We start from the raw sequence: 53,644 nt of genomic DNA, 5'->3' as shown, positions 1-53,644 counted from the left end.
GTGTGCAAGAACAAAAGACTCCCAGTCCGGCCGGCGTGGGTGGTCAGATATCTAATACTACCAAGCCAATATCTATGACTCTACGAGCCGTACCAACACCCTTCCTCGCTGATCTGCTCCTTCGAAAAGGGCGGATCTGATGACACACATGAGGTTCGCAGACGTACGACGATCTCCTGGCTCGCAATGTATGAATCATGGCTACGAGGCATCGCCTCTTAGAAGATAGAGATGGGGCCCGCTATGACAACACGGCGCACGTTATTGTGTATTTTTACCCTAATCCGCGCGCAGCTGTGGACCGACGTACCTGTATACATATCGGGGCCGAGGTACATGGCACCTAGGAACTGAATCTACGATGTGTGCATACGTGAGAGAGATGTATCGCGTAGCTGACTGCGCAGAAACCGGGAGTTAAGGAAAAGTCCTGCTAAGATGGCTGCGTGCGATTGCTGTCCAATGCTGCCTCCTAGCCTAAGATGCCAGTAGAGCAAAAGTTAGCAGTCCCCTCTACGTGGGTCAGGTTCTCGTTATGCGGGTATGGCTCTGCTAGTATCCGGGTGTCGTTCCCTCACGCCGCACAAGATAGAATGTGTGTCATCAGCTACGGGCCCAGCAGGGGAGCAGGAAGGGGCTATACGGGAGAGGGAGTAGGTGGATAACTAGAATCCAAGGGGGATGCTACGAGGGCCAGAACGGGGACGATGCATATTAGTGACGGGATTTGTAGAGAGTAAAATGTGCCCAGCCTTGGAGTCGACAGCGTAATGCCGTCGGTAAAGTCAGTATAGTCAAGTCAAAGAACACGCATAATGTACGGAAATTTTTGCGGGAGCAGACGTTAAAAGGGCTCTATGTTGTGTTCACGCTCCTAATTGGCGACTAGAAGAGATATATATGCTGGAACCCCTATTTAGCTTCTCCGCATTCACAGCTCGACTTCGTAAAAGACACCTGGTATGCTCATAGAACCTGCCTATCGGAAACGACGAAGCGGCATGCCCGAAAGCCGCGATTTTCCCTACCCATAACTCCTCAACTAACTCGCGGAAATTTCGTGCCGACATCCACGGGCAAACACACCTCGGGAAACCCCAAATAAATCAGTAGCATAGCCGTACTATTGCTCCATGGCGACGTCTGTCTGTGTATCGTCGCCGTCGCCCCACAAGCCTTCAAGCTTAAATTCCTTGGCCCATTCCGTGACGATTTCCTTCTGGTCTGGCATGACGGCGGGGACGCCGGGGATGCCCTGGCTCACTTCGCCGATCTTAGCGATGATTTCGGTTGCGACAGGGAATACCGGTGTGTCGATCCATCCTTGTATCCGGCCATCCCTCCAATCTGTGACGACTGCCATGGCTGCCGAGGTGAGATTTGGCACGCCTCCACGCCCTAGCCTTCCGCGCTTGCGGGCTACCTGGACCAGAAAATCTGTCGTAGAGTCGCCTTTGAAGGAGGGTATAAGCGGCGGAAGGTCATAGACATCCATCAGCTTCTGAAGCAGGTCGGGTGAGGCTGACAGCCTCTTCAGGAGTAGGGTGACTGCAGGTATCGGGTCCTCGATCTGCTTTGGCGGAATAGCGTTCAGGAGGATGAGGTGGGCGTGAGCCTCGGCGGGGTTCTTCTTCGTCGATAGCTCGGCGTTGGGAGCCGAAGGAAAGACGATGCCGGGTGAGTCCAGCAGGGTCAGCTTACTATCGATCTTGACGGTGCGTATGCTTGTTGTAACTCCTGCTTCGGCACCCGCGGGGCAAGCCACGCCTCGGCCACCGAGCCGGGAGAGGAGCGCATTGATGACGGAGGACTTGCCGACGTTGGGATACCCGATGACGCCGACGGATATTGCACGTTTGAGTTGCTTCGTAGCCGCGAAGGATTTCAGAGACTTGAAGAGGGTGGCGGATGTGCTCTGAACCGTGAGATCGCGGTGATTAAAAGTCTGCGCGTTGGGGGCGGGCCCAGACGCACGTAAGGGGAGAGTAGGAAAGTATCTTCGGAGGTAGGCAAGCCAGCCCTTGAGCACGTGGGGGGGGATCAAGTCGATCTTGTTAAGCACGAGGATCAAGCGCTTACCGCCGCTCGCCGCGGCCATCACCATCCTCTCAACCTCCCTCGACCTCGTGCCCTCAGGGTTCCTCGCATCCAGAACGTAGAGGACGACGTCGGCCTGGTCAACCACTTGCTTGAAGACCTTGTCGTGGGCCTTCCGCGACGAAGCCTGAGCGCGCAGTTCAGCACCGCCTTCCTCGCCATCGCCATCGCCACCGACAGATGACCCGTCTTCATCCATGTCGTCGCCGCTCTGTAATTCGCGGTCGTATTTCTCAGCTGCCGCTCTCGCGCTAGCTAGAAGCGCGGCCATGGGGTTCGAATCATCATCGACGTCATCCTCGTCCATCGCATCGTCGTGGTCGTCGTTAAACTCGGCAAAGTCTTCCCCTTCAGCGCCGCTCACAGCACCCTCGACATCCTCCGGTTCCGTGGCGGTCCCCGTCTTCGCCGCCTTGGCCAACTCCCTGCGCCGTTGCTGCTCCTCTTGCTTCCTCCGCTTCCCTTCCTCAATCTCGTGGAGGATCCTTTCTTTGTAGGGGAATAGATTCGGGATTCCCGGGTCCTTCTTGAGCTTGGACTTCCATTGCGGGTTCTTCTTCGCTTGTTTCCTAGCCTTGCGCTGCTTCGCAGCCGATGCCTTCTCGATCTTGTGCCGTAGGCGGACGGGAGTCCGCTTCGACTTTGCTTCTGGACAGGGCAAGTTAGTTAACAATTGACCGGAATCCGAGTTAGGGTTGTAATAGAGGAGATCTTTGTAGCACGTACTCTTCGGCTTATTGATGCTGTTGGCCATTTCGACTCAGCGGTTCACTACGGCAGGTTTTTCGTGGGTATTTGTGGACGGAGTGAAGCCGCGGATGTCAAATTCGATACAAAAAGTGACGAATTTGGCAGAAAATGACATTCTGCCGCGTCTCACCGCCGCGGATAAGAACCCCCCACACAACTCCCCACCTACCTATCGATAAGAGCCGGTATCCGAAGCCGCCAGCCACTCACTTAGGAGACTCCGAAAACCCCCCTCGAAGTAGGGAGAAGGACGAGATCCTCTCTCTCACCAGAGTCTAAGGGGCAGACATCCGATAAAGATGGCTCCAATCGTCACGACTAAAAACTTCTATTAAAAACATTATAATGGAAAAAATAGAATACGGTAGTAGCAACAGTAGTAATAACCGGGCTAACATGGCGGACTTTCCTAGCCTGGTATGGCGACAATCCGCCCTTTTGCATCTTCCTGGATTAGGTAACACCGCATTTTCCCAGTGTTGTGTGCGTGTTTCTGCTTGCACGACGTAGACACAACAGACAATCTTTCTTCCCAACAGAACAATCTCAACTCGCCCGGCGGTGTCTCACTCATTTCTGTGATATTTCACCCTCTCTGCTGCGGGCGTCCTGAGAAGAGACAGACGGAGAGAGATTATTTACGCACACCGAGAGTAAGCGCGGAGAAAAGACCACAGTCGCTGCCTGATGGAATACAACGCACCGCCGGTCGAGGTCTCCTTCGAGGGACTCCTGTTCGACATGGATGGGACTATCATCGACTCGACGGCCGCAGTCGTCAAGCATTGGAACACGTGGGTTCTCCTCACCCTCCCTCTTCTTCTGCACCCCTTAGTTCGAGAGAGAGAAGATCCGGACCTAATCACAGCCTCCCCCGCCATCCCTGGGGGAGGGAACAGCGTCGGAAATGAGATCGGCGTCGACCCCGAGGTCATCCTGCAGACCTCTCACGGCCGGCGGAGCATAGACATTCTGAAAGTGCTCAGCCCGGAGAAGGCCAATTGGGAATGTAAGTCCAAGCCGGCCGATCGTGCCGTCTGCCATGTTTTACGCAGGCACCCCGTCTCTAGAACGGGAGGGGGCGGTTAAGGGTCGCGGGGGGAAACTCGTCTTCCCTCCCTTGCGCGCCCTCCCTTCCCCCCTGAGTGACGTAGGATAGACACATAGCTTCCGCGGCTCGGCGCTCACCCCTTACCTAATTTCTCCTTTGACCCCTTCTTCAGGGCGCTGTCCCCTTTTCTCCCACCTCCTAACCCCTCTCGCCGCAAATCCATGTTCGCCCTTCCTGCTGTCCTTCCGATCCGCCGCTCGCCGCTGACTGTGCCGCTGACTGTGCCGCTAGACGTGAGACACATGGAGTCGCTGCTGCCGAAGCTGCACGGGCAGGACGCGGTCGAGATCCCGGGGGCGCGGTCGCTCCTCGAGGCCCTGATCGGCGCGGGCGCGCGCTGGACCATCGTGACGTCGGGGACGACGCCGCTGGTCACGGGCTGGCTCGACGTGCTGCAGCTGCCGCACCCGGAGCACCTGGTCACGGCGGAGTCGGTGGCCAACGGCAAGCCGGACCCGGAGTGCTACGCGCTCGGGCGCGAGAAGCTGGGGCTCAGGCGCGGCGCGGCGGCCGACGGCGCGGTGCTCGTGCTCGAGGACAGCCCCGCCGGCATACGCGCCGGCAAGGCCGCCGGGTGCAAGGTGCTGGGCCTCGTCACGAGCCACACCGCCGAGCAGGTGCTGGCCGCCGGCCCGGACTGGGTCGTCCGGGACCTGCAGTCCGTCCGGCTGGTCCGCCACGACGGCGGCGGCGGCGGCGGCGGCGACGCGCCAGGGGCCGCCAGCGCTTCCCGCGTGACGCTGCAGATATCGAATTCCCTCACCGCGGCAGCGGGTGGGGTAGAGCACCAGCAGTAGCAGCGGCAGCAGCAGCAAGAGCAGCAAGAGCATGCAGTAGCGGCAGATGGCGACGACGGGGAAGGGGGGGAGGGAGATGATCGCCGAGCTTGGGAAATGAAGACTAGTGGTCTGGACCTTTCTCTCTCCTCTCCGATTTCATTTTCTCGCGCAGGAACCCTGCCCAAATTGTGACTCTCCTGAAGTGATATAACGTAGGTGGCTCAGCGTCACACCGAGAGGTCACCGGGGCCGCGCGAACGCACGTACGTGCGACTAGAGGGAGAAAGAGAGCGAGCGAGAGAGGCGCGCGATGTACCATCATCACCGTCGTTATCACCGCCGCTATTAGGGGGAGGGGGAAGGGGGAAGGGGCGGTTAGGCTTTATTTGTTGAGTACGAGCTCGTGGCCAGACCTTGTGCCATCCCGTCGTCTGGGTCCTAAAACACGCACTTATAGGTCCCTTAATCGGCATATAGACTGGGATCGGGGCCTCCACGGACACGCCGGGGGCTACATCCGGGAAGGGGAGGGAAATAGAGCGGCTAGCTGGCACGGGGGGGGGGGGCGAAGCGCGGGTAGGACTCGATAGACTGGACGACGAGACGAGGCGGCCAGACTTTCAACCAGGGGAGGAGGAGAGGTCTATTACGCCTCTTTTTCCCACGCTCGGTACCTCGTGTATACCTCTGCATAGCCGTACGTGCCTAGACCTCACTTAGGCATGCATGCATCCATAGCATACATACACACACAGACATCAAATCCACGTACTTTTACATAGGCTCACATGGTATCTCCGAGATCAGATCGGGGGTGGCCTTTTGGCCGGGTTCGGTGGAGAGATTAGATGTTGCAGGATTGACTGGGTTGTCTATATCGACGGCCGGCCGCCAAGATGGTAACTGGCCGAGCGCCAAGCTTTCTCCCCCCATCCCCCCCCCCCCAGGGGGGTGCGTCGCGAATGCGTTCGCGACTTACATAGGAAATAGGAAATGGGAAATAGGTGATAATAATAATAGTTTACGAGAGAGGTCACGCCACAATGCGCGGGAAGAAGAAGGGATACGTCCAGGGCAACGAGACAGGGAGAGAAAGAGGAGAGTGAGAGAGAGAGGGACACAGAGAGAGGTGTGTGTAGAGAGATGGAAAGAAAAAAAAACAGAGAGAGAGGGAGAGAGAAAAGAAAAGAATCAAAATCAAAACACAAGAAACGACAAGAAGACGGGAGGCTTGCCAAGACCGGCTCGTATACTGCTGTACGTACACACGTCCATATACTCACAGACATTACACACATACACACATACACACATTACATGTAAGTACATCCAACAATCCATCCATCCATCCATAAGTGCCGCGCGCACTTTGGGGGGGAGATGTGGTTGGACCTGGGGTGGGGCGGCTTAATCCTCCTCCCCGTCTTGGCGCGGTGGATGCGTTAATGACGATCACCAGCACTATCGGAACTTCGCAGCTCTACCTACCTACCTCTCTCTGTTTGTCGTCGTCTTCTTCTTCGCTCTCCCCCAACGCCCCACCCCCGACTAGCCCGCGGCCGTGATTGCGATCATTCTGCTTCTGCTTCTTCTTCTGCTGCTGCCGCCGCTGATTATTATTCGGCCTCGGCATTTGCTGCTGCTGCCCTTGGCAGGGCAGAGGAAAGCTCCGAGAAGGGGGGGGGGGGGGGTGGTAGTGGTGCTAGTGGTGGGATGAAGACGAGACGGCATGAGATGAGATGAGAGAGAAGGGGGGGCTCGACTCGTTGCCGTTGCGCCCGCGGACCCAGACGATGCGACGGCGGGTATTCATGACATGCCATACGAGAGTCGTCCACGGACTGGCATGGGCAGAGCGTGGCAGGCAGGCATCGCGTAGCGGAGAGATAGATCTCCTTGGAGAGGCGGTGGTTTCGCGGTTTCGACGATCCTGGTTCTCGTTGTCTCTTCGTCGCTCTCTCTCTCTCTCTCGGCGGTAGTACTCACTTACTCGGACACGCGCTCGCACTCTCCCCCCCCCCCTTTCTCTCTCTCTTTTCCCCTCTCCCTCTTCGCTTCTTCGGCACCTGGAGCTTCCCGAGACCCCACGGACGGTCAATGACGAGCATACCCGTCGCCAGGAAACCAGGTTGATGTGAGACATGATAGGCCTCCGGTTCCTCCTTTACCCCGTAGTGTGTGATGTGGATGCGCACATACATAGAGATAGACCGTGATCTACAGTATCGGTCGCCGGCTCCTCTTCCACCCCCTCCCCTTTCCGGCGTATTTTGTATGTATGCAAATGCATGTACGCACGTAGGTATGCACATGTAGTCGCGGTAACCCTCTTTCACATCGCTGGCTAGGCCGCGCCGCCGCCTGTCAAAAACCACCGATCTCCACACCCGGGGAGGGATTCGCGATCGCGGCATTCGAAAGGACGCGATGTGTGGAGCCAGCCGTGATGACGGGATCGTCAAAAAGGAGAATTCCATATCCAGTTTCTCCCCTTATTATTCTCTTTCCGCCGCCGCCACTCCGCTTCCCCTTCGCTCACCTAGGTCTATGCATGCATGCACTGCATGCACACATTTACCCGCCTACATACGCATACGGAGCAACTATCGAAAAGAGAGCATGCGCGCGTGAAGAGGAAGAAGAAGGAGAGGCGCTGGGGGGGAAGCGCCGTGGTACGATCCTGGCCTGAGGACCGGCCCTGGGGAGATTTCTGCTCGCGCTCACGTGTGCCGCCCTGGGGGGCCTGTCTAAGCTCTGCCGATCGTTTGTGATATCTGGCCAGGGATCAGATCGCTCACCGCGAGATTGTGCCGAACGGCAATCGTCCGGCCGTACGTAAGGCGGATCGCCTTGGCGGTCCCGGGCGTATGTAGGAGACCAGGAGAGACAGAGAGAGTGAGAGAGGGAGACGGCATCGTCAAACGATAGTAGGTATACCTACCTGCCTGTCCGCCTGCCCACCCCGGCAGAACTGCCAGGTAACAAACCGCGATGACTTCCCTAACCCTCGCTCCCCCCCCCCCCCCCAAGGAAAAAAACTTGGGACGGACCAAGAGGGCGGAAGACCCCCCTGGCGCCCATCCGTTGCTAGATAGGTAGGTACTTACCTACATACATACCTCTCACACACATATATGTGCGTTCTCTCTCCACGAACCCTGCTCATAATGGCCATTAGCTATATACCTATGCCTAGGTATGGTGTAGGTATGTAGGTATGCATGTAGGCATATGGGCACGCACATATTTGACGTCTTGCACTCTCGGCCTAATTAGAGGAGAGGGGACAAGGAAGAGACAATAGTTATCATCAGTTTGCGCCTGGGATAGCTGAATACGGCAAAATCAGGTCGATATTGTCGATGGGGTACGCTTGCCGTAGGTCTCGGCTGCTACTCGGAAGCGCAATTACACTGGGGGGAGGGGAGGGGGTTTTCCAGTATAGGGAAACACGGACTACCTCCGCCTCCTCCTCCTCTTCCTGTACATCACAGGGTCGTGAGCTCTTCTCTCTCCGATGTTCTTTTTCCTTTTCTCTTCTGTGTATGTGTAAGGGCCACCCCTCCCAGGTCCGTGGCTATGGGCAAGAGCTTGCGTAGCGTTAGACAAAGAAAAAAGGACGGCAGCAGCAGCGGCGGCGGCGAGAAGGATATCTTAGATGGTCCCGGCGCTGTGGAGGTAAGAGGCTCTGTACGGATGTATGTAGGTATGTATAGAGGCGTTGCCGCCACGTAGGGATGTGTGTGTGTGCATGGGTTACATTGCCCACCGTAGGTAGGTAGGTACCGTAGTTCGCGATCGCTTTTGATGTACTGAAGGTAGTGAAGTAGGTGCGAGGACTGTAAGGACCTGAGTGGGCGATGACATGCCGTATGTCGCGCACACGAGATTTGAGTAGAGGCAAGTTTTCTCTCTCTCTCTCTCTCTTCTCTCCTCCCTGGCCCTCCGTCTCGCACGGCGCTTGGTCGGATAAACGATCTCCAAGACATGCAGCGATTTCCCTGGTGAATGGTGAGCACAGCATCACCCCCCAGCTGCAGAAGGGCAAAGGGGAGGGAGGGAGGCGGCGGACGCCAAGTGAGGTTGCCAAGAAGTGATATTCGTAGGTTGTCAATTTGCCTGGTCGCCGACCTGAGTAACCATGACTGCTTGGCGAAGCCCGACGTAGTAGCTGGAGACTGCGTGACCGGTACGTGACCCATCGGCCTCTATGTAGGCAAAGATCGGCCTGCGAGACAAGGCGGGGGAGATAGACGGTCTAGGGAGTTCTGTGAAGGAGAGGAGACGTCGTGGACGCGGGGAGGGGGGGGGGAGGAAGTGACGGGTATGATCGACGATTGGCTGCCTTCCATCATTGCCTACACGGGGCTTATCTCCCAGCAGCATAACCGCTCCTAAGCATTCTGCGGGGGTATTTTTTTTCTCTTTCTTGTTCTTCTTCTCTTCTCGCCTTTCTCTTTCAGATCAGGGATCGCCAAAGACAGACGGGACAAGACAGTCGAGGCAAATTCCGGTTGGGTCCGTCCGCAGCCAGAGGAAGCCAAGCCCTTCTGCGGGAGAGGAGTGATTGGAGCACGGAGTTCCCAGGGAGCCCCGACTACGTAGGTAGGGTGGTGGGAATGGTATGCACGTATTAGTATGTGCATGTACAATAGGCATTGTGCTGTACCAAGGGGAATAAGAAGATGCCTGCAAAGTCACAGCCGTGTTAGTTGTCCTGGCTGGATCACCGCCGCCTACAGGGGGGTTTGTGGGTTTGGGAATAGGGAAAAGCAACGACGGGATCACTAACAGCTCAGCAGGGCAGGTATCAGTCTCTACCGTCCGCCCTTTTCTTCTTCCTCTTCCTCTCCCTCCCCCCCCCCCCCCCCTTTCTTTTTCCTTCGGTTTCTTTTTCATTTTATTTTTGATTTGTCGCCATGGTTTGTTACGGGATAAGGCGCGAAGTGGCTATGGCCATGTTGCACGAATCTACGGCCCTACTGCAGGAACGAGATGCTAATAAAAGAATAGGAGGAGGGCGGTGTTAGCAGACGAGTGAGATGGAGAGTAATCAAAGGGTAGTAGGCGAGGATGCGGCATTGCGCGGGAGCGGGACGGAGTGTGCAGAAGCCTGCCCTGCCCTGCTCGACTGCAACTAGCAGGCAGGCATCCTTTCGAGTGGGCCTGACCAAAGGGGACAGGCGGACTACGTGTGGACGACAACCCGCGCGTGTTATTTGCCGTCTTCGTAATAATATGGTTGTCGCTGCTGTTGTCGTGGGAGGCCGTTGTAGGTACTTGGGGGACGCGGGCGTCAGCGCGAGGCTTGGCCGTATCTCATCCCATCTCGACAACCTCATCTCCTCCCTTTTCTTAACGGAAATAAATAGGTAAATAAAAACGCTAGGCGTAGGTACCTATATGCAACGTAGTAGATAGACTCTTGAGACATGCGCATTAGCCTCGGGGATCAGATGTCACGTTAATGCTGGATGATTTACTTGGGCGTCTGAGTCGATTCCAGCAGCTCGCATTAGTTCCCGCTGTCGAAGTGACGACGGCCGATTCCGTCATTTTCGAGCGCTCACTTACATCTGGGTCCAGGAGCATTAATCTCTCCGTGCGCATACATTGCATACCGGCCGGCCGGCCGGCCTGCCTGCCTATACACATTGCCCATTCGTATGTGAAGACATGCAGAAAATATACCCCGACAATACGGAGGATACGCAGAGGGTATACACCGCCAGAGCAACACCGAAGAGGGACGGAGTATGCGACGCGCCCGTCCCACGACGACTACGAGAGATGGGCGCTGGCGTGCTACAATTCCACGATGTCTCTCGCACGCATACCTTGCCTACACCCGCCTGCGCTCGCTCCGAGTCGGCCGTTGTAGTTGACACGCCCTCTTTAGTCCGGGCCCGCCAGAGAGCAGCAACCCTAAGCCTCTTTGTGCTGTAGGCAGAGGCGGCTAAGGCGGAGCTGGGAACAGACACGGTAACGGATTCTGTGGTGCGCGTTCCCGCTTCGTAATTTCTGGAGACGCACGTACATAACCTACGCACATTATACATTCGAGTACGTACATATACCATACCACCTCGGCCTACACAGTGGACTCCCCCTGCTATTAGGTGCTGTGTAGGTAGGTATATATAAACGTACCTACGTAGGTGGCATTTAGGTACCTGGTAGAGGGGGCCCAGCCCATAATGACCAATCGCATTTGGCATCTGCCTGCGTACCGTATTATAGATCTCGGGCTTGGGTATCTTCCCGCTGGAATTGCTTACGTAGCAATAGGGGGGCTCGATTGCCTACCTGAGGGAGAGTGGCCGCGTGCGACGGCGGAGTTTCGGGCGGTCAATCGACGTCTACAAGTGCCTACCTTAAATTAGGTACGTGGCCAGGTGCCTGCTCCGGACCCCTATAACCCGCTCCAGTTAACCTTAAACGCCGTAGCGGACCGACGGACGGGCGGACGGGCTACGGACACTTCAGGTACATAACTACCTAGGTATACCGTAGGGTTATTCAGTGCTGCCTACGCGCAATGTGCTAGAGACGGCTCGTAAGAGATCACTCTACCTCTAGGTAGATACCTACCTACCTCCTAACCTAGGCAGGTACCGGATCTACCTGTAGGTACCTGTCTTGTATGCATGCACGCATTTATGTGCTTCCTCGCCGAGGGGAGGAAGATGCTTGCCCTAGTTAACGACAGGACGAGAGCGAGATGGATCCGTGCAGAGCCACCCCCCACGCTGTCGATCTGGCGCGATAAGGGGCGTGCAGAGCGCCCAATTTGCCCATGTCTCAAGACGAATGCCGCAATACTTGCGCGGGTTAGTGCTCGTCAAGGGCTCCGTCGACGAGTTGGGAAGCGTTTTAGGCATCGCATCACGTTGCCCTTTCGTGAAGGGCAAGGTACCGGGATTATAGGCTCTCGCGGAATACCTACCTCCTCTCGCCTCTCCCGCCTACCTAACCTATGTGTAAGAGGTACTCTCCTGCACACATACGCTCGTACATATCCCGATGCGTCCTTGGCTGACGGCCCTCAGGCGGCGGGAGAAAGGGGTAATGTACATACTCATACGCGTCTAATGGCCAGAGGATTTCCCGGTATCATTCCACATCACTCTCGCCCCCCCCTCTTCTCTCCGGCCCCCCCCCCGGTCAGGTACCTCGAGGTACCTCGCATTGACGCAAGCCATTCCGCTCGAGTTCCAGGGGGATCTCTTGTCATTAAAGTCAGATCCACGTGGCCGCCGGGGCCAGGGAATACCGCAATGACCCCAACAGACCCCTGCAAGCTAATCAATCAACCGTACAGTGCGCTTATTCCGCTGGGCGCTACGCTGAAAAGGATCCGTCCGAAGTGGCTAGGAGGTAGGTAAGCCCATCCATCGCCTTCGGGCCGCTGATGGCAATTGGACACTCACCTGTGCTAATTCGCGGGCGAGCCATTGCGCCGGAACCCATCGCTAGCCATGGACCGGCAGATATGAGCTGGGAGCGTGACGGTCTGGAACTTGTGACGACGAGACGACGAGCGAGCGAACAAGCCACGGCCCATTGGCGTGCTAACGCCCCCTCCCTCCCCCCTTCAAGGCTTAGGCCTCCATTCGAAGTCGCCGGCAGCAGTACCACCTATCTGAGTTACGCAGCCACCACCAGATGCACGGGAGCGGTCCACGATGTGGCCTAGCACCGCATGCGGGACATTCTCTTCCGAGCCCACGAGAGCCCGTGGCGAGTGGAGGCGTAGTAGAGTGAGAGGTGGTGAGCGCCGGAATTGAAGACGGAGCAGGTTGCACTGCAAGCCTGAGAAACATGAACACGATAGAAAATGGGATAAACGAATTGACGGGCTACCAACGCGTCACCCTTTTGTTTTGTTTTTTTTTTTCGGTTTTTTTTGGGGGGGGGGCGGGGGAAGTTTTTTTTTTTCGCTTTTGCTCGATGTGCCTCAGGACAAAGTCCATCCCCACGTGCGACGTTCGTGTTCAACTAAAAATGGCGCCTGCAGCAAGACTAGAGAGAAACGGAGCAGAGTGTGAAAAGGGGTAGCCGGAGCATTCGAGTCTCCGTTCCTGGTGTTTCTCGGCCAAACCCCATCTCGAGAAAAGCGAAGCGGTGGTCTTTTTCGTTTCTTTCTTCCTGCTGTGTTTGGTCTTGGAGATCGAGTCCGCCGATACGTTCGAGAGACTACATATGCTACGTATGGGCTGGAAAGCCCATGCAAGTTGTTAGTAAAACGCTGGACTGGAGTACCTTTGCGGTGGACACCGTTGCCAACCACGGCGCCGTCAGATTTCCAGAGCTGACCGGGCTGGTCGTTAATGATGAATCCACTAATCGGTGCGCCGGGGGTGAAGTCCCTGGCGTCAACGTGTTCAGCACGCGAAGACGTCGTATATCAATCTACGATGCCCTGTACCTGATCACTTAAAATTTTTTTGGCTGGCTCTGGGCGCCGGTGACCATCTAAGCATTGCCTGTCCGCCAACGTCGTCAGCGAGAGTGTGTGCACAAGTCAGCTGGGGGCCGGGGGGGCTTGAGGAGTATAAGGGGGCCAAGGGTAAGTCCGCACATATGTACACATACCTGACGCGAGGTGGAGATGCAGGGGGGGGACGAGAACTAGAAATCGCCCGCTAAAAGCACAACTTCCTCTCCCCCTATCGCCGAAGCCGCTGGGGTTCCACCGTAACGAACGTACTCTCTCCAATCGTCTTTCACCATTTCGCCAAGATCCAGTCGTCTCGACGAATCATGACCCAGGTACGGATAGGATGAAAAGCCTTCCTAGGGCGAGCCAGAAATCTGGTAGCCGTAATTACACGGGAACCTCCGTCGCGACTGGGTGAACGAACGTTTCTCTGCGACTATACACAAGGTACTGTACATATACATACCACCTAGGTACGTCTGGATAACGTGGTATAACAGGGGAGAGATAGTTTGTGCATGTGCTTGTATATGTATGGGCCCGTACGAGGTGTGTATTAATGTGCGGAGAATACAATGATAATGACGATGGATCAAATGAAGGCGGGTTTGAAATTCCTTTTTTTTTGGTGCTGGTGAGAGTGGGAGTGAGACGGGGAGAAGAGGAGGCTGTGACTGCGTAGAGATGCGTGCCGGTCAGGCTACAGCCGTTGCATCCTGGATCGTCAATCTCCACCGCGCTTAAAGGGCGCACCCATACTCCCTCTCCCTCTGCAGATGAGGCCTCGGCGCCGATTGGAGGGCATAGGTATATGTATGGTATGGTTATCACTCGAGGCTACGCTCAAATGCCCAATCGAACCCGAATGGATGATGGGGAATTTGCCCAGGATCATTGGACCGATCGTTGGGCACTCTTCCTGAAATCCGCCTGCATTGCGCTTAGAGTAGCCAAACAAGAGAAATCTAACTGCTGAACGGGCAAGTCGGCGATGTCGAGTTCGGGTCGACGCTTACGCCGAAGCGCAGCAGCACCGACCAGGGGGGTACGTAATTCGGCACCCTACATACCCCATTGCGCACGTAAATAAGGCTGCCGCTCGCGGCCGCGGCAGAAATCAGCCAGCAAAATCGCTCGGATGCGATCTGATGTAGATGGGGAGATATCGCCATAATTTTTTTCTTCGATCCTCAGGAGAACGTCCGATATGCCGATACATACGTACATGCTGCCGTCTCCCTAGGTCGATCGACAAGTGATGGGCTGGGACTTGTCCTACTCCGTGAAGAAGGTTATCCGGACTTCTGGGCTAGCCGATAATCATTCCCCATACGGGGACGCGTACCTCGAGTCGTACCACCTAAGTGGTTGAGCGCTGTAACGAGCGGTCCGCAGAGGCGTCGAATCGAATGCCCTGGCTCGCATCCTCGGCCAGTATGGCTTTCGGCCAGCTGTTCTTCGGAAGACGAGAGCGAAGATTGTCGACGTGGTATGGCCGGTAGGACAGGTAGTCTGGGAGGTGATGATTATGAGCCTCTGCTTATGGTTGATACGGCTATACTGGCTGAGTTGGCTGAGGGGGACTTTTGACAACGACATCTTTTGGCGAGTTCACCCTTGTCTGAGCGTCCCAGCTTTCTGGCTCAGCTTGGCGATTTTCGCTTACAAGGGAACTAATGCGACCCTGGTAAAAGTTAAACCCCAAATTTCCAGCATGGCCCTCCCCCCCGGCAGTACCAAGCTGCCGGCCTACCTATATTGCACATCTTAAGAAAATCAACACGATGGAACGCTAGGAGAGCATATATCGCTGCGACGTCGTCGTTGACCTACGGTTGCATTTGAGACAAAGTTCATCTAATGTCGAGCGTTCGTCAACTAACACTTTACCACATGCGTAGGGTGAGAGAGAGTCTCTCGATGCCAGGTACATGAGACTTTGGTTCGTCCCACGTTTGGTGATTGGCCGTATCGTAGTAGGAGAAACTTTGAGTTAGAGCGGAGCGGGTGAAAGGGGGCGGAGGAGGAGGAGGGAAGAAGGCTAAGCTGCAGATAGCTTTTTATCCCGTTTATCGCGCCATGAACTGCCATCTCCCATCGGCACCGAGCTGTTGGGACCTTCGGATCGTCGAGGGGACGGGTTGTTCTCGTACTGTGCAAATCTTGTCGCGTTCAACACTCTTGAGAAAAATCCTCCGAGGGCCATCACCACTCGAAGATCCTCTCGCAGGCCGGGGGCCAATTGTCACACACACACACACACACATACATATAATCCATCATCGACTACCGCTCACGCCGCGTAGGACCCAGACATGGCAGTGTCCGGCCCAAGGTAGTGTGACGCTGGTCGACGAGGTGCTGCTGACCATACTCGTTCATCGGATTTAGGGCACTAGTGCTGTCAAACAGAGTCAGCCATAACATATGTGTAGAAGAGAGAAAGGTGGGCGAGCGAGCGGAAGGAGAGAAGAGGGGGTTCTGATTTGGGGGAGGTTCGCTGGTTCGGCTTACCCTGCATGGCGGAAGAGAAGATGGAGTGTCCTACCACACTGGGTTGTGCTCGGTTGCTCACGATATTCGTCTGGGAACTTGTAGAACGCTGTCGTCATTTCCTTCGCTCTCTCTTCCTCCGCCGGCCGGAACGTGGCTGTCGATATGATGACATTGGTACCGATGGTAATCGTATAAGATAAGGATGCAGCGAGGGGAAACCGGCCTAGCGGCATCTCGACACTGCGAGGCCGGATGTGGCCAAGGGGGCTTGCTTGACGCTTGACAAGACCGAAGTGGAGTCTCTTCCCCTCCCTCCCATGTCGAGATGGTGGTCGAATGGCCGGCGTCGAGATGAAACTGTCGTCCGGCATATGCAATCGCGCAAGAAGCAAGGCGTCTCTCACGCATATACCACGGCGACATCGAGCCTAGGAGTGCGTCGGGGCGCGGGCGGGTGGGCAGGCGGCCTCGCTTACCTCGGACAGCCCCTCTCGGCTATACGTATCTATCACCAACATGCGTGTCTGCGTGTCTCGCGGCTCGCAAGCAGAACGAGGCGAAGCGCCTTGCCCGAAGCGGCCGCGAGTCAGACCGGAGAGGATGTTCCCTCTGACTTTACCTCATCAATGTCCGCACATCATCGATTAGTTGAAAAGGGAAAGAAAACGGCTGTACTCATCAATGATCAAGGGTAAGCAGCAACACGTCCCGAGGTCTGTCGGGGCGGGTGGCAACCTGGCGGATGTCTGTCTGGTGCGTGAAAAGGGCAAAGCGCGAACTAAGCAAAGGGGCCTGAATGTAGGTAAGCGACGACGTGAAAGGGGGGGGGGGGAGGGGAGGCTTCCCCCTTCCTAGCCCCTGTCTAGCTCCTGCCTGCCTTACTAGCTTCTTCCTATCAGGAACCCTCAAGTCCTGGCTGCCCGCGGTGCGTGGGAAAAGGAGGCACAGCAACCGTGACGGGCCGGATGGGCGTGGAGAGAGAGAGCGGTACAATACGGCTACGACGGCTCGCCTGGCGGCCTGCGCAACTGGCCGAGTACCTTGGTTGTACCTCCTCTCTTGCGCAGCGCCGCCCTGTGGAGACATGGCCGCCCCGATTCTCTCATCGCCCCTGCCAACCTCGACGAGGTTCCCGTCCAAAAGGGAAATCTATGGAGCCCAGCCAGAAACCGCGCCTTTCCCGAAAGGGCAGCGAAGGACCCACCCGCTCAGAGCGGCCGATCGCAAGGTTCCTGTGGGCCAGGATGGTCCTGGATTGGGGCGTGACCAAGGTATGGGATGGGCAGCAAGGTATCCCCGGATCTACTGGGCAGGCACCTCCTCAGCAGCCGTGCCTATGAGTACAGCCGGTACCTACGTGGTACGTTAGTTACGTGCAAACGTGCGATACGACATACCTCTTGCTAATCGCGCGCGTGTGCAGGCGTAGTCGTAGTGCTCAGTCAGTTTTGACGTGGGATTGGGTGGACGGCGGTGACGCCATGGTTCCGCCGGGATCGCCAGCGAGCGGCTTTATCAACGTGGCAGTGGGTGGTTGCCGTGTCTCCAGGCTCTGGTTCCTGGTTCGTACGCGCGGGCTCTTCACCGAACCTGCTAGTCTGTCTGTCTTTGCCGTTCAGAGTGAGGAGGGTAGGTTTGCTGGCTGGTTGGCGAGTCGGTGGCTCGAGACGAGTTCTGCGTCTGTCACGGCCACCATCCCGCGCGCAATATTCGGCCGCTCTCTGCTAGGCGAGTCTCCTGAAACACAATACGGCAACCTGGCTGCCGAGAACGTGACGAGTCAACTCTGGATATCTGGAATACGTCGACGCCTACACCCACCCACTATCGGCCGGTAAGCCGACGAGGGAGCAGTTCCTTGGCGGCTTTCCTAGGTAGGTAGGGAACGGCAGGCTCTTCCACCTCTGTCGGCGTCTCATCTGCCAGAAGAGTGCGCTAGAGGCCCTCTTTCGTGTTCCCGGTCTGCTCCCGCCCTCTTACACGGCTGCTAGACTAAGACTGTCGTTGCAATATAGAGCGTTGCAACCAGTCGGTATTTGACTATAATAGCCTCCTGCTATACATAGCACATACCGAAACAGATCACGACGACGACTTTGTCATTCCATTTGCGGCAGAGCATCATCTGTTTCGTACCAACCCAGATCTCCGTACGGTAACGGGTCCGCCCAAACGTGGTATTATATATGATAGGGTGTTAGTAATATAAGCACCGCTTAGTCCCCGATCACCGTCGGTATGGCAGACGATCCCGACCTCAGGAAACCATGTGAATGAAATTCCCAGGTGTGCTATGTCATAAGATCCCCTCACTGCCGAGCTTAACAGGCGCACGAATAATGAGAGGGCCCCATCATGACACCGGAATACGTCTACCTACGTAGAGAATATAGGCACACGTATGATTCCACTTACACCAGTTCTGACAGCTGTCAGCAGCCCGGTGGAGACATGATAGCAGCCCACACAGTGCGAATCCGCAAGATGGGAGGGATTCGTCGTCCAAGAGAGAGAGAGACAGGGGTAGGAGGGAGAGAGGAAGAAGAAAAAGAAGAGAAGAAAAAAAAAACGATTCAGGTAGGCCAACAACCTTGCAAGGGCCGCTTTCAGCACTACGTATGCGACCAAATTTTCTATCATCCCTTTCTTAGCCCAGCAACTCACTTACTTCGCTCCCTCGCTCGCTCCCTGCCCTGTGGACTGGTGCGGCGGTTTTCTCGTTTCCTCCGTCGCTCCTAATCTGAAGGGAGCGTAGGGTTTCTCTTCTAGACGTGTACCTTGCTTTAGTTTCTCACCGTGCGCTCACCGTTCCCCCCGCATCGATCAGGGGGGGGGGGGGGGGACAGGCCGGTACAGGCCACGAGGCGAGAAGAAGCCTGAACCATCATCATCCCATATCTAGGTCTTCCCGTCGACGGCGACAGATCCCTACTCATACTCTCCAACAACTACCGCAATCCCGTCACCATTTATCACCTGCTGCTACCTGCTTGGTATGGCACATACACACACATGCATGCATGCGGATAGACAACCTTCTCACGTTAGGTAGCCAGACCTCGTGCAGCAGGTAACATGTACCGCGCATCTAGTGTTGTATTCACGACGTAGTACCTACATTAGGTACCTAACGCACATCCATAGCACACACACCACACACACACCACACACACGCGCTCACACACATGCATACATACTGTACATACAGTCGCCCGGGGAGGGGGGGAAAGGCCAGGGGGAGGCCCGAGGACAGGGGGTCCCAGCCGCTGGCGCTTGTCCTTGGGGAGGTTATGTAGTGTGGCGGAATCTCCAATACGTGCTGGGGACTGTACGTACATTAGGTTAGGTGTAGGTACCTACGTATTCGGATGTACGGTATTTGTAAGTACAGTACCTCCCTATACCAGACGCAGCCAGCAGTTCCCTACCAGGGAGGTGTAGGCCAGTTGGGCGCGCGATGTATGTGTTGTACACATCTGGTGGGAATCACCGCTGGGCTGTCCCTCGTCAACCGGTCTGCATCCGTCACTTCGTGCTAGGCGGGAAGCTCGCAGCTAGGGGAACGGGATCGGTGAGCGAGCGAGACAGAGAGACAGAGAGAGAGAAAAGAGAGGAAGGAGAGAAAAAGGCTCTCTCTCCCCCATGCCCACGCCCGCGCGCCCACGCCCACGACCGACTGAGATCGCGTTCAGGTAGGTTAGGCCCCTAAGGCAGATGTATGTATGTATCTTGATGCATACACATGGCTGCTGTGTATTGTACTATAGAGTCAGGTACCTTTGTGTGCATGCATACGTGTAGGGAATTTGTGCTCGTCACCTCCAGCGAGAGTGCCCCTGGTGACGCGCAGCTAGCAACCAAGCCAGCTCGCTAGGTACGGGTGTTGTGTGTGTATGTGTATGTGTGCGCGTGGGTGTGTGTGGTCTGTTCTGTCTCACGCCCTCTCTCTCGCTCTCGCTCTCTCTCTATCGCTCTCCAAATCCACCACCCCCCCATGCTTCTTCCTCCCTCCCCTCCCACTCACTCCCTGCTCCCCTCCAGCCTCTGGTCGCCCTAGCGCCGCCTCCTCCCTCGGGGTTTAATTGTGTGGCCGCAAAAGAAGAAAGAAAAAAAAAAGAAAACGAGACAGCCTCGACGACGTTCGAGCGACGTGCTGCTGGCGCATGCGCGTGTGTGGGTATGCGTGTGGGTGTGGGCGAGTGAGACGGGTATCTCTCGCTGTGAATGGCTCTGCGAATGGCCCCAACGGGCACCGCTGGGGACCGCCACCAGCGCAACCAAGCTAGGGCCCGACCAGCCAAGTCAGCGCTTGAGCAGCGCTACCCTGCTCATAATAATAATAAAAAAAGCTCCGCGTCTGCGCTACGGGTAGGCAGCTCGCTGGACGGGGGGCATCAGATCTGATGGATAATAAACACGACAATATGGAGAGAGCGACGTCCTTCCCCCAGACCCAGCCCAGGGCTATGTAACTCAGGTAACTCACTCAGGTCACCCAGGTGGCTACCTCCTACGAGTACCTATTTTAACCCTACTCTCCCTGGTACTTTCAGGTACCCTGTCGGCGACCAGTGCCAGCCGTCAAACCCGTCTCGCCTCCCCTCGTCGCTCGTCGTCGCCCGTCGTCCCTTTCGCTCGTCGAACCCTCGCCTCTCTCACCTCCACCCAATTTCGTGGCCGTACCGCGGAAGTACCTGCACACCTCCCGGTTCGCTGGTCGTGCAAGCTCCATACGAGACCCACCGTCTACTACAACTACTTGACTACACGCCCGCCCCCCTCTCTCCCTTCCCGCTCTCCAGCAACTCCTGTATTGTTTTTGTTCCATCCTGATCCTGCTTGTCTCTGGTCTCGAGTCCTCGGCGGGTTCGAACTGAGCTCTGTCTCACTCTGGCTTGGTTGCAATTAATCCAGCTTCTCTGTCTCCTCTGCTTCTCTCTCTTATACCCGCTCCGTCCCTTCGACCCCGTCGGACTCCTCTCGGCGTCAACCTCGCTTGGATTTCGCTTTACCACCACATTCGTTCCTCGGCAATCTTCTTCGGCCTGCGTTCCCAGGCATCTGACCCCCAGTCGTTCCTTTTACAGCAGCACCAACCGCTACGCCAGGTCCCTCTCCCCGCTCCCCCCGTGTATATACCGCCGGCCGTCGTCTTTCGCGGGACGTCCTGGTTACGAAGCACGCCGACATCAGAGCGTGCCAGGCGGCAGCAGCATTAGTAGTAGTAGCAGCCGCAGCCGCAGCAACAGTAACAGTGACAGTAGCCGCAGATAACAGCAGCAGCAGCAAGGCTCCGGCAGCAGTAGGCGCGGTCTCGCAGTCGACACGTCGAAAATCCGAGGGCATCTGTCGACAACCCCGAACTTATATGAATTCTATATATACATACACATATCGTTTTAATCATCCGGGCGTCGGGCTTGAGAGCAGAGCAAGATGAACACCCACTTCCACGCTCACACGAGCTTTGCTCCGGTTTTCAACTACTCGCAAGGGAACCCCATGCAGCAGTATACCGAGAGCCAGTACCCTGTTCACCATGGGTTTCCCGGGCTGCAGTACATGTATGGCTACCAGCAGCCTCGCAATCACCACCTTCTGGCTGAGCGGAACACATTGGGCGACGGCAAGACGGAATCTAAGCCGCGGTTATCCAAGGAGGAGGTTGAGAAGTTGGAGAAAGTGTTCCAGGAGAATCCCAAACCTTCGAGCTCGGTGAAGGCGCAGTTAGCAGATGGACTCGGGCTAGAACGGCCGAGGATTAATGTAATTTCACACAGATCCCATCTCTTCTTCCTGATCTATGGTACTAACCTCGGGTGGTCAGAATTGGTTCCAGAATCGGCGCGCCAAAGCGAAGCAGGAGCGGAAACAGGAGGAGTATGAGGCGCGTAGAGCCGCGGAGAAGGCCAGCTCCGAGCCTATCCCGCTAGACGAAGATCTATCGAGCGGCGCGTCAGAGCACTCGGGCGAGAACGTCCACCAGCACATGCAACCTTCGTCGGCTCCCTTCCCTGACCTCAACGGTTCTTCCGAGACGACGGACGGTTCTGGCGACAACGAGAATCCCGAAGAGGATTCCGCCGACTCGGACGGTTCCGGTTCTCCTTCACTGCACAACCACTCCGGCTCCCACCAAAGCGATGTCCCTACCGATTTCCAGTCCCCATTATCGTTCGATTTCTCACCCGCGGAAGTGACGAATTTTGCCCACCTCCCCATCCATTCGAACTATTCTCACTCAGGACCCGTGGGAAACTACTCCTCGTTCCTCCCCTCTCAACAACAGAATGTTGGTATCGCTAGCAGCGATGATCAGTCGGCCAGGTTACTCAGTAATCTATCATCGCCCAGCGAGCAGTGCCTGAGTATGAATGCTGAGAACGCTGGGCGTCCGTTCTCAGGTATGATGGACGCAGACTTCTCGAATTCGACGGCTGCGCCATACCTCCCGACCCACACAGCTATGAGTACGCCGGTGCTGAGCGGGAGCCCTATGGACACGATGACGGGCCACGCCGACAGCGTCGCTACGCCCATGAGCGAGGGACAGGTGTCGGGTCTCATGGCTCAGGGGATGACAACGCCGGGTGACTCGTTCAAGTCGCCCCCTCCTCCTGCTAATATCGCTTCGCGGCGAAATATCCCGCGGCCGGCTGCGCTTCAGACCGCTTCGTTAAGGAGTCGTTCTCACAATTTTGGCTGTGGGCCCAAAACTGCATTGGACGGGTCTAAGAGGGTAGATCCTTCAAGCCCTGCTGCGACAATGAGACGAATTGTTTCGACTGCAGGTACTATCCACGGACGCATCCAGAAGTCCAGCGCCGGCCCGCGGTCACCCATGTTCTTCAACCGCAATCCCGAAGTCTTACTACATCACTATCACTCTCGATCACCTATAGGGCCCGCGACGGCGACATTCCCCGGGGCGGCTCCCCCGACTCCCATGACACCTGTGGTTGTCGAACAGCAAGCCATGCGGGAACCGACGGTATCTTCCACGTGTTCCGACGACAGCTCGTTCCTGCTAGGGGGCAGACTATCGGCATCCAACCTAATACAAGAATTCAAAGCCGAGTCCAACCTAAAGACACCACCAAGCACTCCGGGCCTGTTGACACAGTTCGGTAATCCTAATTATCCGTTTGGGGCCGGAGTCGAGTTTCATACCGACCAGCCTCTGCTAACTCCCTACTTCCAACCCGAGTTCACCGACCTCAGCGTACGCAATGTGCCTAGTTACGCTGAGCTCAATGACGGAAGCCTCCCTACCACGCCATTATATCCTACCATGATAGGCTCCCTCCAAGAGCATGTCACGTACGGCCACAACTCGATAGCGAACACCCAGTTCGACTGGGACGCCAACGAGTCCGTCAGCTCGTCAAAGTCGTCTCCCAACCAGCCGAGGTCTAAACAGATCCAATTCACTCAGAATATGACGCCTCAGGACTACACGAGTCACCTACACCACCACCACCACCAGGAAAAATAACTTAACTCTCTGGCCGGCTCGCCCACGGCTGCGGCGAGCCGGCCAACCATGCCCATTTTGAGGTCGCGCGACGGGATCGAACTTGTCTATTGAGGCAGTTCGTCCCCAAAATTCCTTTCCTCTCTTCTTCTGCCCCGCTCTAGGATTTTGTGTATCATTACTTGTGCATTTTTCTGTCGAGCTACACAACCAACCTGCCTGCATTTGCATTTTTTTTTCCCGTATACTCTCTCCGAGCGATGGGTTCTCGCGACAGGGAAACGCTGTGGGCCGATGCGATATATTCTGAATCAAAAAGTTTTCCAATAATGTAATGACCGCAGCTAATGCGTTGGGACCATGGATTTGGCAAAATAACTGATACCCCGGGATGGAAAGGGGGCAGACCGGAGGGGACGCGCAGAGGATGGTCCAGATGCCTGTTGTCGACTTTTCTGGGATTAATCAACCTATCAGAGACGAGCTCCCAACCGGCGCGTCTGTCTCCAAAACCCTCCCAAAGAGCTTGTAATCGTCCGGGCGTCTCTGGAAACTACGTTTCATTTTGGGGGGTGGATGGTAACGATATCATCACATTTTGTGGATAAGGCGTATGGGCTAGTTCCGGGATCTAGATATATCGGTGTTGTATCAAGGGGCGGCGAGCGGGGGAAAGGGAAGGGGGAGGGACGGAGGAACGAGAGGAAACCAACCACCATTCGCCATTTTACTACCTACTATTTTCTCGTAGTAGTCGACAAAATAAAAGTCTTGGAGATACATTCGCATATACTTCAACATGTTGAGAAGTTGAGAATGTGTGTGAGAGAGTGCGTGTGTGCTTAGAAGCTTTTACGTTAAGTGTATTTAACCCTAAAAGTAGACGCTCACGCGCGTGTCTGTTTAGGAAACCAGTGATTACGAGCAACCTACCTAAGTAAATAACGACGTGAATCGTCATCAACCCCCTTCCCTCCCCTCTCTTCCCCCGGTTCCTAGCAAGGGAGGCGGTTCTCTGACGACTCACACGCGCCTAGTATAGCGAAGGGTAACGTGCAGTTCCTGGATGTGGCTGACCACATAGTTAAGTGCTGACTAGAGACGCCCTGACCTAGACCTACATTGCATGGGAGGGGGGGGGGGAGCGGCTTTCGCGGTCGAATTGGTGATATCATCTTATTGGTCCCGCCACAACGGTAACTTTTGCTAGGCCTCCCGTTGGCTATCCCAGGCGAGCGAGCCAACCGGCACCAACCGCAGATGGCTGCAGCGCGAAATGCCGAGCCGACATCGAGCCTTCAAGGCCTAAAGGACGTGAGGTCGTCGATCATGTCCCCTTTCAGCCGTCTTGCCGTACCATCCTCGCAGCCAATTGCCGATGGTCTTTTTTATTGTTGGTGTTTTTTTTTCCCTCCCTGTCCTCTCGAGGGTTGTGGGAGCAGCGATTATCCGAGGGCCCAGCGCCGTGTAACTCTAACTCTGACCTTTCTTGGCTTTTTTTTTTGTTCGGACAGCGAGGCGGTCGAATTGTTCAACAGACAACGAACGATGCTGGTCCGGGGTGTTGTTAGGGTGAACAGCGTCTGTTTAACCCTCCCCCTCTCTTCTACCCCAACGAAAACACGCAGGTTCCGTCAACCCCTCCCCTTTCAAAGGCCTGAACGACACCTCGGCTGGCGCGCCTAGCGTGCTGGCAAAATTCTACACTGTACCGATGCATACGCAGGTAGGTAGGTTAGGGAGGAGGCAGGCAGGCAGGCAGGCAGGTAAGGAGAGGCTATCTACTTACTCAGGCCGACCTACGCCGTGTTGGGCTGCATGCAGCCTGCTCCTTGGATCACACCGCCATAGAGCCCGCTCGCTTCCCGTAGAACCTTGACGGAGCTGAAAAGACTCCAACTCGGGTGTCCTGTTAGATCTCGCAGCGTGGTTGATCGGCAGGCAGTCAGACGGGAGGACGGGCGGGGAGGAGAGAGATCTTGCCCGCAGCTAGCGAGGCATTGGAGAGAAGAGGTATCTGTCGGCGCTTCAACAAAAACCTTCTTCGTGCCAAGGGTGCCCCGAATGAGAGGGGGGGTCGACGTGCGTATCCCTGGCGCATCCGACACTCGTCCGCCCGCGCGCCCACGCGCAACTCTGCACACGCTTAGCTCGACGTATGGGTCGCGCCGCCGGCGTCGATGTCGGAGGTGGGATTTATTCGCGCACTCGGAAAGTGACTGATGGTCAAGTGACGGAACCAAAAATTTCAATAGTCGGATGAGAATCAACGCGACTAGTTGAAGTTGTCAGTAAGTTTAGGCAAGGTTGTGTGAGCTTCTTAGATCAGACACGAGAGGAGGTGGTGGTCAAGGAGAGCCCGATGGTAAGGCAAGGTAGGCCCAGGTAGGCACTCCGGTGAAAAGGCGGGAGCGACGGAGAGGCCATGTGCCGCCTCTTGGAACTAACGAAAAATCCTGCCGACCGCATCAGGCAGGGAGGTGATCTGACCCGATCGTCTCGTAACCCCAAAGAGGGTAAGGTAGATGGGCAGGTCGACAGGAAAGGAGTATTACGGGACGAAACGGGGGTCAGGCCTTGCCGTGACGGTGGATGATAATATGCTGGCGGGCTTTAAGCCTCCAGCTGTCCGGTGAGGGAGCAGCTGAAGACAGCCGACATCGGATGACCCCACCGTGGATTGGCAGACTGCAGTGTGACCTCTCTGATACTACTGCACCTATCGCAGTCGTGTGAGGGGCCGTATCGCCCGGTCAAGGTCGGGGAGGTCGGTCCCCGATAGGTCGGCGAGAAGAGGGAGGGGTGGGGGGCAGGCATCCGGAGACCGAATTCTGGAAACGGTCAATTGGTGACTTGATTGGTGACACACCACGGGCAGGGTGCCTGCGCCGGTGCTGCTCTAATGGCGGCCAGGGCCGCTGACAAGGTCAGAGTTGTTGCGACTGTCTCCTCCGTAGATCGTCAGGTTCGTAATCATACCTCGTCGTCGGAGACCTTAGGTACGGCTAGGGTAGGTTAGCGGTAGGTAGGTAGGTACATGTCTATGCAATCTTAGCGCCAAATAACGGTTGACCGGCCTTAGCTAAGATATCCGCGTTCCTACATCGAAAGTTGTATTTACGTTGTAGTAAAGGTGTGTAAGGAGCTATAACGGTCCCTGATCGACAACGATCGGTAACTATCCATCCGGTCTGTAGGCAGCTGTTTTTTTTTTTCGACGTCACTTTCCAACAGGAGATACCTAGGAGGTAGGTACCCAAGTAGGTACGTACTGACTACGAAGCCACCTATACCTACAGGTACCTAGGTATCTCTTTATGCTCGGGCGCACGAACCACCCAGGAATCGCCATTACGCGAAGACAAACACACACACGTGGTGGCCTGATGGCAGAATAGAGTAAGCGGATTGCTTAATTCCACGGTCGGTTACCCACCTAATTATGTTGCTTCTTTTGGTTTAGCGTCGCCGGCACTCTTCGGTATATATATTCACCTTGTATTTCTCACGACCCTGCGTCAGGCTCGGTCAACGGCATTGCCGCGACGAACCGATGCAGAAGCTAAATAAGCAGCTATTCATAGAACTTTGTATCTTTGTTTCCGCGACGGTAACGGTGTTATATTCAATTCGTATACGTAGCTTCGTCCATTCAATGGTCGTGGAAGTAAACTAGCATTGGAGGTCGGCGTTTATAGAGTAAAGGACGATACCTGGACCGAAATAGGCAAAGCGCATCTGTGTAGAAGACCGTGGAATTAAGCTTCAGCACCGTGCAAGTTAGCAGTCCGCCGATAAGCCTCTGCAGCCTGATTGCAGCGCGGTTGCAACTTCGATTGGCAGGGTCGTTTTCCCCCCTCTCTTCTCTCCTCTGGTTTTCTCTCTTCCCTCCTCTCTCCTCCTCCTCTCCAGAGTTAGGTTCAATTTGCTTCGATATACGGACACCTAACACCGTCAGTACACACCACCACCACTGCTACCCAACCCTGTGATACGTGATCTTTCACTTCACACTGCCTCCGCCCGCGTGTAAGTTCCGCTGGGGGTTAAGCGCCTGCCAAGAGGCGTCAGCAATACGTACAGGAACGTATCGGGATGGGCGAACCAAAGGGGAAAGCTGGCTGTACGGCTGGATGTTGCGCCCCTCCTCGGCCAGTGGTGGAGGAGGCGAAGAAGGAGGATGACTGCAGCTCTGCCTGTTGCGCTGGAGGCGCTGCTGCTGCCGCTGCCGTTGTTCCTGCCGCTGCTGCTGCCGTCGAAGCCGCTGAAGAGAGTGGGTGCCGTAGCGACCCGGTCTCAGGTGACGAGGACAGCTGCTGCGGCGACTGCGGCACGGCTGACGCCGCGTCCGAGCCGGACGACGAATGCTGCGGGCTCATCGCCCCAAAATCAGCCCCGAGTTGCCAAGATGCCTGCTGCTCGTCCAAGAAAAATGAACGAGATGTGAGGGATGACTGCTGCAAGCCGTCGGGGCCGGCCGTTGTTAAGTCCTGCCAAGATAGTTGCTGTGATGCTCAAGAGGAGGATGCATTTGATGCCGGATGCTGTGGTCCGTTCGGTGATCTCCCACAGGATAGATGCAAAGACAAGTGCTGCGATACTCAGGAGGAGGGGGCATCTCATGAAGACTGCTGTGGTCCATCCAATAATCTCCCACAGGACACGTGCAAAGACGAGTGCTGCGATGATTCTGAGCCCGACACGGCCGAGCCTCCTTGCTGCCAGCAGAAACAAAAGCCGTGCTGCGACGGTAAGGCCTGGAGACGTGCCGACCCCGGTTGGCAGGGCTGATCGAGATTGCTAATTTTGTTTACCTAAGACTCTTGCATCGACCGGCTCATGCTCCGAGAAACTGCGAATAAAACCAAGAAAGGTCCGTATCCCGAACCCGAGCGCCGGCCTTAGCCAAGCTATATATTCTGACCTCTTCCTAGATGACGACGCGGCGAGTTCCTCACAGCGCTCTGTCTCCTCCAAGGAGAATTGGACCCGCGAGAAATATAAAACTAGGCTCGCAGCCTTAGGCTGTCTGTGCAGAGCACTGATCGCGCTGGGCCAGGAGTCGTGCTGTGCGTCGCGAGAAGTCTCGTCGGTGGAGAGGAAGCGCGGCTTGAAGAAAGCCTGCTCCTCGGGATCCCGCAAGAAACAGGCCTCGGCCTGCAAGTCCGTGACGACGGGGACTTGCTGTTCAGCCTCCCCAAAACGCAGTTCGTCGACCTTGAGAGACGAGCCCGTAAAATCTTGCGCTAAAGGCTGCTGCAATAAAACACCGAAGAACCCGTCTGTCACGCCTGCTCAAGCAGCTAGTTCCTGCTGCGATACATCATTTAAGAACCGGAGCCGCAAGGATGGTAATAGAGCGGTTCAGCGTCTGCCAGGCAAAGATAGAGGTACAGACGCCAATATCACTAACGTCGAGATGGGCATGTCTGGTGCCGAGCATGTCGTTCTCAGTATCACCGGTATGACGTGTACAGGTTGCGAGACGAAGCTGCAGCAGACTTTGGGCAGGGTCAGCGCGGTCAATCACCTCAAAACGAGCCTGGTCATGGCCAGGGTTGAATTTCAGCTCGACCTCAGTCTGGCCACGCCGGAGGACATCATGAAGCACATTGAAAGGACGACAGAGTTCAAGTGCGACAGGATCGCGACCCACGGCTCAACGCTCGACGTCATCCCGGTCGAGGGAGCGAAGCAGTTCATTCAGCAGGATATGCCCCTCGGTGTTGAAAGCGTAGATCTTGTCGACAAGCAAACTGTCCGCATCTTGTTCGAACCAGATGTTATCGGAGCTCGGGATCTCCTCTATAAAGGTTTCCAGACTCCTCCGAATCTCGCGCCTCTCCAGGCTGATCCGTCAGTTGCTGCGGGGAGTAAACACGTCCGATACATGGGCTGGATGACCCTCGCTTCTGCCCTCCTTACAATTCCCGTTTTGGTATTGGCTTGGGCTCCGTTGGAGCCACGTCCGCTCGTATACGGGAGCGTATCTCTGGCCTTGGCAACTATCGTCCAAGTCTTCATCGCGGGTCCGTTCTACCCGAAGGCCCTGAAAAGTCTGGTGTTCTCGAGAGTGGTTGAAATGGACCTACTCATCGTCTTGAGTACGACTGCGGCCTATATCTTTTCCGTCGTGTCGTTCGCTTATTCGGCCAGCGGCCGACCCCTACCGACTGGCGACTTCTTTGAAACGAGCACACTGCTGGTAACTCTCATTATGGTCGGCCGATGGGTCAGTGCCCTAGCTCGCCAGAAAGCTGTGGAGTCTATCTCGTTACGGAGCCTTCAGACTCCAACGGCGACTCTAGTCTCTCACGACGGTACCGAGACCGACATAGATGCTAGGCTGCTCCAGTACGGTGACATTTTCAAAGTCGCCCCTCATACCCAAGCTCCCACAGACGGCGTGGTCCTATCCGGCACCACGGAGGTAGACGAATCAATGCTCACAGGCGAGTCGCTGCCAATCGAGAAGAAACCGGGCTCCGTCATTATTGCCGGGTCTCTCAATGGCTCCGGTACTATCACGGCCCGTCTCACCAAGCTTCCTGGAGAGAACACGATTAGCATTATTGCGGGGATGGTCGACGACGCCAAGTTGTCGAAGCCCAAGATCCAAGAGCTCGCAGACCGGGTGGCATCCTACTTCGTCCCGACCGTCATTTTATTGACCATAATCGTCTTCGTTGCCTGGGTCGGCGTAGGAATTCGCGTCCAAGGAAAATCAGGAAGCGAGGCCGTGACCCAGGCGGTAACCTACGGCATCACCGTGCTCATAGTCTCATGCCCGTGCGCGATAGGTTTAGCCGTACCCATGGTCATCATGATCGCCAGTGGCGTTGCTGCCGAGAAAGGATTAATCTTTAAGGAGAGTGAGGCCATTGAGGTGGCGTACAAGACCTCGCACGTCGTATTCGACAAGACTGGCACACTAACCGAAGGGAGGCTCTCCGTGACAATGGAGGAATATCCGACAGGGAGCCGGCAGGAAGTCGCCCCCCAGATTTTGGGCTTGCTGGCTGGAATCAAACACCCAGTATCGTCAACTATCGCCTCTCACCTAGAAAGCGGGGGAATTTCGGGTAATAAGGTCGGCGAAATCAAGTCTCTCCCGGGCAAAGGCGTACAGGGAATCATCGATGGTGTTACTGTTCGGGGCGGCAATTCTCGCTGGCTCGGGACCGAGTCCAACCCCATCGTACAAGATGTACTCTCAAAGGGCTACACCGCCTTCTGCGTAGTCATCGGATCAGAGCTTCGGGCCGTCTTCGGACTGGCCGATACAATCCGGCAGGACGCGGCATCCGTGGTGGCCGAGCTGCAGAGGCGAAACATCGCTGTGTCGATGCTGAGCGGCGACGACGACGGCGCTGTCCAGGCTGCGGCGACCAGCCTCGGGATTCCCAGAGGTTGTGCCATATCTCGGTGCTCGCCTGCCGACAAGCAGGCCTATATCCAGACGCTCCTTGCACCACAGACGGGCGAGGGCCGTGGGAAGTCTCCCGTCGTTGTTTTCGTCGGTGACGGGACCAACGACGCCGTCGCGCTAGCCCAGGCCACCATTGGCGTGCATGTCAACTCGGGCACAGACGTGGCAAAATCGGCGGCGGATGTGGTGCTTGTCCGACCGTCCCTCGGGGGCGTGCTCGCAATGGTGGACGTTTCGCGGGCGGCGGTGCGCCGCGTCGCGTTCAACTTTGGCTGGAGCTTCGTGTACAACGTCTTTGCGGTGCTGCTTGCGGCTGGCGCGTTCGTCAAGGCCGCCGGCGGGGACGGAGACGAGGTGCGCATTCCGCCCGAGTTCGCCGGGCTCGGCGAGCTGGTCAGCGTGCTGCCGGTTATCGTCGTCGCTGTGAGCCTGCGCTGGGCTCGGCTCTAGGGGGCGAGGTGAGCTATAACGAGGTGATGTCGGTAAATATATGATGGCTACCGCTGGTGTGAACGAGAGCGAGCCGGGTTTCAAGCAGGTTGCCTAGATGAACCCATCGAGTCAGGCCTGCGCTTCCCTTCTACAGAAAAGCACGTATGCGGAGAACGAGCACGGTGTACGTGACCATTACCGGGTTTACGAGATGATTTCAGGTCCCGGCATGATACGTCGGGATGCCCCCCTTATTTACTGCCCCCGCAGCCCAATGGCTCTCGCAAGCCCGGGTTCGTTGACATTCTTAGACAGTCCTTTCTGATAACTTATTACACAACATCTTTTTGGCGACCGGCTTGATCGGGAGTTTCGGGGACCCGCTTCTCTTCGAGCCGTCGTAACAATACACGATTGAAATTGGTAGCACCATTCTAGACCTTGGGCGAGGCATCTTGACCTCAGTGAGATTCCACTTCGTCGATTTTGAATTACCTGACATCAATTACTATACATAACGCTGCTATTGGAGAAGGAGTGGTTCAGACGATTTTTCGAACTCGTATATCGTAACCAATACGCCCATTCAACCCCGTCACAGATCCGAACCCCCAGAGAGCCGGGGAGAAAAAAGCAGAGGGGAGGGGGGAAGGGGGGGCCTTTTTTATTCACAACCTCCACCTGTGGGCCTCTGTCCCCCCCCCCCCCCTTCATCGGTTCCCTGTTCGCCCTCCAAGGTAACTAAAAACAATTACACGCCGACACAGTAATTGTACCCGAGCAGGAGGTTAGTGCAGTCGGCATTGATGCTCGGGTTCCAACTGTAGAAGTTGCCGAGGGTGACGCCGGTCTTCGCGACGACGACCCAGCAGGTGTCGCCCTCCACGACCTGGTAGCAGCTCGTGCACTCGGCAGCGAGGCCTGGCATGGTGGGCGCGGCGCACCCGGTCGGCGTCGTCCCAACGCCAACGCAGACTTGCTGGCCGATATACAGGTTGGTGCACGCGCTGTTGACCTGCGGGTTCCAGGAGTAGCTAAAGGGGGGGAGGGGGGAAGGGCCGTGTTAGTTCTTCTACCCCGCTGAGCCCCCCTCGAGGCGGAGAACAGCAGAGGCAAAAAATTGTCTTTTGAGGGAGGAATTCAGTTAGGTGCACTTACAACTCCTGTAGAGTGAAGGCCGAGCCGTACTTGGCGATGATGTCGATGCAGCGGTCGCCCGCTAGGACAGTGTAGATCTCGGTGCCTTTACGATCGAACACGCGAGGTCAGCGAGGGGGAGTCTCACCAATGGGGAGCGGGGGTGTATGACGAGGAGGCGGGAAATGGTGGAAATATCACCAACGTACACTGCGCGACGTAGCCCTGCCGAGCTACCAGGACGTCGGCAACCGGCGCGGCAAAGACGCTGTGGGCGGCAGCGAGCACCAGGGCGACGGCGGTGGTGATGGGGAGCATGTCTGATTGTTGGACGACTATAGGTTATAGGAGGGTGTGAGAGGATACGTATTTGGTTACGAGCAAGTGTGGCGGACGGCTCGTGGGAGGACTGAAGGAGGATAGCTACGTCTCTCACGTTGTCAGGTGTGAAGTGAGGTCGGCTCCAGCTTCTTATATACCCCCGAGAGGAGGAGAGAGACAGCATCAGGAGATATCTCGACCAAGTTCACCAGCCGTGTCCACCTCAGCCAGGAACTATAGCATTCCCCGCGGTCGACTACGACATCGTATGCGGCGAACAGCCCATCTCCCCCTACCTAGCACCATCTGAACGAGGTCCCAGCATGGGACAGCCCGTCTACGCTTCTGGGGGAGCTCTACAGCACGCCGCGCTAACTTCTCCGCTTGCTGATGCAGCCTTGTTGCGCCTTACGGCGCCGCCTCTCTATATCTCGGCATCGCTTGCCAATCGTACGTTTCCATACCGCTCTGCGACCTTGTTGTGCGTCGTTCATGCGCGCTCGACTTTTGTACGTCGCCTCACCGTCCGTCCGTCCGTCGATCGTTCATGCCACGCCGGCCCTCGCGCTACGTAGCAGCGATAGCCGGCGAGATAGAGACAGCGGCAGACATTAACCTGTTGTTCGGCTGACAAGAGCATCACGAGGCCATACCTACCTGCCTAGGTACCTACCTACCTACCTACCTACCTACCTACCTACCTACCTACCTTACCTTGCGCCCACCGCCACTCTCCATACTCTGCCGACGTCTTGGGCGCGAGCCGTTCCCTTCTGCCGCTCGCTCTCCTAGGAGCCCAGACGATAGGTACCTACAACCTGCGGTAGCACGCCGTCATCAGCCGACGAAGCGAGACTTTGGTAGGCGCCTCGAGCCAAGACACCTGGGAAGATCTGGCTCGGCGGATCGCGGGCCCCCCGCTTCCCCCCTCCCAGCGGCTATCGGCGCACGATCTGCGGCTCAGCTCAGTAGATGCGGTCGTTCGCCCCGCCGCTATTATATCACAGCATATCAGCACACACACACACGCACATAATTATATAACCTGCTTGGCTCCCTGCCGACCTGCCGACCTGCCGGGAGGAAACGTGGAGAAAGGGGGGGAGGGGGGAACTCGAGCGGGGACAGGTAATAACGTGACAAAAATAAACGAGAGAAGTCGGGGATCGCACATCTTAGGGCTGAGGGAATAGGAAGGGGTGGAACGACGGCGAGTTACCTTGGGTCTACTATAGGGCGGCAGCCCAGCTCCCTGCCAGCGTTGCAAGCCGAACGCCGTCGATGGGCGCACGTGGGTGCAGGCAGTGGTCCGTCGGACAGCGCTCTCCCGTCGGTAGCAGTGGCCCAAGTGCTAGGCTCGTTCGTGTAGGTGGGTATGTAGATGCGCAGGTAGGTAAGGTAGGTATTATACAGGTACCTAAGGTAAGTACGCAGCCGGAACGCCCGCGTACTTAGGTACATAGACGAACGGAGACGCAGAAGGGAAATGCGTGGCCGCCTGGGGAGAGGCAGGGCAGGATATCTACCTAATGTATAGGTATACGTAAGTAGGCCGGTAGGCTAGGTGAGGTTAGGTGAGGTTAGGTAGGTAAGTAGACAGGTAGGCATGTAGGCAGTTAGGTTGGTGTGCAAGGCATGGACCTACATATCTACCCACCTACCTACCTACCGACCACGATCTACCTATCCGGGGGAGACAGAAAATCCCCATCTGGATGCGACCCTGTCTGCCTGCCTCTACACGGGACAGGGTGCGCTGATCGAGATCTGCCATGTTAATCGCCCGCCCATGGCTCCGGGGGGGGAGGCGGGAACGCAGGCCTAGACTTACGCGCTGCACCGGCTCGCCCCCGCCTCGCCCAATCGGCAGCGGCGGCGGCGGGCCGCGATGCCTGGCGGGCGCGCCGCCTTAGCTGTTGTACGAGGGGACGGGACCTTGCTCTGTCTGTCTGGCTCCCTCGGCTGTTTTGCGTGATCTATTCTTCTTCTTCTTCTCTTTCTTACCCTCTGCTCGGCCTGTTCTCGCTGTCGTCGCCGCGTAAGTGTGTACCTACTTACGTATTGTACCTAGGTGAGTAGGTAAGGCAGGTAAGGTAGGTATGTCGCAGGCGGGCCGCGCGGTGTGACGGCGCCCTCTCACCTACCGACCTACGACGGGCCCTGTCGTCTATAAGAAATCCACGGGCCCGCCTACTAGACCTGTTGTTTAGAGAGAGAGAGAGAGAGAGACGCGAATACGGGCTGGTTCATCTCTCGAGGTTGCCACTCGGTTGGCACGCACCGAGCCGGTTGTGAGCTGGCAGGTCAACTAACTTACCTACCTAGGTGGGCAGTTTTTCCCCCCGTGGGACGACAATTAAGAAAACCTGCCCTCTGACATACCTATACGATATGCAAGCCGCCTCGTATTTGTTACCTACCACCTCCGCATTTGTCCGCCCCCCCCCTCCCCCTGGCCAAGAAGTTAATACCCGCAATGTTACGAGACGGGCTGGTGGCCGTGTACGGTACGGTAGGTATGCGTGCTGGGTCCATCCACGGCGGCTGGTTGGTTGCCCCGCACAAGTGGTATTAGAATGGGTATGGATTCGTAGGTGTATACGGAGAAGCAATTACAAGGGCGCGGTTGTAAATAAAATGAGATAAATATTAATTTATAGTACTTTAACTGTTCTCTTTTTATTGTAAAGTCTTTAATCTTTATTATATACTTTATTTTAATGAATTGTATAATTAATTAGCTTTTAAAAATACTTATGAGTCTTTTTAGTTAAATTAATCTTTTTACAATTAAGTAAAGTCATAAAGTTATTTTTTATATCTCACAATGCAGTATTGATTAAAGCTTAACAATTCTTGCAGACGCTAGCCCGTAGTGGCTTCATCTCGAACCCATACAGACTATGAGTATATAGTCTTGTCATAATAACCGTCGGTAGTAAGCCTTACAGCCGCGATGGCAACATACTTGCTTGAAGCAATCCTGTCCGTCTTTGGCCTGTGTACCCTCCCCTCCTCCCCATTAATTCCTCCTTCACATCTGTTCCTTGCCGTCGTAGGAATTTATATAGAGCTACCGTTCCCGAAGCCTCACGAGAGCAGTTCTAGAATATCACCAAGGCGATTGGTCTCTTTTTGTACTCGTGCTTCGTCTTGGAATGCCCGGCTGACCAGCTCACGTTTTCTGGCTTGGACGCCGAGAACGCGATCTTCGACGCTGCCGTCCATGATGAGTTTCCAAACCGTTGTTTCGCGAGTTTGGCCGAGCCTATGCACGCGATCGATCGCTTGGTCTTCTATAGCGGGCGCCCACCCTTTGCATAATTTAGTACGACCAGACAGTAATCAAAGATATGCCGTGAAAGACTTACACGAGTCCACAAGTATTACCGTGTCGGCGGCGACCAGGTTCAAGCCGACGCCGCTGGCGGCCAGGCTGGCAAGCATGATTCTGGTGTCCGGATCTGTATTCAGAGCCTCTATCGATTGATCACGCTTGGATACTGGCATCCACCCTTCGACACGGCAGTACTTATATCCTGCCTCATCCAGCAACTTTCCGATGATGGCCAGAAAGGATGTCCACTGGGAAAATATGACCACTTTCGACTTCGGGTCCTTAAGTCTTGCTCTCAAGATCTTTTCTAGAGCTTCTGTCTTCGAGCTTCTGGTATCCCCGTCAAATCGGTCGTCGATATCCGCTGGCTGCAGGTCCACGATAGAGTCTAAAGTCAGAGGCTGGCGGCACATCGGGCACTTTCCATTGATTCCAATTGCCCTAGAGACGCATGGTTTTCCAAAGCGATGCTTGCACGCGGTGATGACAGGGTTGTGTGTGCTGATGGCCTCCATGCAGATCGGACATTCCTCTCCGTCGGTGGTGACAGCAAGAAGCGCTTGCTGGAGAATTTTGAGATTGTCCGATGTGAACGTCACCATAGTCTCGCTTTCTAAGGGGGCGAGAATGTCTTTCGCCTGCCCCCCACACAAGGTCCAATGGCAACATCTGAGAGCTAGCGATCAGTTGCGATGATTCGAGCTAGTTTTTTTTTGATGGCAGCTTGACTAGGGTGATGCGGCCGGCACTTACAGCTGTCTAAGACGGAGAAGTTTTTCTAGGACACTCGTGAATCGTATCTGGTTCTGTCTTGCCCCGTTCCCAGGTCCAGGTCGATACGCCCCTAGGATCTTGGTGGTTTCCGACCTGCCGAGTCATCAACAATCGCCCCATCAGGTCAAGCACGGGCGACCCTTGGCACTCACAATAAGACATCGTACTTGACCTTCTCATCCTTCCTAAACTTGATGCGGTGGACGTATTCGGTCTTGGCGGGTAATTTGAGGTCGACAAACTTCATGTATTTGGATCGTCGCAGGCAAAGATCTCGTATTAGCGACTGAAATAGTCCGCTGGCCACCTTGTATTCGTCGCTCTTTCCGCTCGCTTCGCTATTCGATAATGGCTTGTCGATCAATTGCATGAAGAGGGTGGTTTCTTCAATGCCGCCTGTAATCTTAAGGAATTTCAAAGCTGATAGGAAATCCTTAGGGGAGTTGACGCTAATGGCCGTCAAATTAGCGTCGCGAGGAGTATAAAGCGAACGGCAGGTCATATAAACGAGCCCTCGAATACATTATTCGACTTACATTGGCGTTCCCGTCAACATCCACCGGGATTTAGCTTGAAGCCCATACGCAGCTTGAGCCCTGCCGGTCGTGAAGTTCCGAACGACGTGTGCTTCATCTAAGACAATACGGCGCCACTGTACCGAAAATGCTGCTCCTTGCTTGGTGAAGTCATTACGAAGCCTGTCGTACGTGGTAACAACGACGTCATATTTCAGAAAGTCGTCCTTCGAATATGTCCCCGGCTTGTGGTATCTGAGGACCCGGGGTGTTGCGTCTTGCTTCACGTGCCGTTGGATCTGCTGTTCCCAATTGCTCATCACGCCCACTGGCGCAACGATGAGAGTCGGACCCTCGTTGAAGCCGCTTGCCAGGATCAAACTAATGACCTGAAGCGTTTTACCCAGGCCCATGTCATCAGCAAGCAGGCCACCCGAGACCATGCTAGGAGGGACTTTGGTAACGTGATTTGAGAGTAGGTTGACAAAGTTCCCCCGCTCATCACGTTTCCATAACTCCACGACCTCCTTCGACCCGAGGGCCGGGGGCTGTGTATTTTCCCGGGCAATCATCCAAGCCAAGCCCTATATGTGCTGTTAGCAGTTCTAGTGCTGAATATAAGATTTGTCTCTCGTACCTGGAGCTGATATGGCAGTAGCTCTGACTGAATATCCTTAGGTTGGGTTGCCTTGGGTAGCTTGGATAGGGCGTCCTCATTCATCGCAAACGGGTCAATAGAGCTAATATCTGGTCGGAACTGTGCAACCTCGCTGTCTGCTAACAATTCCTCGAGCTCTCGTCCCTCGGTGGTTCCTAAACCAGCGGTGGATGCGTTGCATCTAAGACGTATAGAGGCGCCCCTCTGGGCCTCGGCCTCCTTCCGAGTAGCCTTGAGTTCTGTAGCTTTCAGGATCTTGTCGCGTTTCAGTTTCTCTTCCAGCTCTAGGCGACGCGTAGGATCGCTAGTCCCGTAGAGATATAGGCTAACGGGGCAATCAAAGTGGCCCATATGACCGGCGAGGACTCCTTCAAGGACGATCTCGTTCCTATCGATATATGGTGCAAGCTTGCAGACGACGGTCGCTGGGAGATGGCCTATTTGTATTCGCATGACGTTGTCGACACGAACAGCATACTTATCATACGGATTACCAGGCTCACGCCGACAGAGAACCCTCTCACCGAGACTCACCATTCCGCTATAGTACCTAACACCCACAATCTTGCTGTTCATGATCCCGTATAATTCCATCGAGGAAGCAGGGCCATCGTCAGCCTGAGTGAGGTCGATAGCATGGTCGACGTACTCTTCGACCCACGAGGATCTTGGAGGTTGTTGGCTAGAGGAGCCGGGCGGAGATTGAGAATTCGGCTGAGAATGAAGAGAAGAGGGGGGGTTATGGCGCCCGGATTTCTGGTTTGAGGAACTCGCGGGTGCTTTATCGTGATGCCGGGGAAGCTTGGGTGGACGTCCCCCCGCCAGGGCTGCAGCAGAAGCACGTTTTTTCGGCGCCATCGTGGGGAAGCCGAGGGTGTCTCTCGGCGTAGGGCAACTTCTAACCGTTCATTTGCTTCGGCAGAACTAGGGAAGACGACAAGTACCGGAACTACTTCTACGGGGAGAGATGCCAGGAGAAACAGGATGCCTTTCCCGGGAAAGCGGAGGTGAAGAAAGAAAGAAATACGCAGGGGTAAAAAGGAGAAGAACCGGGTCCTCGTTTGCAGATCGTCGATGGCTGAATCATCAAGGCTCTCTGACGCGCTTTGACCGCGACTTCCTGGATGTTATCCGTCTCGTCATCACGTGATGAATTCAAATTACCCCCGGCACGATAAGAGGTTATCAGAGGTAACCTGGAGGTAACCTGTGTGCTGTAGCACAACTCCAGGTCCTGGGCTGTGGAGGTCACACTTCTCAGCCGGAGATTCTCCAGGAGGTACCTACTCATACAATGCAGAAGACAGAATGCTGCCCACGAAAGCAGTCCAACGCACGCTACACATCTACCTACCATCTAAGCAATGTGTATAGGTAGATACACCTACCGATATCGACTAACTCATAGATACCTACCGTAGGTCTATAGTCAACCTAGCAAAGCTCCATATTATGTACGACGTAACTCGGACGTCCTGTCGAGACATGCAGAAGATACGGTGTGAGTCCTGGTGCATGCACTGTAAGCATAACCGGCCTTGTAGAAGTCGGTGTGGAGACCTTGGTAGTGGCGTTATAGCCAATCAGACAATATGACGATGGCGCAATCCGAGCTAGGCCAGTTCGACTTGAGGGCAAGAGTGCCAAATACTGTCAGACGAGCCGCAAGAGCACAATTTCTCTTCTCTCTTTCACTACACCTCTCCCTCTCACACAAATTTCCAGGATGTTCAATACCTAAGGAGCGTATCGGACCCCTATTATGCCTCAGGTTGCGAGCAACCTCGTCGTCGGCTGCGCATGCCTAGGCAGTTTAAATTCCCCCTACCGTTGGCTTCCCGTTGCCACGGCTCTCTCCGTGAAGGGGAAGCATCTCTGCCTCGAACGCACTGCAAAGAGAGCCATTATCCATTTCGTGAGCCTTACAAGAGAGGAAGTCGACATGATACAGCCAATCTATTAGCGATCTTAGGGATTTCTCCCGTTAACGTCCCTCCGAAACTCCCGACACCCCGATCGTGGTCACGTCACAGCTGGGAAAGAACTCTAACCCTCTACTCGTTTGCCATAGGCCGAATAGTTGCCGCACTTGGCGATATGCGTCTTCTTCCCTGTGCTATCGTCGAAGATGTTGCATCCGTACTTGGCCACGTTCGGCGGGGTATATACTGGCAGCTTGAAGTTAGCCAAGTGGCATTGACGGGCGGGCATTCTACACCATAGGCAACCTACAGTGCAAGGAGACAGCGTAGTCGCCTCCCTTGTTGGACACGCGATGGAGTCCAAGTTGGTCTGCCATATAAGCCACGGCGTTCTCCTGGTGGACTTTTTCCGACTTGAGCCTCGGTGGGCTCTCTCCATCTCCGCTGGGCACGTCGTACCGAGTCTCGGTGAGGTCGCCGCGAAGGATCTTCATCAGGCAGTGGGCGTTGCCGTGGTCGTGGATCGGACTGGCCTTCCCGGGCGTCCAGACAAGTACGAGCTATTTCGACGGATCATACCAGTCAGCACCCTGACCTGCACGCTCCGACGGGTCATGCCGAGGTGGTGAGGTAACTTGGCTTACCAGATTCGCGTTTCCGTTCCCCTCGTCGACGAGGTTTCGCGTGTACGCCATACTCGCATCTCCCATCGCATAATGGGACCACTCCTCTTCGTTGGAGACGTACCTCTCCATGATATGAGTTAGGTCTTCTACGTCCACATCGTCAGAGGTTAGCCCTGATGAGGGTCCTAAGATGCCCTTGATATCCTTAACGAGCTGTTCAAAGCGGTTCGTCATGTCGACAATCTGGGCTCGGGGCACCGGCAATTCAGGAGGGGTCGGGAGGGGTTTGGATAGGAAAATACACTTTGGCGGCAGGAAAGTCTCAGGTAAGCGAGGTCTATTTTATGCTGGAGTAGGGCATGATAGGGGGAAAATGGCGGTGTCGGCGTTGGCTTGCGGTGTTTGTATCGTTCGACTCCGCTTTTCATACCGGCGGGCGAACCCTCTAGCGCACTTGCCGATTCCCAGCTACGGAATCACTTTGTCACCTGCAGTTTCCCTTATCGCCGTCAATCCTGAAGGTGGAAGGACAAGGCCGACGACGACTAACGGCGTCATTTTTCATTGGTCGGTGGGGTCCCCGGGGAGGAACATCGGTACGTAATGGTGGCCTGTTGTGTTCCGGCTATCTTAGCTGCGTCGTGTTCTTGAGGCATACAACCTGGCGCGCGCGGGGCTAGCCAGGCTGTGGGAAATGGCTGTGGGGAGCAGAGCTTCACGACGGTACCAAGAGGATGAGTATCAGAACCTCCCCCCAAATCTCCGTTATCTATACAAGGAATTTACAACATTTACAGAATCGTCATTGCGTCGGTGTCTTGCTGGATTCCCCCGAATAAAAGGGGCTGCTGGGGAATCCATTCTAGGTCCCACCGGCAGAAACCACTGCCCCACCGTAGGAGTAAACTACATACCCGTATCTAGGCGGCGTACCCCGACGGCTCTCGCTCTACGTCCATAACCAGCAAACGGAGCGTAGCTTTGAGCTTTGTCCATCGCCTACCTCGAATAAGACGCGTCTTGCGGAGCAGCGGTTATCTTTGGAGGGGGAGAGGGGGAGAGAGACCCTCGACGAGAAAGGTCTGATGTTGGCCTAGTTGGAGAGGATGGATGCATTCGCATTGTTTCCGGCGCACTACCTAGTTATCTCCCCGCGTCCCCGTCATTAACATGGATATTAGTTGACACGTCCGACTTACACCGTCGCGGTTTGCCTCGGCTAAGCAACGGCCAAAGACGGAAACGAGGGAACCTTCCCCTCCAGCCCTCACTTATCACGCGACTGGTTTCTGCTGTTGAGCAGTGAAGATGACGTGCGTATGCGACTATTGCTGGACTCGGGGGAATATGACGAGGGGTCTCCCTGCAACGAACGCCCTTACGCTCACTTACCCGCTCCTCTCCGTCCGCTACATCGACGGACTACGTGCCTAGGATGTGTATGTAGGTACGTGATACTTAAGAGAGACGGTTGCTTGATACTGTTGATACTGACAGCGACCCTCACTATTCGGCTCGGTTTGCAGATGGCTCCGCATTACAATTCGCGCCGACTGTGTCATTTTCTAAAGAACAAAATCCGCCGAGCATAAATGCGTGTTATCGCAAATGATACCAATTTTTTGAGTTAGTTCGTAAGCAACCTGTGGTAACGGAACCATGTCACTACGAGTGCCACACCAATATGGGTGCGTTGTTTCTCTATTCCTAGGTAAATGCAATCTTCCATCTCCTCCCGTGTCATTGTTACCAGTTAATCAAGCCCACAAAAGAATACCAACTACTAAGAACGTCCACCTGCATATCCCATGCCGACCTGGCTCGTACCCGAGAAATTTCAAACGCCAGCGTCTCTCCCTCTGCCCAGAAACCTTGGTTCAATCAAACTTGTAACCATCAATATCTCCCATCCGATCGGCTACATATTTCCTAGCGGTTTCCCACTGATCGCCTCGCGAGTTGTCAATCCAGACCAATTCGGCCAAAAACTCCGAAATCAGCCTCTCCTCGGGCATAAGCATAAGGGTTTTCACCTTTTCCGTAACTAAGTCGAAGAAGGCTTCGTCGTTATGCCCGACGGTCGGCGCGTTCGACGTAGCTGTCGGTAGATTGAACACTAGGAAACACATCGCGTGGAGCATTGTCAACGGGGAGATATTCAAGACGTTGGATTCCCGAATCCAGTGGTCGGGATCATATTTTTTCTGGAATACCCAGACGTCGAACAAGTACGCAAAGAGGAGGACGCGAGGGTTGAAATACGCGAGCGCTGGATCTTTAGGGAGACGATCCGCCAACCGTCTCTCTATCCAGCCGAGACAGGAACGAAGATGGGGCGAAAGCAGGTCGGCCCACCAACGTTCGGCGGCCTTCAGCGTAAATTCCGCAACTTCGTTGTGGGATTGTATCCAATTCCTGTCCGCTCCCGCTGAGCCAAATTGCGGCGTAGTCCCCTCGGGTGTTAAATTGAAGCAGCCCCAGACTGCTGTACCGGCCATGGTAGACCCATTGCTTCTGTTGCCCATAGTTCGCCGTACCAGCGCACGTATTTTATCGGCGAGATCGGCCCGGGTTTCGCAGGCGCCCCTGAAGTTCAACAACCAGTTAGGGAATTCGGTCTCCTCACAATTGACATTTTTGAAACTGCGAATAAATTCATCGGGCAACGAATGAATAGGATCGACCATGGCGGCATCGTCGCCAGGACTTGCTGGGGAGTTTCCGAGATTGTCATCCGTAGAATTTGAGTCCATGTTGTAGTCGTTATCGAGATCGTGCCCCGAGCCCAGTCGATACTTGTGCCATCCCCATTTCTCGAAACGATACCGATATTGTTTTTCTCTATACGATGTTTGTCGATGTCAGTATATATACTCTTATCGGACTCATATATCGTGTATAACTTATGAAATGTAGAGAATCCGGTCCGTAGCAAAGCGATTGATTCATGAATCTGAAGATGGAGCACTTACGTTGGTGTAAACTCTCGGGGTTCTTTCATCTCTTCTTGAACTTCCTTTAACGATTTCCCTTGTGTTACATACAGCTCGTACAGTTTAGTTTTTTTAGATTCCCATACTTCAATGTCTATACGCGGAGCGGACGTGCGAGTCGCCATCTTAAGAGGCTTAAGGTGGAGTTGTGAACTGAAGGTGAGGTGAAAGTGAGATGACTGTCGGATGAACCTAACTCAGTCTCTGCGAACGAGAGCCACGACACATCGTTTTATAGTATTATCGTGATCGGGTATGTCTACGTACGTCTGCCTATAGTTGTCCTTGCAGCTACTCCGTTATCCTTTTTTGTGAATTCCATTTCCAATTGGGATGTGTAACTAAGTCCATGAGAACGCTATATACTCAAACGCCCTGACCCGAGTCCGCCTACAGTAGGATGGTAGTTAGGTAAGTGACTATGAATTGGCAATTCCAATTCTGTCGCGTTCTACAATCCTAATTCTGCCCAAAATACCATCCTGCGAGTGTTTTCGTTAACTAGGTCGTCATTGCGTGGTTCCGGAGAGGTACCGAAGAGTCTACGGGCCTGTACAGCGCGAAAGGCGTCCCGCAGCCGAGGGACAACGACCTGCTTGCGGGTGTGCCAATGAACCGAACGTGGGCCTGAAATCACAACCCCACCATGACAAGCAGGGCGTTTTTCGAGCATGACTCGAAACCTCAAGTAGATAGGCGAAGCAAATCAATCAGGCGCCGATAGGACTACCGAGGCAGAACCGAAGACCCCAATATCAGTCGGATCTAGCCTAGAGACCTCGCAGAAACCCACGGACAGGAGATGTAAGGTGTGCAAGACCACAAACATGCAACTTCGCGAAGGGACTTTTCCCCTGGGAATCACACCTAGACTTGGGCTGACCGAGGCAGCAAGGCCACCAGCTGACGGGGAACCCCCCGATCTGTGAACGGCTAGATGATAATTTCTCTTTCTCTCAAGGCGTTATTATCCCTAAGCCGTCTAAGAAGCATTGTACAGGAACCATTGCAGAAGCGTCTACGTCGAATCGGGGAAAGTTGGATATGCGGTGGAATCGACGGAAAGGAGGCGAGGCTTAGGGGTATGGCCGTGTGACTCAGGCTCATAAGGGAAGAGGACAACAGAACAGGCTGAGGACAATACCAGATACGAAATTCCAAGTGAGAAAATGTCATTTACTAATTACTGTATGTCGAACTGGTACTTTGCTATGCCCAAGGCTGTTGACTACGCCCGTGCTAGGTACCGCAGGTGAAGCACCCCAATTTTAACGCCACGGTGGGGGGGGGAGAGAAGTTGCGCGTGCGAGTGGTGTACGGTGCACCATTAGTACGTATCCGATAAAACGATTTTCGCGAATTGAAAATCGACCGAAACGTAAAAATGGGGCCACCTTATGGAGCTACTATAAAAGTCATTAACTTCAATTATATATTATTAAATCATTCAAAGAAATATAATTAAACGGATTTTATATTTGAATAGCTAATTAATTAATTTATAAATAAATATAGATTATATATTACGTTATATAATATTTAAAGAATTAAAAGCAGTTTAAGATAGTTAATGTTATGAAAGTTATTGACTTTTATTATATATAATAGCGTTAATTTAAAAGATATAATAAAAATTATATGATATATAGATAGATGCGTGCTTAATTTATAGGTAAATATAAATTATTTCTCATATAGAATAAGGTTTATAAAGAAAAACGTAACTAAAGTAGATTATTATAATAAAAGTTACTAACTTAAACCTTATATTAATAGATTAATTTAAGTAATATAATTATAGATATTTAATCTTTTAATAAAAGAATGCTTAATATATAAATGAATATAAAGCATCATTTATATAATATAACGTTTATAAGAAAAATGTAAATAGAAGAAACCTATTTTAATAAAAGTTATGGATTTTAACATTAGATTATAAAGCTAACTAAAGAGATATAATGAAATAAATATAATAATTTAATTAATAATTCATTAATATATATATCATTACTTATATAATATCATATTTATAAATAAAAACTTAAATAAAGAAAAGGGTTTTAATAAAGGTTTCTAATTTTAATACTATATTAAAAGATTAATTTTAATAATGAAATTAAATATATTAAATTTTTTATATTTAAATAATCTATATATGAATATATATATTATTCATATATTATATAATAATATATTGTAGTAGTGCGGTAAGACATGCCCTCTTGATATATTACGTAATACGCTACGATAGGCCTTATGCCTATATAGAGTAACCATAGCTCCCGTAAGTATAGGACATACCATACTTATTATTAAGTTTATTACCTAGCTAGATTACTATCTTTGCTATTTTTACCTTAATTAAAGATTCGTTTTTATTATTAAATTCGTCGTTCTTCGATTAATATATCTATTTTAGTTATAAGCGCTTAAGTTACTTCGTCGTACCGCTATAGCCGAATAAATAACTTTTACGTTTTACTCCTTTTCTCCCCTTACTTCTTATACCTTCGGGCTAGCGATTATTACATCTTTACGACTAAGGGGTATAGCTAAGATACGATAACTACATTAAATTCCTTACCTTTCGATTAATATAGCGATATTAATTTCATTTATCCTAGACTATCGTACGTATTATAGTTTTCGATAAAGTATACCTTCGAGTAAACCTATCCGGGTTTTTAATATCGCGTACGCTTTACTCCTTCTTAATAACGACTACCCTATAACTTTTTCGATCCCTTAATCTTTAGTTTACGGAGTTTCTATTACGTTACTAGGATTTAAAGGATACCGATCGCCGTCGGCGCTGCTATTTAACCCGCGAGGTAGTCCGCGTTTTACGTTAAATAAAATATCCCGCCTTATAGTTATTTATTTACTATAAGAAGGTACGTATAAGCCCGGGAACCTTTACTACGATACTATTATTATTAAAATAATACCTAGCTCTTAATACTTATAACGCTATTAAGTTATCGATATTACGATATAATACGACGACTAAACCGCGTTTATACCGATTAAGACATCCCTCGTATCGTTATTTACCTACCTATACGGAGGAACCCGTGAAACCTAGGAGAACTTTCGTCGTAATACTACCGCTACTAGGGATAGTACTTAACCTTCGATATTAACCGCTTCCTCGAACCGCTAATAATATAATATATTTCGTACGAGTAAATAAAGCTTATAGCGATTAAAGTAGCTTCCTTATAGTTATCTACCTACTATATAAAGGACGTACGAATACCTTAGTATAAATTACGATAACCCATACGACCCGCTACTCCCTTATTAATATTAAGGACGGATAAAGGCTAATAATAATTATGCCTTAACCGACCTTACGATAGCTTCTTTTTCCCTCTAAACCTATTAATCGATATAAATTAAATATATAGATATTAATAACTTATTATGCTAAAGGTATTTTAAGATACCTAGGTATAACGACTCGACGATATAATATACGATATAATATAGATCTTTACATTAATAACATAAATAAAATTAATAAACTAATAGCTATTAATAACCGATAGTTTTAAAGAGAACTAAAAATTAATATTAATAAAACTACGTAGATATAAAGGATTAAGGAAACGGAACTAAAGTCGAATTAATAGGTATACCTATATATAAGCTAGCCTTATATTATTAACTAATAATTAATATAGCGAGAAATATTAACATAGGCGTAAAACGACGCCTAGCGATAATACCGCTAATACTATTAAATAGCTCCCGTTAAATCGAAACCGGCTTATAACTATAACCGGTATCGTATTTAACGCGATCCTTTACTCGGGATTTATCCCTTATACGTATTACTTTAACGAAGGTTATACGTTAGGAGTTTTAGACCTTAATAAAAGGAATTATCGTCGACTTATTTATAATAGTTAAATTATTAATTTAAGGAATACGTATCGTACTTTAATTAGGCGTTAACCGACTAGAGAAGCTCGTATAATACCCGAACCCTATCGATCGGGATAATATAATAAATAATAATATACCTATACTAAAGGAAAAGTATTAGGATATAAATAATAACTATTATACCTTTATTCCTATATTAGGTAATAAGACCTTTATTATCTTTCTTTTTACTTTATACTTCGTACCGATAAACTAAACGGAATTCGTAGCTAGGAAACGGAATAAATCGCCGTTAAGACCCGAAGTAATAAAAACTAAACTATTAATAAAAACCTTAAGAATCGATACTAGCTTTCCGCCCTTATATCCGCCCGAAGAAAAAAAGAACGACGATAAAACTCTTACTTAGCTATCCCTTACCCGCGGCTCTATACTTATCCCGCTAATCCCTATGATATTATTTTAAAATAATAATAACGGAGCCTTTAATAATTAAAATATACCGGTAGCTATCCCGATTATCGTAATACTAGTTATTAAGTTCCTTAACCCTATCGATTACCTTAGGCTTAAGTTTAACGAATATAACGTAACCTAGTAGCTAAAAAGGGTAAATCGATTATTTAACCGCTACCATATAAGCGACGACGATAAGATTAAGGAAATCGGCGAATAAACCGCGACTAAGACTATTAGGAAGCGCGTTAACGACGTTACGAAGGATTAAACGATTTAAAGAGTTATCGTTATAGCCTTAAAGTACCGTTTTAAGATTACCGATAAACTAAGTTAAGTTAACGTTAAACGTAAACTCGTATAACTAAAACAAAGTAACGTAATTAACGATCCTAAGGCGATCTTTACGTATCTTATAAACTATAAACGCCTTTCTAAACTCGTAAACGATAACGGAAAGCTTCCCTAGAAAGTAAGATACTTAACCGATAAACTCCGGATATCCTTAATTATAAAGTTCTATAAAACGGGAAACTATAACCATAATAAGATCGGAAATATCGACTACCGGATTCTTTATACCTAGCTTTATAAGTAAGCGGAACGTCGTATAATAATATAAATTACCGATAAAGCCTAAGCCGAAAAACGACGATAGTAGAAAACGGTAACTTTCGAAGAACCCGAGAAGCCTATAATATAAATAATTTAACGATTAACGACTCCTAGCCTTTAAATACCTTTACTACCGCCTCCTTCGTAGCCTAAACCCTCTTACGGCTACTTAAGTACTAGTTAAGAAGCTAATATATAAGCCTTTTACGACCGACTTAACGCTTTAAAAATAAAGATAACTTCGTAGAACTACCGTTAAAATAATAGCTCTTATAAGCCTAGAGGTACGTACGGCGCCGATTAATAATATTAATAGGAAAACCCGTTCCTAGTAAACGCGGTTCGGAACTTAAGTCTTTATAACTTATAAACTAACGAAAGGACCTTAGTAAGCTCTAAACGTAATACTATATTAAACTATCGAGGCATACGTAATAGGATTTTATTAACCTAAATAAATAACTATAAGGAATTCGAATACTAGTTTTATAATACTCTCGATCGGCTTTATAACTATAGCCGCTACCCGCTACTAATAAATATAACCTAAAATCGGTTCTATTATAGAAGTAATAAGCGATTATACTACCTCGAAAACGGAAACCCGAATAAGCTAGAATTAACGCTAGTTCTAAGATCGATTATTACCTAAGCTAAGCGTAAAGGAGAACCGATCGCTTATTATATTTTATTTTACGCATATTAAAGTAAGGAATCTCTAAAGTAAGTACGTAAAATAACATATTATTACCTAGCCGGAAAGCTAAAGCTTATACCCCTTAACCTACGATACTTTAAAAACGAAGAAGTAATACTAAAGCAAGAAAAGATATTAAGAGCTATATCGGAAATTAACGTTATTTAAATAATCGAACGTAAATATAACTACGAATTATACGAAACGGGGATCTTAGGTTATAATTAAATTAAGGGTCTTATCGACGACGAAGGTATTTACTATTATAAAGGTATTATTAAAACGAATCTAATCGAAGTTAACGTAATTAAGCGAGCTAAAGGTTCTAACGGCGAATATATCGAAAGAGAAGTACCCGATTAAGAGAATATAAAAGTCCTATCGTTATAGCCTAAGCGTAAACCGACTAAAGCCGGTAAGAACGCTACTTCGAATACGAACGACCTAGCTAGGAAGGCGAAGACTATTAACGAATTATTAAGAGAGTTTTAACTAGATAAGATTAATAAGAATAATAAAAAACGCTTCGAGGTTTCGTAGGACGACCTAATTAAGTTTATACCCGGGTTTTCGGAATAAGTAGTTAAGTACCTTACGATACGCGCTATAGAAATTAACGAAGGTTAGCCTAAGGTTATTAAGATTATAAAGGAATAGGTATAAAAGGATCGGGAAGAAAGCGTTAAAATACCTAGCGTACCGTAAACTACCGCCCCGTTTATTAACCCTTCGAATAAAATAACGGTAAATTCTATTATCGCGAAGGATATTAAGAATTATATCCGGCCTTTCCTTAAGCTAATAATTAACGTAGGACCTAACGAAAACGAAGCTCTCGTATCTACGGTAATCGATATAGGGGCGTAGTTTAATATAATCGTAAAAAACTACGTAAAGAAGTAGCGTTTCCTTATAACCGGTATTAAAGCGATATAGCGGGATTTTAGATCCTCTATAAAGACCTTATATATAGGAATAATCGACGGTTCTATCTAGCTTACCGATTATTACCTTCGCTTACCGATCTACGTCGTTAAAGATAGGTTCGTTAATTACCTTTTATTACTTAATATAAACTTTATCTTCTAGTCCCGTATAAAACTCGAATTCAACGGAAGTACCTTCATAAGAACCGTTAACTTTAGCTCGGCCCGGATAATAATCCCTTTCGTTATTAACTTAAGAAGCGATACGCTACTAAGCCTTATATTCGGCGATTAGGAAAACTAAATACCATTAATACCTTAGGCCGCTTTAATAATATATATAGGCCTAAAAACGCGTTCTTAATTAAGTACTTAGAAACCGACGCTAGCCTTTAAGCTAAAATTAATTATACCCGCCTTTATAACGACGATATAAAGGTAATACTTATTTCCGAAGCTAAGGATTCGTCGGCCTTCGAACTTAGTTTAGATAAAGGAAATAAAGCGATCGCTAGATTAAGCGACGAAGAATTCCTTTACGTCTTTAGCAAAGCCGTTACGAAAGTAATTCGATATACGACGTAAGAATCGAAATAATATAAGCGAAACCTAGCCCTTATTTCGAAATTAGCTCTCTAAACTAAACGTACGTTTTTAATTAATACTATATTGTAGTGGTGCGGTAAGACATGCCCTCTTGATACATCACGTGACACGCTACGATAGGCCTTATGCCTATATAGAGTAACTATAGCTCCCGTAAGTGCGGGATATACCATGCTTATTATCTAGATTATTACCTAGCTAGATTATTATCTTTATTATTTTTATCTTAATTAAAGATTCGTTTTTGCTATTAGATTCGTCGTTCTCCGATTAGTATATTTATTTTAGTTATAGGCGCTTAAGTTACTTCGTCGTACCGTTATGGCCGAATAAGTAACTTTTACGTTTTGCCCCTTTTCTTCCTTTACCTTTTATACCTTCGGGCTAGCGACTACTACATCTCTACGACCAAGGGGTATAGCTAAGATACGATAATTACATTAGATTCCTTACCTCTCGATTAGTATAGCGATACTAGTTTTACCTATCTTAGACCATCGTACGTACTATAGTCTTCGATAGAATGCACTTTCGAGTGAACCTATCCGGGTCTCTAGCATCGCGTACGCTCTGCTCCTCCTTAATATATAAGCCTAAGTCGCGTAAAGTTTAGCCCGTAAATAACGTACCGTTAAACGATTAAATACCGCTAGGAATACTCGATTAAAAGGATTAAGTAATAAGAAAGGTTAAGTTAAAGTACGAACCGCTAGAGGTATTATAACGCGATAAACCCTATAAGAATATTATATTAAGATTCGTTAGTAATCCCCGAGGTATTAGATTAATAACGGAAAGACTTAACGTTATTAAAATAGGTTTATTAAATACGGAATTAACCGATTAGGAGAAAAACGTATTAGTTAAGATCTTATACCGAAAAGAAATAGCCCTAGCCTAGGATTTCTTTAAAATCGGAAAAATTCGACCTAAGGTTTACCCCGACTATAAGATTAAAACGGTACTATATAACGCTTAATAAGCTAAGGATATCCTTATCCTAGTATTCCTTAAGAAACGAATAATCGAAGTCTTACGTATACGACTAAAGAACGGAATCTTAAAAGAAAGTTACGGTTCTTATCGAAATACGTAATTCGTAGTCGAAAAGAAAGATAATAATTTACGACTTATTAACTCTACGATAAAACTTAACGCCTAGATTATTCGCGACGCCTTCCTATCCCGAGATAAAGACTCCTTTACCTAAGAATTCGTTATATATTTAATCCTTATAATCGTCGACTTTTTCTTTAAATACGACTAAGTAACGTTAACGAAAACGAACCGTAACCTAACTACGTTCGTTACTCCTATTAGCCTTTTACGTATAACGACTTTATTATAAGGCGCGACGAACTTAGTTACCGCTTTTCTCCGAGCCGTTATACGAATTCTTTACGATTTAATCCCTACTAAGTACGAGCCTTTCTTCGACGACGTTAGTATTAAAAGGCTAGTATCGAGATACGATAACTAGGAGGCTTTTCCGGGAATACGACGCTTTATCTTAAAGCACTTAGAAAATATCGACGCCGTTCTCCTAAACTTCGAATTAACCGGTATTATTATTAGCGCCGTTAAGTCTACTTAGTATAAAGGTAATGCGGTAATCGTCGGATATCTATACGATATAAACGGTAAGAAGCCCTCGGAAGCGAAAATAATTAAGATCTTAAAGTAGAAGTTATATAAGAATATAAACGAAGTAAGGTCTTTTATCGATATTACGGTTTTCTTTAGGATATAAATCGACTACTACGCTATAATCGCTAAACCTCTCTTAATATTAATACGTAAAGGAGTATACTTTATCTAAGGTATCGATTAATAATATATTATAAATTCGCTTAAGACTATTCTTATTAACGTACCGGTATTAATTATTTTAAACTATATTATCGAATAACTAATCCGAGTAAAAGTCGACGTATTAAGAAACGGTTAAGGCTACGTACTAAGTTAAAATAACGATAAAGGTAACTTTAAACCCTCGAGATATAAGTTAGGGATTTAAAAAGAAGCGGAGTTAAATTACGACGCTACGAAACGAGAATATCTAAGAGTCGTTAAGTCCTTACGACGGCTTCGAAACTACCTTTACGGTATTTACTTCGTACTTAAAACTAACGCTAAAGTATTAATCGCCTAACTTAACGACGGATTCTTTAGTTTCCCGGGTACTATCCTTACTAGGTAAATAACTTATATTAAGATATTTAACTTCGATATTTAATATATACCCGGTAAGAAATACTCCGTTACGGACGGTTTCTTACGTAAACTTAACGGCCTAAGCGACGACGACGACGATTAATAAGAAGGCGATATAAAAGACTTTATTAATATATAGTTTAATATAATATACGCGAATATAGTCGTATTACTTAACGTCGTCGAATAATCTAGCGATAAAGCCTTACCGTTATAACCGCCGGAAAAATAATCGATAAAGTCGTAAAAAATAGTAACGTTTCTTACGCGATTTTAATTACTTAGCTAATTAAGAGATAACCGATTAATAGGATACTAGAAACGGCAGACCCGGTTTAAGAAGGAAGCGTTTAAATACGTCGTTTTAAAGGGTATCCTATAGAGGAAGCCCGAGAAATATAAAGGCATACGACGAGTTATCGACTAGGAGAAACTACGTAAAGCTATAATTAAGGATTACTACGAGGATTTCGGTTATAGGGAACGTATTTCGACCTACGATCGGATAATTAAACTATATTACTAGCGCGGTATATTCGAATACGTCGCCCGAGAGGTTAAATCGTATCCTAGATATTAAAAAGAAAATAATACCCGGAAAATCGACCCCGCCTTATATAACGAGCTAGTTAACGTTCTTACCTATTAAGTAATAAACGTATAGTATATATTAATAAGTAACGGATTTATCGTAATAATCGAAGTACGAAACGAACTATTCGGTTTTCTCGAAGCCCGAGCCATTAAAAAAATAGATTTTAAAACGATCGCTAAGTTCCTCTAGGAATAGATATTCCTATAGTACGGCGTACCCCTAGTAATTAAGTATAATAATAATTCCGAGAATAAAAAGGAGGTCCGTAAAGTAATAAAGCTAGTCGGCATTAGAATTAAAGTCGGTATTACTTATTTCCCGTAATCCTAGGATATAATCGAGGTTAGGTA

The 53,644-nt window shown here is 51.3% G+C and overlaps 11 protein-coding genes across 11 annotated transcripts; 3 read left to right on the top strand and 8 right to left on the bottom strand.

The window, feature by feature from the left end:
* Positions 1-826: 826 nt before the first annotated feature.
* On the bottom strand, positions 827-2,906 carry GGS23DRAFT_557708 (P-loop containing nucleoside triphosphate hydrolase protein). The gene is made up of 2 exons (XM_051515721.1): positions 2,824-2,906; positions 827-2,745 (listed from the first exon to the last, which is right to left on the bottom strand). Exons 1-2 carry the CDS (start codon positions 2,849-2,851, stop codon positions 1,124-1,126), a joined length of 1,650 nt encoding a protein of 549 aa, XP_051373818.1. The 5' UTR covers positions 2,852-2,906; the 3' UTR covers positions 827-1,123.
* Positions 2,907-3,387: 481 nt separating this feature from the next.
* GGS23DRAFT_409375 (HAD-like protein) lies at positions 3,388-4,876 on the top strand. The gene is made up of 3 exons (XM_051513656.1): positions 3,388-3,641; positions 3,747-3,856; positions 4,190-4,876. Exons 1-3 carry the CDS (start codon positions 3,535-3,537, stop codon positions 4,753-4,755), a joined length of 783 nt encoding a protein of 260 aa, XP_051373817.1. The 5' UTR covers positions 3,388-3,534; the 3' UTR covers positions 4,756-4,876.
* Positions 4,877-5,410: 534 nt separating this feature from the next.
* Positions 5,411-6,194, bottom strand: GGS23DRAFT_409365 (uncharacterized protein). Its single transcript, XM_051513655.1, has one exon. The coding sequence runs from the start codon at positions 6,033-6,035 to the stop codon at positions 5,610-5,612; it is 426 nt and encodes a 141-aa protein (XP_051373816.1). The 5' UTR covers positions 6,036-6,194; the 3' UTR covers positions 5,411-5,609.
* A 1,585-nt stretch (positions 6,195-7,779) lies between these two features.
* GGS23DRAFT_409504 (uncharacterized protein) lies at positions 7,780-9,157 on the bottom strand. Its single transcript, XM_051513657.1, has 2 exons — positions 7,981-9,157; positions 7,780-7,895 (listed from the first exon to the last, which is right to left on the bottom strand). The coding sequence occupies exon 1, from the start codon at positions 8,937-8,939 to the stop codon at positions 8,226-8,228; it is 714 nt and encodes a 237-aa protein (XP_051373815.1). The 5' UTR covers positions 8,940-9,157; the 3' UTR covers positions 7,780-7,895; positions 7,981-8,225.
* Positions 9,158-14,537: 5,380 nt separating this feature from the next.
* Positions 14,538-16,490, bottom strand: GGS23DRAFT_618079 (uncharacterized protein; the record flags this gene model as incomplete). The annotated part of the gene is made up of 3 exons (XM_051520910.1): positions 15,692-16,490; positions 15,475-15,578; positions 14,538-14,689 (listed from the first exon to the last, which is right to left on the bottom strand). Exons 1-3 carry the CDS (start codon positions 16,042-16,044, stop codon positions 14,538-14,540), a joined length of 609 nt encoding a protein of 202 aa, XP_051373814.1. The 5' UTR covers positions 16,045-16,490.
* A 4,315-nt stretch (positions 16,491-20,805) lies between these two features.
* On the top strand, positions 20,806-23,446 carry GGS23DRAFT_409217 (uncharacterized protein). Its single transcript, XM_051513654.1, has 2 exons — positions 20,806-21,439; positions 21,501-23,446. The coding sequence occupies exons 1-2, from the start codon at positions 21,110-21,112 to the stop codon at positions 23,166-23,168; spliced, it is 1,998 nt and encodes a 665-aa protein (XP_051373813.1). The 5' UTR covers positions 20,806-21,109; the 3' UTR covers positions 23,169-23,446.
* A 3,552-nt stretch (positions 23,447-26,998) lies between these two features.
* GGS23DRAFT_557685 (heavy metal translocatin) lies at positions 26,999-31,724 on the top strand. Its single transcript, XM_051515720.1, has 3 exons — positions 26,999-27,897; positions 27,967-28,020; positions 28,082-31,724. The coding sequence occupies exons 1-3, from the start codon at positions 27,243-27,245 to the stop codon at positions 31,024-31,026; spliced, it is 3,654 nt and encodes a 1,217-aa protein (XP_051373812.1). The 5' UTR covers positions 26,999-27,242; the 3' UTR covers positions 31,027-31,724.
* A 35-nt stretch (positions 31,725-31,759) lies between these two features.
* Positions 31,760-32,463, bottom strand: GGS23DRAFT_594656 (carbohydrate-binding module family 50 protein; the record flags this gene model as incomplete). Its single annotated transcript, XM_051518198.1, has 3 exons — positions 31,760-32,042; positions 32,167-32,251; positions 32,355-32,463. The coding sequence occupies 3 exons, from the start codon at positions 32,461-32,463 to the stop codon at positions 31,760-31,762; spliced, it is 477 nt and encodes a 158-aa protein (XP_051373811.1).
* A 2,766-nt stretch (positions 32,464-35,229) lies between these two features.
* On the bottom strand, positions 35,230-38,881 carry GGS23DRAFT_557676 (SNF2 family N-terminal domain-containing protein). The gene is made up of 6 exons (XM_051515719.1): positions 37,730-38,881; positions 37,114-37,676; positions 36,730-37,026; positions 36,557-36,670; positions 35,838-36,472; positions 35,230-35,780 (listed from the first exon to the last, which is right to left on the bottom strand). Exons 1-6 carry the CDS (start codon positions 38,606-38,608, stop codon positions 35,557-35,559), a joined length of 2,712 nt encoding a protein of 903 aa, XP_051373810.1. The 5' UTR covers positions 38,609-38,881; the 3' UTR covers positions 35,230-35,556.
* An 873-nt stretch (positions 38,882-39,754) lies between these two features.
* GGS23DRAFT_409012 (cysteine dioxygenase type I) lies at positions 39,755-40,762 on the bottom strand. Its single transcript, XM_051513652.1, has 3 exons — positions 40,317-40,762; positions 39,983-40,232; positions 39,755-39,918 (listed from the first exon to the last, which is right to left on the bottom strand). The coding sequence occupies exons 1-3, from the start codon at positions 40,530-40,532 to the stop codon at positions 39,797-39,799; spliced, it is 588 nt and encodes a 195-aa protein (XP_051373809.1). The 5' UTR covers positions 40,533-40,762; the 3' UTR covers positions 39,755-39,796.
* Positions 40,763-42,032: 1,270 nt separating this feature from the next.
* GGS23DRAFT_409067 (Clr5 domain-containing protein) lies at positions 42,033-43,477 on the bottom strand. Its single transcript, XM_051513653.1, has 2 exons — positions 43,271-43,477; positions 42,033-43,139 (listed from the first exon to the last, which is right to left on the bottom strand). The coding sequence occupies exons 1-2, from the start codon at positions 43,414-43,416 to the stop codon at positions 42,176-42,178; spliced, it is 1,110 nt and encodes a 369-aa protein (XP_051373808.1). The 5' UTR covers positions 43,417-43,477; the 3' UTR covers positions 42,033-42,175.
* Positions 43,478-53,644: the final 10,167 nt, after the last annotated feature.

The sequence above is a fragment of the Durotheca rogersii genome, assembly GCF_024521655.1.
Source record: "Durotheca rogersii strain YMJ 92031201 chromosome Unknown GGS23scaffold_5, whole genome shotgun sequence".
Classification (NCBI taxonomy): Eukaryota; Fungi; Ascomycota; class Sordariomycetes; order Xylariales; family Xylariaceae; genus Durotheca; species Durotheca rogersii.
Note: the sequence above shows the minus strand (reverse complement) of the source record. Positions and strands in the feature narration are given on the sequence as shown.

Bases quoted from the DNA above. Each gene is read 5' to 3' on its own strand.
- GGS23DRAFT_557708 (XM_051515721.1), bottom strand. From the start codon at position 2,851: ATGGCCAACAGCATCAATAAGCCGAAGA. The intron at 2,746-2,823 runs GTACGTGCTACA...TGCCCTGTCCAG, and splicing joins CAGCATCAATAAGCCGAAGA to AAGCAAAGTCGAAGCGGACT.
- GGS23DRAFT_409375 (XM_051513656.1), top strand. From the start codon at position 3,535: ATGGAATACAACGCACCGCCGGTCGAGGTCTCCTTCGAGGGACTCCTG. The intron at 3,642-3,746 runs GTGGGTTCTCCT...GGGAGGGAACAG, and splicing joins GTCGTCAAGCATTGGAACAC to CGTCGGAAATGAGATCGGCG. The intron at 3,857-4,189 runs GTAAGTCCAAGC...CTGTGCCGCTAG, and splicing joins GGAGAAGGCCAATTGGGAAT to ACGTGAGACACATGGAGTCG.
- GGS23DRAFT_409365 (XM_051513655.1), bottom strand. From the start codon at position 6,035: ATGTGTGTAATGTCTGTGAGTATATGGACGTGTGTACGTACAGCAGTA.
- GGS23DRAFT_409504 (XM_051513657.1), bottom strand. From the start codon at position 8,939: ATGGGTCACGTACCGGTCACGCAGTCTCCAGCTACTACGTCGGGCTTC.
- GGS23DRAFT_409217 (XM_051513654.1), top strand. From the start codon at position 21,110: ATGAACACCCACTTCCACGCTCACACGAGCTTTGCTCCGGTTTTCAAC. The intron at 21,440-21,500 runs GTAATTTCACAC...TCGGGTGGTCAG, and splicing joins TAGAACGGCCGAGGATTAAT to AATTGGTTCCAGAATCGGCG.
- GGS23DRAFT_557685 (XM_051515720.1), top strand. From the start codon at position 27,243: ATGGGCGAACCAAAGGGGAAAGCTGGCTGTACGGCTGGATGTTGCGCC. The intron at 27,898-27,966 runs GTAAGGCCTGGA...TGTTTACCTAAG, and splicing joins ACAAAAGCCGTGCTGCGACG to ACTCTTGCATCGACCGGCTC. The intron at 28,021-28,081 runs GTCCGTATCCCG...ACCTCTTCCTAG, and splicing joins TGCGAATAAAACCAAGAAAG to ATGACGACGCGGCGAGTTCC.
- GGS23DRAFT_557676 (XM_051515719.1), bottom strand. From the start codon at position 38,608: ATGGCGCCGAAAAAACGTGCTTCTGCTGCAGCCCTGGCGGGGGGACGT. The intron at 37,027-37,113 runs GTAAGTCGAATA...GACGGCCATTAG, and splicing joins ATGTTGACGGGAACGCCAAT to CGTCAACTCCCCTAAGGATT. The intron at 36,671-36,729 runs GTGAGTGCCAAG...ATGACTCGGCAG, and splicing joins GTCAAGTACGATGTCTTATT to GTCGGAAACCACCAAGATCC.
- GGS23DRAFT_409012 (XM_051513652.1), bottom strand. From the start codon at position 40,532: ATGACGAACCGCTTTGAACAGCTCGTTAAGGATATCAAGGGCATCTTA. The intron at 40,233-40,316 runs GTAAGCCAAGTT...CCGTCGAAATAG, and splicing joins GGAACGGAAACGCGAATCTG to CTCGTACTTGTCTGGACGCC. The intron at 39,919-39,982 runs GTAGGTTGCCTA...TCAAGCTGCCAG, and splicing joins CTACGCTGTCTCCTTGCACT to TATATACCCCGCCGAACGTG.
- GGS23DRAFT_409067 (XM_051513653.1), bottom strand. From the start codon at position 43,416: ATGGCGACTCGCACGTCCGCTCCGCGTATAGACATTGAAGTATGGGAA. The intron at 43,140-43,270 runs GTAAGTGCTCCA...AACATCGTATAG, and splicing joins CCCCGAGAGTTTACACCAAC to AGAAAAACAATATCGGTATC.